General features: G+C 46.1%; 2 protein-coding genes across 2 annotated transcripts; one reads left to right on the forward strand and one right to left on the reverse strand.

Annotated features, from left to right (window-relative positions):
• Positions 1-23,499: 23,499 nt before the first annotated feature.
• On the reverse strand, positions 23,500-27,260 carry LOC125539464 (Calcium-binding EF-hand family protein). The gene is made up of 5 exons (XM_048702922.2): positions 26,791-27,260; positions 24,613-24,909; positions 24,296-24,514; positions 24,058-24,186; positions 23,500-23,928 (listed from the first exon to the last, which is right to left on the reverse strand). Exons 1-5 carry the CDS (start codon positions 27,037-27,039, stop codon positions 23,692-23,694), a joined length of 1,131 nt encoding a protein of 376 aa, XP_048558879.1. The 5' UTR covers positions 27,040-27,260; the 3' UTR covers positions 23,500-23,691.
• A 5,631-nt stretch (positions 27,261-32,891) lies between these two features.
• On the forward strand, positions 32,892-35,130 carry LOC125533892 (uncharacterized). Its single transcript, XM_048697221.2, has 4 exons — positions 32,892-33,287; positions 33,625-33,742; positions 33,854-34,006; positions 34,735-35,130. Exons 1-4 carry the CDS (start codon positions 33,280-33,282, stop codon positions 34,942-34,944), a joined length of 489 nt encoding a protein of 162 aa, XP_048553178.1. The 5' UTR covers positions 32,892-33,279; the 3' UTR covers positions 34,945-35,130.
• The last annotated feature ends 36,959 nt before the right edge of the window (positions 35,131-72,089 follow it).

Raw genomic sequence — 72,089 nt, forward strand, 5'->3', positions numbered from 1 at the left:
AGTTTCACCTATTAAAGTTGAAGAAAAGACTATCACTTATAATGATTCTGTTGTTCCCACTGCTTATATTGAGAAACCACCTTTCCCTGTTAGAATATAGGGTCATGCTAAAGCTTCAACTGTGGTTTGTAAAAGTAATACTAGAACACCTACACCCTCTGAGAAAAATAAATTTGAACCTAGTATTGCTATGGTTAAAGATCTGTTGGCCGATAATATTGATGTGCATGTTATTTACTTCTGTGATGAAGCTGCTAGAATTGCTAGACCCGATACTAAAAATAAACATAGACCTGTTATAGGCATGCCTATTATTTCTATAAAAATAGGAGATCATTGCTATCATGGCTTATGTGATATGGGTGCTAGTGCAAGTGCAATACCTCATTCCTTATATAAAGAAATTATGCATGATATTGCACCTGCTGAGATAGAGGAAATTGATGTTACAATTAAGCTGGCCAATAGAGACACTATTTCACCAGTTGGGATTGTTAGAGATGTTGAGGTCTTGTGTGGGAAAGTCAAATATCCTGCTGATTTTCTTGTTCTTGGTTCCCCACAAGATAACTTTTGTCCCATTATATTTGGTAGACCCTTCCTGAATACTGTTAATGCTAAGATAGACTGCAAAAAGGATGTTGTTACTATTGGCTTGGGGATATGTCTCATGAGCTTAATTTTGCTAAATTTTGTAGACAACCCCATGATAAAGAATTTCCTAGTAAATATGAAATTGTTGGTCTTGCTTCTATTGCCGTGCCTCCTAATGATCCTTTAGAATAATATTTGCTAGACCATGAAAATGGTATGTTTATGAATGAAAGAAGGGAAATAGATGAAGTATTCTTTAAACAGGGACCTATTTTGAAACACAACTTGCCTGTTGAAATTCTAGGGGATCCTCCTCCACCCAAGGGTGATCCCGTGTTTGAGCTTAAACCATTACCTGATACTCTTAAATATGTTTATCTTGATGAGAAAGAGATATATCCTATTATTATTAGTGCTAACCTTTCAGAGCATGAAGAAATGAAATTATTGAAAACTCTGAAGAAGCACCGTGCTGCTATTGGATATACCCTTGATGATCTTAAGGGCATTAGTCCCACTCTATGCCAACACAAAATAAAATTGGAGAAAGACGCGAAACCGGTTGTTGATCACCAACGATGGGTTAAATCCTAAGATGAAAGAAGTGGTAAAAAAAGAAATACTAAAGCTTCTGGAGGCAGGTATAATTTATCCCGTTGCTGATAGTCAGTGGGTAAGTCATGTCCATTGTGTCCCTAATAAGGGAGGTATTACTGTTGTTCCTAATGATAAAGATGAATTGATCCCATAAAGAATTGTTACAGGTTATAGAATGGTAATTGATTTCCGCAAATTAAATAAAGCTACTAAAAAGGAACATTACCATTTACCTTTTATTGATCAAATGCTAGAAAGATTATCCAAACATACACATTTTTGCTTTCTAGATGGTTATTCTGGTTTCTCTCAAATACCTATGTCAAAAGAGGATCAAGAAAAGACAACTTTCACTTGCCCTTTAGGTACCTTTTCTTATAGACGTATGCCTTTGCATATTGTTGATAGAAGAGGAGCTGAGAACCCCGTTGCAGACAACTTGTCTAGGTTAGAGAATGTTCTTGATGACCCACTACCTATTGATGATAGCTTTCCTGATGAACAACTGGCTGTCATAAATGCTTCTCATACTGCTCATTGGTATGCTGATTATGCTAATTACATTGTTGCTAAATTTATACCACCTAGTTTCACATACCAGCAAAAGAAAAGGTTTTTCTATGATTTAAGGCATTACTTCTGGGATGACCCACACCTTTATAAAGAAGGAGTAGATGGTGTTATTAGACGTTGTGTACCTAAGCATGAAGAGAAACAGATCCTATGCAAGTGTCATTCCGAGGCATATGGAGGACACCATGCTAGAGATAGAACTGCACATAAGGTATTGCAATCCGGTTTTTATTGGCCTACTCTCTTCAAGGATGCTCGTAAGTTTGTCTTGTCTTGTGATGAATGTCAAAGAATTGGTAATATTAGTAGACGTCAAGAAATGCCTATGAATTATTCACTTGTTATTGAACCATTTGATGTTTGGGGCTTTGATTATATGGGACCGTTTCCTTCCTCTAATGGGTATACACATATTTTAGTTGTTGTTGATTACGTTACTAAGTGGGTAGAAGCTATTCCAACTAGTAGTGTTGATCACAACACCTCTATTAAGATGCTTAAAGAAGTTATTTTTCTGAGGTTTGGAGTCCCTAGATATTTAATGACTGATGGTGGTTCACATTTTATTTATGGTGCTTTTCGTAAGATGCTTCCTAAGTATGATGTTAATCATAGAATTGCATCTCCATATCATCCACAGTCCAGTGGTCAAGTAGAATTAAGTAATAGAGAGCTTAAATTAATTTTGCAAAAGACTGTTAATAGATCTAGAAAGAATTGGTCCAAGAAACTTTATGATGCATTATGGGCTTATAGAACTGCATATTAAAATTCTATGGGTATGTCTCCATATAAAATGGTTTATGGAAAAGCTTGTCACTTACCTCTCGAACTAGAACATAAGGCTTATTGGGCCATTAAAGAGCTCAATTATGATTTCAAACTTGCGGGTGAGAAGAGGCTTTTTACCATTAGCTCACTTGATGAATGGAGAACCCAGGCTTATGAGAATGCCAAACTGTTTAAAGAAAAAGTTAAAAGATGGCATGACAAAAGGATACAAAAATGTGAGTTTAATGTAGGTGATTATGTATTGTTTTACAACTCTCGTTTAAGATTTTTTGCAGGAAAACTCCTCTCTAAATGGGAAGGTCCTTACGTCATCGAGGAGGTCTATCGTTCCGGTGCCATAAAAATCAACAACTTCGAAGGCACAAATCCGAGGGTGGTGAACGGTCAAAGAATTAAACATTATATCTCAGGTAGTCCTATAAATGTTGAAACTAATGTTATTGAAATTGTAACCCCGGAGGAATACATAAGGGACACTTTCCAGAGTGTTTCAGACTCCGAAAAGGAATAGGTATGAGGTACGGTAAGTAAACCGACTCCAAAACAGTTCTAATAGCAATTTTTCTCTGTTTTGGAATATTTAAGAAAATAGGAAAATAAGAAGTAGTCCGGGAAGGACACGAGGCGTCCATGAGGGTGGAGGGCGCGCCCTACCCCCCTGGGCGCGCCCCCTGCCTCGTGGGCACCTCGTGTGCTCTCCGGACTCTGTTTTCTTGCAGGATACTTCTTTCGGTCGGTAAAAATTCATTATATAATCTCCTGAAGGTTTTGATCACCATACCATGCAAATATCTCATGTTTTTGTTTCGAGCTATTTTCTGCCAGGGTTGTCAAGGCCAGGCAACATGTCGTCTCCCTCCTCCTCCAACAATGAGGGCAACGATGCTTGGCTAATGAAGATAGAGCTGAACAAAGAAGAGCCCGGAGAGATCAACAAGGATGATGGGATCAAGAAGGCCATGGGGGATCAAGTTCCGGCAGTAGTAGACGAAGACATCCTTCAACCTCATCACAATCTCTTTACCCCAACGGAGATTGAAGCTTTCAAGATGATTGAGTTAGCTCGCATTCAGAACAAGTATCTCACAAGTGAAAATATTTTGTTGAAGGAGCATATCATCGCACTCAAGGGCATTATCCGCAAATTGGAGGATCTCCTACACTCGATGTGCGACTATCCATCATCACCAACACCTTCTTCACCAAGAAAGAAGAACTGGGTATCGGGTATGGGCACTCCCCTTGGCAACTGCCAAGCTTAGGGGGGTGCCCCAGTATCGTATCATCATCACACTTTTATCTTTACCGGTTTTCTTAGTTTGATCCTTTTGGTAATATCTTGATCTAGTAGAATAAAGTTTTAGTATGATCTAGTTTTGAGTTTTTCTTTATGATCCTTCTATGTAATCGAGTCCGTGAGCTATATATATATAATAAAGATTAGTGTTGAGTCAAGGGCTTGATTATCTTGCTATGATCTTGAGGGAATATAAAGAAAAGAGAAAGAACAAAAAGAAATAAAGAGATCATATGGATCTTATGGAGAGTAATGACTTCACATATAAAGAGTACGATGAATAAAAGTTATTGAGAGTTGACAAACATAGTTTTGGTCATTGTTGCAATTAATAGGAAGTAATAAAGAAAGAGAGGTTTTCACATATAAATATACTATCTTGGACATCTTTTATGATTGTGAGCACTCATTAAAATATGACATGCCAAAGAGTTGATGTTGGACAAGGAAGACAACATAATGGGTTATGTTTTCTTACATCCGAAATAAATTATATTGTCATGGATCATCCAACATGTTGAGCTTGCCTTTCCCTCTCATGCTAGCCAAATTCTTTGCACCAAGTAGAGATACTACTTGTGCTTACAAGTATCCTTAAACCCAGTTTTTCCATAAGAGTCCACCATATCTACCTATGGATTGAGTAAGATCCTTCAAGTAAGTTGTCATTCTTGCAAGCAATAAAAATTGATCTCTAAATATGTACGATTTATTAGTGTGGAGAAAATAAGCTTTATACGATCTTGTGATGTGGAAGAAATAAAAGCGACAGACTACATAATAAAGGTCCATATCACAAGTGGCAATATAAAGTGGCGTTCTTTTGCATTAAGATTTCGTGCATCCAACCATAAAACCACATGACAATCTCTGCTTCCCTCTGCGAAGGGCCTATCTTTTATTCTTGTCTTATACTTCATACAAGAGTCATGGTGATCTTCACCTTTCCTTTTTACATTTTATCTTTTGGCAAGCACAATGTGTTGGAAAGATCCTTATATATATGGCTAATTGGATGTGAGTTTTCATGAACTACTATGGTTGACATTACCCTTGAGGTAAAAGGTTGGGAGGCAAAACTATAAGTCCCTATCTTTCTCTATGTCCGATTAAAACTTCATACTCATAAGTATTGCATGAGTGTTAGCAATTGTGAAAGACTAAATGATAGTTGAGTATGTGGACTTGCTGAAAAGCTCTTATATTGACTCTTTCCGATGATAAATTGCAATTGCTTCAGTTTCTGATATTATAGTTTGTTAGTTTTCAATGAAGTTTCTGATTCATACTTGAAACTGTGAATGAATTGTTACTTTAGCATAAGAGATCATATGACAATATATATATGTTGTTCTTCTAATAATGATCATGATGCTCTCATGTTCGTATTTTATTTTTATCAACACCTCTATCTCTAAACATGTGGTCATATTTTTCGATAATGGTTTCCGCTCGAGGAAAAGCGAGGTCTAAGCTTGGGGGAGTTGATACGTCCATTTTGCATCATGCTTTTATATTGATATTTATTGCATTATGGGTTGTTATTACACATTATGTCACAATATTTATGCCTATTCTCTCTTATTTTAGAAGGTTTACATGAAGAGGGGTAATGACGGCAGCTGGAATTTTGGGCTGGAAAAGGAGCAAATATTAGAGACCTATTCTGCACAACTCCAAAAGTCCTGAAACTTCACGGGAGCATGTTTCAGAATATATAAAAAACATTGGGCGAAGGAAGTACCAGAGGGGGGCCACCCACCATCCACGAGGGTGGGGGCGCGCCCTACCCCCCCTGGGCACGCCCCCTGCCTCGTGGGCCCCCTGGCAGGCCTCCGGTGGCCATCTTCTGCTATATGAGGTCTTCTGCCCTGGAAAAAATCATAAGCTATCTCATGGGACGAAACTCCACCGCCACGAGGCGGAACCTTGGCAAAACCAATCTAGGGCTCCGGCGGAGCTGTTCTGCCGGGGAAACTTCCCTCCGGGAGGGGGAAATCATCACCATCGTCATCACCATCGATCCTCTCATCGGGAGGGGGTCAATCTCCATCAACATATTCACCAGCACCATCTCATCTCAAACCCTAGTTCATCTGTTGTATCCAATCTTTGTCCCAAAACCTTAGATTGGTACCCATGAGTTGCTAGTAGTGTTGATTACTCTTTGTAGTTGATGCTAGTTGGTTTATTCGGTGGAAGATCATATGTTCAAATCCTTTATGCATATTAATACCCCTCTGATTATGAACATGAATATGATTTGTGAGTAGTTACGTTTGTTCCTGAGGACATGGGAGAAGTCTTGCTATAAGTAGTCATGTGAATTTGGTATTCGTTCGATATTTTGATGAGATGTATGTTGTCTTTCCTCTAGTGGTGTCATGTGAACGTCGACTACATGACACTTCACCATTATTTGGTCCTAGGGGAAGGCATTGGGAAGTAATAAGTAGATGATGGGTTGCTAGAGTGACAGAAATTAAACCCTAGTTTATGAGTTGCTTCGTAAGGGGATGATTTGGATCCATACGTTTCATGCTATGGTTAGGTTTACCTTAATACTTCTTTTGTAGTTGCGGATGCTTGCAAGAGGGGTTAATCATAAGTGGGATGATTGTCCAAGGAAGGGCAGTACCCAAGCACCGGTCCTCCCACATATCAAATTATCAAAGTACCAAGCGCGAATCATATGAACATGATGAAAACTAGCTTGACGATAATTCCCATGTGTCCTCGGGAGCGCTTTCCTTTATATAAGAGTTTTTCCAGGCTTGTCCTTTGCTACAAAAAGGATTGGGCCATCTTGCTGCACCATATTTACTTTCATTACTTGTTACCCATTACAAATTACCTTATCACAAAACTAGCTGTTACCGATAATTTCAGTGCTTGCAGAGAATACCTTACTGAAAATTGCTTATCATTTCTTTCTGCTCCTCGTTGGGTTCAACACGCTTACTTATCGAAAGGACTACGATAGATCCCCTATACTTGTGGGTCATCAAGTCTCCATCTATGCTTGTGACTGCCTGCTCAGATGCTGATTGGGCTGGGTGTGCAGATGATAGAAGATCCACTGGTGGGTTTGTTGTGTTCTTGGGAACAAATCTTATATCATGGAGTGTAAGAAAACAGGCCATAGTCTCAAGGTCAAGTACTGAAGCTGAATATAAGGCTCTAGCAAATGCCATAGCAGAAGTCATGTGGATACAGACTCTACTTTATGAGCTTGGAGTCAAAACTCCAAAGGCTGCAAGGTTATGGTGTGATAATATTGGTGCAACCTATCTTCAGCTAATCCTGTTTTTCATGCACGTACTAAACATATTGAGGTCGATTTCCACTTCATCAGAGAAAGAGTAGCTTGTAAGCTACTTTACATACAGTTTATACCTACTGGTGATCAACTGGCTGATGGTTTTACAGAACCCCTCACTATGAGAAGGCTGGAGGAATTCAAGTACAATCTCAACCTTGGAGTATAGGTTTAGATTGAGGGGGTGTTGGAATAGGTGTATAGAGATAGAACTCTGTGTTTAAACTTGTATTCTTCTTCTATCACTTCTTCTGTCCAGGACTTGTACCGACCTTCTGTAAACGATCTGACGATCGTATCAACTTGTAAGCCACGACATTATCGATATATATACATGTGCGGCCCGAGAAAAGGGTTTAACGCTTCCCACAATATCTTACACCTCCAGGGGAAGCTAACTTGTGCTTCTTGCGGAAGCTAATTTTCTCACGGAAGCGAATCCGTACCTTCATGAGAAGCAAATCGGTTCTTTTGGCGAAATCACATTCTTTTCTGAGAAGCACATGACATGCTTCTTGTGGCAGCACCAATTTTTTCCTTTCCCGTGCTTCTTGCAGAAGCAAATCTATGCCTACACAGGAGGCAATCATATGTTTCTCATGGGAGCATAGATTTTTCCCGTTCCAAGAAGCGTAGTCACGAAAGCAAATATGTGCTTCCATGAGAAACAATTATGTGCTTCTCATGGAAGCAAAAAAAATCACTAAAAAAATCATGATTTTTTCTCTTCAAAACCTAAGAAAAACCGGGTAAAAATCAATAAGCCAAAAATAGGAGGGAAGAACTCATCTAAAACATAGAAACACATACAAAAAAATCGAAAGAAGCGTTAAGCACACGACGTGTGATGATGGCTGGACGCATCACTTGGCGTGATCTAAGAGCATGAAAAATGACCCTTCAAGATCTCGCGCAAGGGATTACCTCTAGTTAGTTAATTTGCTCACATGGAGTGCTCCTAATCGGCGCTTTTGGCGCCAGATCATCAACCAACACTCACATGCAACTTAGTTAGGTCGTGGCCCAATAAACATTGCCCCGCTTCAGTTTTGGTTGGGCCGAGTGTGTCTGGGTCCTATGTGGCTGGTGTTTAGACTCCCGCAATGGTCCCTGGGTTAATTCTGGTTTACAAAAAACGAAAGTCAAGACTGATCCACAAACGGATGCGAGATTCCGTTTAGTAACTTGGGGGGTCCTTAGTCTGAATGGATGCGGAAGGTTTGAGAGTCCCCGCTAAGATGCCTTAGGAAACATGTGTGAGGAGGGCAAACTCAGTGACATACAACATCGTAAAGCTTCACAATACTACTCCCTCCGTCTCAAAAACCCGTTTAATGACACATCCATATATAAATGGGAAACTCTTGTATACGGCACGCCGGCTGAGATTCGGTCGGTCAAGTGCGACTCATGCGATTCCTTTTCATTGTATGGCTAGCAGTGCATACGGTCTCTCTCGTGCGGTGGGGTGCATGACTGACAGGGCCCAATCCAACCGCTCAGTATCTTGCCTTATCCTTTCACGGACGTTTGCATCCATTCATTTTTCTCGCTGACGATAGAAAGGATTCCCCTCCCGTGTTCTCTCACTTCCCCGACCGCACATGCTACCATCGATGCCGGCGAGGTCGTCGGCCCCAATCTTCATCCGCAACTACTGCCTGCGAGCTCCCATGTAGCTCCCAAGATGCGATTCTATCCCAATCACGTGATGAATTCATGATTGGGGCACAACCGCATTTTGAGCGCATAGCAAGGTGGATATAATTACAACATACAATGTACTGAATAGATGAGAATACAAGATAAAGGCTTACACTCGCCACAAGCAACATCATTCACACAACAATACATCAATACATGGCAAGCATCATACAGAAGAGCAGGATCCAGCTACGGATGAACACAAACGAAAAAGAAGAACGACATCCACCCTGCTAGCCCAGGCTCCCCGACCCGGAACCTATCCCTTGAACGTAGAAGAAGAAGCAGAAGAACTCCAAACAAGCAAGCATCGCACTCACGTCAGACCATCGCATTACCTGTACCTGCAACTGTTGTTGTAGTAATCTGTGAGCCACAAGGACTCAGCAATCCCATTACCATGGGTATCAATACTAGAAAAGCTTAATGGGTATGAAACGGATAAGTGGTGAGGTTGCAGCAAGCGGCTAAGCATGGTATGGTGGCTAACTTACGAGTACAAGAGTAAGACGAGAAACTACACAAACGGTCACAAACTAGTAATGATCAAGAAGTGATCCTGAACTACTTACATTCAAATAACCCAACTGTGTTCTCTTCTCAAACGCACCCGAAAAGAGACAGTCATGGTGACACACGCAGTTGGTGTATTTTTAATTGAGTTTAGTTCAAGTCCACTACAAACGGATATTAACAAATTCCCATCTGCCACATAACCGCGGGCACGGATCTCGAAACTTTAAACCCTGCAGGGGTGTCCCAACTTAGCCCATGACAAGCTCATGATCCACGGAGACAATCCTCCATCTCGGGATCCTCCGATCAGACTCGAAATCCCGGTGCACAAGACATTTCGACAATGGTAAAACAAGTCCAACAAGACCTCCCGATGCACCGACCTAGCCTGATAGGAGTAGCATGATCTCATTCTTAGGGTACACCAGATGAGCGAAGCGTACAGGTATATACCAAATACCCCAAGTTTCCTAGGGGCGGCCCCACACGGTGCTCTAGTTTGGACCAACACTCATGTGGAGCACTGGCCCGGGGGTTGATTAAGTCCGCGGGGTCCGAAAAGTCCCTATGCAAGTTTTAAGTTGTAATTAGGCAAATGGTAAAACCAAGGTTGAGCCTTGCTAGAGGAGTTTTATTCAAAGCGAACTATCAAGAGGGGCCCATAAACCCTCACCGTGTTAGGGACGCAAAATCAAGGAACATAACACCGGTATGACGGAAACTAGGGCGGCAAGAGTGGGACAAAACACCAAGCAAAAGGCTAAGCCTTCCACCCTTTACCAAGTATATAGATGCGTTAATTAAATAAGAGATGTTGTGATATCCCAACATGGAACAATCTGCGAGGCACCTGCAACTAGCAACGCTATAAGAGGGGCTGAGCAAAAGCAGTAACATAGCCAAACAATGGTTTGCTAGGAAGGTGGGTTAGAGGCTGGACATGGCAATAAGGGAGGCATGATATATAAACAAGTGGTAGGTAGCGCGACATAGCGATAGAGCGAACAACTAGCAAGCAAAGATAGAAGTGACATCGGGGGTAATGATCATCTTGCCTGCAAAGTTCTCAGGGTTGTCGAAAGCTTGCTCCTCGTAAGCATACTCAATAGGATCCTCGCTCATGAACTCGTCTCCTGGCTCTACCCAAAGCAAGAACACAAGCAATGGAACAACAATCAATCAAGGTGCAATGCACAAGCAACATGATGCAAGACATGGCATGGGATGCAAGATATGATGTGCAATGCATATGGGTACTCTAGAAGGAAAAAGATGATCATGACATCAACTTGGCAAACCAAGCATGCCACTAGAAAGATGGATCGATTTCGGTCGAAATCGATATAAGGATCACCGGAAATGGATGCACAGTTTGCAAATGACGAGCAAAACAAGGACGATGCAAAACAGCGCTTAACAACATCATAGCACTTAAGATGCATCATGAAACTATGCTACAACACTCCAACATAGCAACAAAGCACATGGTAGTGAAGTACAGATGAAGCTCTACAAATTATGAACACTGATCTCCTGCTAGAACTCGCTAGAACAAGCCTAAAACAGCATGGCAAGAAAGCAAATGACAATCAGGTTACAGACTTAGCAGTTTCATTGATCTTGGCAAAAACAACATTAGGTGGCAATGTTTAGAGCTAGCAAACAACATGCTACAGGATCATATCATGGCAAAGAAGGGCATGGCATGCTAGTACTAAAGGCAAATAACAAAACTCCCTTACTGAACTTTAGCCAAAGATGCACATAAAAGATTGGTAGCATCAATGCAAACATGGCAAGTGATATGGACAGTTTCAGACTTAGAAGAAAAACATAGCATGGTCGAAACAGATTCATGATAGCAACTTTGCAAGCTCATGCCACTCACCACAAAGCATTCATGGCATCACAAGGTAACCAACAGTAAGAATACACATTTATGAAGCTAAACATGGCAAGAGAAAGTTCATAGGGTGCATGGATCACTAGCAAAACACATGGAAAAAATGAACTTCATGTTAACAATCTGCCAGCAACAATATTTAGCAAAAGTAGAGCATGGTAATGAAAAGCTACACTACCCCATAATTACAACAAGAGGCATGAATGGATAGAGCATCACCATATCTTCAAAACACTCTTACTAAACTTCATCAAAATATGCACGGATCTACTTGTGGCAACAAGTCAACATAGCAACATAATGTAACAGGAAAAGACTTAGCAGAAATACCAAGTGTTTGAAAATAGCAATATCATGTGGCCTACTTTGCATGCTGTGCTAGTTACCACAGAGCTCACACAAATACAAGGCTTGCACCACTATAAAGATGGAATGAAGATGCTCCAGAAACATGTAGACATTATGCTCAAAGGATGCACACACATAATGCTATGAAAATGACAAATCAACAAGTTATGATGGATTCCAGGTGACAACATCATATAGCACTTTTGCAACGAAGATTAAGGCATCAATATGGACAGTAACATGCATGCAAATGACACTACCATGAATAGCATCATGAGACGAACATTTCGATATATCATGCATGCAAATCGGAGCTACGGGTATGGAGATATGACATGTCAAAGAGGGTCTCACATGAATTAGGATATTTCGGGACTTAGAGAGAATTCGACCTCGAGGGGGAAAAGTCAACGGTGGCGGAGTTGGATCGGGCCGAGCTCCGGCGAGATGGACGGCGGGGGAGGCGGATCCGGCGAGGGAGGCGGCGGGATCTGGGCCGGTGACGAGCTTGCGACCGGATCTGGGGCCGGCGGCGTCGGGCGAAGCTCGGCGTGGTGCAACGCAGGACGCGGCGGCGGGGCAGCTCCGGCAGGCGAAAGGGCTGAGGCGGCAGAGGTCGGCGCGGCGGCGAGGGATGACGCCGGCGACCGAGGCGGCGGGGCGCGGTCGCGCGGCGGCAGGCGAGGCACGGGCCGGGAGGGCCGCCTCGGGCTCACGGGCCGGACAGTGGTGGGCGGCGGCGTGGTGATGTGGTGGCGTCTGATTCGCCGAGGGGACGGCGGCAGACGTGTTCGGCGTTGGGCGAACGTGTCCGGCGCGCAGAGGAAGGGGAAGACTAAGGTTTTGCCCGAATTTTCGGGGGGGGAGGCATTTTTATAGGTAGGGGGCCTAGGAGTGTCCAAATGAGGTGCGGTTTTCACCCACACGATCGTGATCCAACGACCGAGAGAGTGGAGGGGGTTTAGATGGACTAGTGGGCTGTTGTGGAGGGGTGTTGGGCTGCAATGAGAGAGGGGTTTTGCGGTTACCCGGTTAACCGTTGGGGCATCAAATGACCTCCGAATGGAACGAAATTTGACCGGCGGCCTACTGGTGATGTACCAAGGCCACTCGACAAATCTCGGCCCATTCCGAGAATGTTTTCTCCTGCTCATGAAACGAGATGTGAGAGGTGCAACGGGTGCATGTGTGAGTGTCGGATTCTGAAACGGACAATGGGGAAAATGACCGGATGCATGAGACGAACACGAATGCAAATGAGATGCACATGATGACATGAGATGCAATGCATGACACGAACAAAATGCAAAAACAAGGACAAAACCCAACCACGGAGGATATAACATATCACATAGCCGGAAATGGCAAGAGTTGGAGTTACAATTATGGAATGTTACATCCGGGGCATTACAACTCTCCACCACTACAAGAGGATCTCGACACGAGATCTAGGACTGAAAGAACCCCGGATATTTGGAACGGAGGCGATCCTCGCGCTCCCAGGTGGCTTCTCGATCGGAATGGTGAGACCACTTAACTTTCAGGAATTTGATTGACTTGTTGCGAGTTTTGCGCTCGGTTTCCTCAAGAATGGCAACAGGATGCTCATGATAAGACAAGTCTTCATGGATCTCAATCTCTTCAAAGTTGATAGTGCGCTTGGGCATCTTGAAGCACTTGCGAAGCTGTGACACGTGAAACACATTGTGCACATTTGCAAAGTTGGGCGGGAGCTCAAGTTGATGGGTGAGGTCACCTCTTTTGCCAATGATCTTGAAAGGACCCACGAATCTCGGGGCAAGCTTCCCTTTGATACCGAAGATTTGAGTGCCTTTCATTCGAGAGACGCGGAGGTAGACATGGTCTTCGATCTCGAAAGCCAAGTCACGGTGCTTGCTATCATAGTAACTCTTCTGCCGCGATTGCGCGGCTTTGAGATTTTCACGGATGACTTTACACATTTCTTCAGCTTCTATGATCAAGTCGTTGCCAAGGAGTTGGCGTTCACCAATCTCGTACCAATTGAGAGGAGTATGGCACTTTCTGCCATAAAGAATTTCAAATGGGGCCTTGCCTGAACTTGCTTGGAAGCTGTTGTTGTAGGAGAACTCGTCATATGGGAGACAATCTTCCCACTTCATATCGGAAGAGATGACACAAGCTCTGAGCATGTCTACGAGGATTTGATTGACTCGCTCGACTTGGCCACTTGTTTGAGGATGGAAAGCCGTGCTGAAGCGAATGTTGGTGCCCATGGCCTTCTGCAAGGAGTCCCAGAACTTAGATGTGAAATTCTTCCGCGGTCTGAAGAGATCAATTGCAGAATTCTGTGCAACGAGACAATTCTGGAGGTGTATAGCTCTGCCAACTGAGCTGTCATGATAGATTCTTTGATTGGAAGGAAATGAGCCACTTTTGTAAGCTTGTCGATGACAACGAAGATAGCATCATTCCCACGCTTGGACTTTGGGAATCCAGTGGCAAAGTCCATTTCGATATGATCAAACTTCCATTCTAGATTAGCAAGAGGTTGGAGGAGACTAGCTGGTCATTGGTGTTCTGCTTTCACCCTTCGCCAGACATCACATTCATTCACGAATTGAGGAATCTCTCGATTCATTCGAGTCCACCAATACGACTGCTTGAGGTCATGGTACATCTTCGAACTGCCTAGATGAATGGAAAGAAGAGAATTGTGCGCTTCATTCATTATGACCTTCCTTAGATCACCTTTAGGAACCACAATCCAGTCCTCGAAGGATAAGGTGTCCTTGTCATCAATGCGATAGAACTTGTATTTGGATAAGCCCTTGGCAATACCATGTTTCACCTTCTTCACCATGGTATCAAGGAGTTGTGCCTCCCGAATTTGGTCTTCCAAAGTTGGAGTGACTTGAAGGTTGGAAAGAAAACCTTGAGGAACAACTTGGAGGTTGAGCTTGCGAAAAGCTTCACAAAAATCCGGTTGGAATGGCTTGAGAATTAAGCTGTTGCAATAAGCCTTTCTGCTCAAAGCATCTGCAATCACATTCATGTTGCTTGGAGTGGATTCAATACTTGGATTGTACTCTTGAATCCCCAACGAATTTGCCGGAGGTTGAGGTTGGGTTGAGTGAAGATATATTTGAGGCTCTTGTGATCGGTGAAAATGTCCACTTGCCTTCCCAACAAGAGATGTCTCCATGTTATTAATGCATGGACAACTGCCGCCAACTCAAGATCGTGAGTGGGGTAGTTCCTTTCGTTTGGCTTCAACTGACGAGAAGTATAGGCCACAACTTTCTTCTCTTGCATTAACATGACACCGAGACCTTGCAACGAGGCATCGCAGAAAACTTCGAATGGCTTGGACTCATCAGGAGGAGTTAGGACAGGAGCTGTGACGAGTTTCTCTTTGAGAGTGTTGAAAGAAATGTCACACTCAGGAGTCCAGGAATACTTGACATGCTTCTGGAGGAGGTTGGAAAGAGGCTTTGCAATCTTTGAGAAATTCTCAACAAATCTTCGGCAATAGCTTGCAAGCCCAAGGAAACTGCGGAGCTGCTTGACATTCTGAGGAGGTTCCCAGTTGACAATTGCAGAAACCTTCTCCGGATTAACAGCAATGCCTTTGGCAGAGATGATGTGGCTAAGGTAAAGAACTTCATCAAGCCAAAACTCACTGATACGTCTCCAACGTATCTATAATTTTTGGTTGTTCCATGCTATTATATTATCTGTTTTGGATGTTTATGGGCTTTATTATGCACTTTTATATTATTTTTGGGACTAACCTATTAACCCAGAGCCCAGTGCCAGTTTCTGTTTTTTCCTTGTTTTAGAGTATCACAGAAAAGGAAAATCAAATGAAGTCCAATTGACCTGAAACATCACGGAACTTATTTTTGGACCAGTAGAAGCCCACGGAGTATCGAAGATGGACCAGGAGAGTCCCAGGCTGCCCATGAGGGCGGGGGCGCGCCCACCCCCCCTGGGCATGCCCCCTTGCCTCGTGGACAGCCCGAAGATCCACCTATGTACTTCTTCCTCCTATATATACCCATATACCCTAAAAACTTCGGAGAGCACAATAGATCGGGAGTTCCGCCGCCGCAAGCCTCTGTAGCCACCAAAAACCAATCGGGACCCTGTTCTGGCACCCTGCCGGAGGGGGGGAACCCTCACCGGTGGTCATCTTCATCATCCTGGCGCTCTCAATGACGAGGAGGGAGTAATTCACCCTCGGGGCTGAGGGTATGTACCAGTAGCTATGTGTTTGATATCTCTCTCTCGTGTTCTTGAGGTGATACGATCTTGATGTATCGCAAGCTTTGCTATTATAGTTGGATCTTATGATGTTTCTCCCCCTCTACTCTCTTGTAATGGGTTGAGTTTTCCCTTTGAAGTTATCTTATCGGATTGAGTCTTTAAGGATTTGAGAACACTTGATGTATGTTTTGGTGATCAACTTGCGGGTTCTGCCCATGAACCTATGCATAGGGGTTGGCACACGTTTTCGTCTTGACTCTCCGGTAGAAACTTTGGGGCACTCTTTGAAGTACTTTGTGTTGGTTTGAATAGATGAATCTAAGATTGTGTGATGCATATCGTATAATCATACCCACAGATACTTGAGGTGACATTGGAGTATCTAGGTGACATTAGGGTTTTGGTTGATTTGTGTCTTAAGGTGTTATTCTAGTACGAACTCTATGATAGATTGAGCGGAAAGAATAGCTTTGTGTTATTTTACTACGGACTCTTGAATAGATAGATCAGAAAGGATAACTTTGAGGTGGTTTCTTACACTACCATAATCTCTTCGTTTGCTCTCCGCTATTAGTGACTTTGGAGTGACTCTTTGTTGCATGTTGAGGGATAGTTATATGATCCAATTATGTTATTATTGTTGAGAGAACTTGCACTAGTGAAAGTATGAACCCTAGGCCTTGTTTCAATGCATTGCAATACCGTTTACGCTCACTTTTATCATTAGTTACCTTGCTGTTTTTATATTTTCAGATTACAAAAACCTATATCTACCATCCATATACCACTTGTATCACCATCTCTTCGCCGAACTAGTTCACCTATACAATTTACCATTGTATTGGGTGTGTTGGGGACACAAGAGACTCTTTGTTATTTGGTTGCAGGGTTGTTTGAGAGAGACCATCTTCATCCTACGCCTCCCACAGATTGATAAACCTTAGGTCATCCACTTGAGGGAAATTTGCTACTGTCCTACAAACCTCTGCACTTGGAGGCCCAACAACGTCTACAAGAATAAGGTTGTGTAGTAGACATCACTCACATTTGGAGAACTTCGCGTAGAATTGATACTCTTTGAGCTTGTCGAGCACGAATCGCAAATGTTTGGCATGATCCTTCTTATTCTTGGAGAACACCAAGATATCATCGAGATACACCAGGATGAATTCATTTGTGTAGGGGTTGAAGATGAAATTCATCATTCGAGAGAATGTTGGAGGGGCATTGACAAGGCCGAAAGACATGAAAGTATATTCATAAGAACCAAAGCTTGTTCTGAATGTTGTCTTAGGGATATCTTCTTCACGAATGCGAATCTGATGATAACGCATACAGAGGTCAAGCTTGGAGAACACCTTTGCACCTTTAAGTTGCTCGATTAGCTCATTGATGTTGGGAAGAAGTGGGTACTTGTTCTTGATTGTCTTCTTGTTTAATGGACGGTAATCGACGCAAAGTCGATCCGTGCCATCCTTCTTATGGACAAAAAGAATACCACAACCCCACGGAGATGAACTATGTCTGATCAGACCCAGACGCTCTTGTTCATCGAGTTGTTTCTTCAATTCCTTCAGCTCCTTTGGTCCAAGCTTGTATGGACGCTTGCAAATGGGTTCAGTACTAGGCTCAAGATCGATAACAAACTCAACTGGCCAGTGAGGAGGCATACCCGGAAGCTCTTCTGGAAAGACATCTTGGTACTCACAAACAACTGGAATCTGAGAAATAGCGTCTAACTCGCCCTTCTCATTGAGAGAGAACAACTGAATGGTTTCATCACGAGCGGCATAGATGATTCACATCCTCAGAAGGGTGCGTCAATTTAATCTCCCTGGCGGCACAATCAAGAGAAGCCTTGTGCTGAGAAAGCCAATCCATGCCCAGAATAAGATCAATATGAGAGTCAACCAAGAACCATTGGAGAAGCCAGAAATTTATAATTGCCCATCCTGATGGTAACATCAGGAATTATCGAGTTGGATCTCATTGACATACCTGGAGAAACAACACCCAAAGGTTTATCCAGGTAAGACCAAGTGAAATCATGCTTTACAAAGAACGGTCTTGACATGAAACAATGCGATGCACCAGTATGAAATAAAACTTTAGCAGGAATAGAGTTAACAGAGAGGTTACCCATGATCACATCTGAAGAATCCTCCACTTGAGTTGCGTTCAACATGTTCACCTTTGCATGCTTTGGATTGTGCTTGACGACTGCATTGCTTGAAGACCTCATAGGAGGAGGAGGCGGAAGGCGCCTCTGAGTGCACTTGTTTGCTTAGTGACCTTTCAGACCACACTTGTTGCAAGTAACCTCTGAGAGCGGACGATGATAAGGAGGAGGAGGACCACCTGTCCTTCGAGCTTGAGTCTGAGACTTGTTCTGATAGCCTGGATTGGGTGGGAAGATCCACGACCACCTAAGTTCTTCTGCTGGTAGGGCTGACGAAACGAAAGAGGTGGAGGAAGCCAGAACTTCTGTTGCTTAGCTGCCACTTGAGAGGAAGAAGACAAGTGAACTGCATCCCTAATTCTCTTCTTTGAAGCTTCACACTTGAGCTGAGCAGCTTCTTGCTTGAGAGCCATGTTATAGAACTGATCGAACTGAGTAGGCTCAACAAGAACGAGAGTTAACTGAAGATCCTCTCTGAGGCCACCCCTGAAGTGATAGATCATGCTCTTTTCATCAGGAATGTCTTGCCTTGCGAAGCGAGCAAGTTTCCAAAACTGGATGTTGTATTGATACACAGACATACTTCCTTGCTTGAGATTGCGGAATTCCTCACGCTTGCTCTCGACAACACTTGTTGGAATATGATGAGCTTTAAAGTCCCGACAGAAGTCAGTCCAGGTAATCACTCGACCCGCTCTAGAATCTTTGTACTGCTAATACCAATCGGCTACTTGGTCCTTGAGCTAAAAAGAAGCGAACTTGACGTAGTCCTCAGGCCTGACATTGCTACATTCAAAATGCTTGTTGATGTCCACGAGCCAATCATCGGCATCCGTGGCCTCGGCACAATTGCTGAAAGACTTTGGCTGATTTGCAAGAAACTGGTTGAGGGTAGCAACCTGAGGCTGATTGTTGAATTGCCCTTGACCTTGATTTCCTTGGTTGCCTTGGCCTTTTTTGCGCTCTTGCAAGAGTTGCAAAAGCATCTGGGTATTGTCGTTGGTGGCTGCCATGAAAGCTTGCCATGACTCCGGAGGCGGAGGAGGTGGCGGAGGTGGAGGGTTTGCCTGATTCCCATCATTGCGGTCCGGATTCAGACGCGTTGGAGGAGCCATCCTGAAGAGGGTGCCATCTGTTAGTACCATGATAGACAGATATACAAGCTGAATCAACAGAAAGACATTGCAACATATATTATTCACAATAAACATTCGAATAGAGATTGAACGAATGAATTCCAAAGTTAACATTACACGACCATTAAGGTGAGAAGCCACTGTGAAAGATATTTATGAATGCAACAACAAGGTACGACTGGAACAAATAAGTGGTAAGGATTACCCAATCACATACCAAATATCTGCGGGAAGAATAACTAAGAGCTACTTGAATTCCCACCTATAAACTCCTGAAACTTTGTGGTTATGCAATCTGGTGTTGGGGATATAGGGAGGCACAATATATATCACACAACTAACAAGCCCTATGCTCCAACTGTATCCATCTGTCAACACATAACCAAGAAAACTCCGGAAATCATGTACCTCAACCTTCGAAAAGCATCCATTATACGAGTTGTGACAATGCTTCTGAACTCCCTCCCCAGTACTGGGTGGCGTCGAGGTTATCTCACCACTAACTGCATAAAAGAGATTTTCAATGTCAGCGAACTCAAGTATTCTAGAACTGCAAAGATAAAATTGTGACGACAACACCTCGGAGCTCAACTCACCAGGACACTGCCACAACCCCTAAATGTCAGGTGGCACCAAGAACAATGTTCTCGTCACAAGAATATCGGAACGATCCCAAGATACCCGCGTGATCCTAATTGTTTTAGTGAAATTGAGGAGAGGAAAGTCAAAACATCTATGTCAGGAGACCTCACCAGAGCGTCGAAGGGGGATGAGGGGTAAAAACAATCCTACTCTCCGATATATATAATCCTAAGACTCAAAACAGTTTTGTTCTAGACTCAACAACGTCAATGATTCGATCGAGCAGGGGGCTCCTAAGTCGTGGATGGCTCTAATACCAACTTGTAACTCCCAAGATGCGATTCTATCCCAATCACGTGATGAATTCATGATTGGGGCACAACCACATTTTGAGCACATATCAAGGTGGATATCATTACAACATACCATGTACTGAATAGATGAGAACACAAGATAAAGGCTTACACTCGCCACAAGCTACACCATTCACACAACAATACATCAATACATGGCAACCATCATACAGAAGAGCAGGATCCGGCTACGGATGAACACAAACGAAAAATAAGAACGGCATCCACCCTGCTAGCTAAGGCTCCCCGACCCGGAACCTATCCCTCGAATGAAGAAGAAGAAGAAGCAGAAGAACTCCAAACAAGCAAGCATCGCACTCGTGTCGGACCATCACATTACTTGTACCTGCAACTGTTGTTGTAGTAATATGTGAGCCACGAGGACTCAGCAATCCCTTTACCATGGGTATCAATACTAGCAAAGCTTAATGGGTATGAAAAGGATAAGTGGTAAGGTTGCAGCAAGCGGCTAAGCATGGTATGGAGGCTAACTTACGAGTACAAGAGTAAGATGAGAAACTACGCAAACGGTCGCAAACTAGTAATGATCAAGAAGTGATCCTAAACTATGTCGCACTACCTACCACTTGTTTATCATGCCTCCCTTATTGCCATGTCCAGGCTCTAACCCACCTTCCTAGCAAACCGTTGTTTGGCTATGTTACTGCTTTTGCTCAGCCCCTCTTATAGCGTTGCTAGTTGCAGGTGCCTCGCAGATTGTTCCATGTTGGAACATGGATATGTTGGGATATCACAACATCTCTTATTTAATTAATGCATCTATATACTTGGTAAAGGGTGGAAGGCTTAGCCTTTTGCTTGGTGTTTTGTCCCACTCTTGCCGCCCTAGTTTCCGTCATACCGGTGTTATGTTCCTTGATTTTGCGTCCCTAACACGGTGAGGGTTTATGGGCCCCTCTTGATAGTTCGCTTTGAATAAAACTCCTCTAGCAAGGCTCAACCTTGGTTTTACCATTTGCCTAATTACAACTTAAACTTGCATAGGGACTTTTCGGACCCCGCGGACTTAATCAACCCCCGGGCCAGTGCTCCACATGAGTGTTGGTCCAAACTAGAGCACCGTGCGGGGCCGCCCCTAGGCAACTTGGGGTATTTGGTATATACCTGTACGCTTCGCTCATCCGGTGTACCCTAAGAATGAGATCGTGCTACTCCTATTAGGCTAGGTCGGTGCATCGGGAGGTCTTGTTGGACTTGTTTTACCATTGTCGAAATGTCTTGTGCACCGGGATTTCGAGTCTGATCGGAGGATCCCGAGATGGAGGATTGTCTCCGCGGATCATGAGCTTGTCGTGGGCTAAGTTGGGTCACCCCTGGAGGGTTTAAACTTTCGAGATCCGTGCCCGCGGTTATGTGGCAGATGGGAATTTGTTAATATCCGTTTGTAGTGGACTTGAACTAAACTCAATTAAAAATACACCAACCGCGTGTGTAACTGTGACTGTCTCTTTTCGGGTGCGTTCGAGAAGAGAACACAGTTGGGTTATGTTTGAACATAAGTAGTTCAGGATCATTTCTTGATCATTACTAGGTTGCGACCGTTTGCGTAGTTTCTCATCTTACTCTTGTACTCGTAAGTTAGCCATCATACAATGCTTAGCCGCTTGCTGCAACCTCATCACTTATCCTTTTCATACCCATTAAGCTTTGCTAGTATTGATACCCATGGTAATGGGATTGCTGAGTCCTCATGGCTCACAGATTACTACAACAACAGGTACATGTATAGGTAATGCGATGGTCTGACGCGAGCGCGGTGCTTGCTTGTTTGGAGTTCTTCTACTTCTTCTTCTTTGTTCAAGGGATAGGTTCCGGGTCGGGGAGCCTGGGCTAGTAGGGTGGATGCCATTCTTCTTTTTCGTTTGTGTTCATCCGTAGCCGGATCCTGCTCTTCTGTATGATGCTTGCCATGTATTGATGTATTGTTGTGTGAATGATGTAGCTTGTGGCGAGTGTAAGCCTTTATCTTGTATTCTCATCTATTCAGTACATGGTATGTTATAATGATATCCACCTTGCTATGCGTTCGAAATGCGGTTGTACCCCAATCATGAATTCATCACATGATTGGGATAGAATCGCATCTTGGAAGCTACATCCCACCATCAAGCGCATCCAGCAGGTCGTGCTGCAACCCACGGTCAAGTCCTTTGCATCTCTGGCGACCCCCGGCTTCAGTTAAATCTCCCATGTCGCCGGTGGAAGATTTTTAGCGTCTTGGACTGCCCACACGGTTGTAGCTTTTTGGATCCCGTTAGCACCTGTCTTCTTAAACGGTTGCATCTTTTTTATATCACTTTAGTTCCAGCTTTTGTCTAAATCGATATTTTTTTGCATCTTTTTTCTGAAACCACCGGTTCCAGCTTCTCAAATCACCGGTTGTATCCTTTTATTCTGTCAGTTGCAACTTTATTGGAATTTTTAGTACCAGTTCAAAATCAATGGTTGCAGCTTTTTGCCAAGCCGATTGCATCTTTTCTAATCATCGATTCCAGCATTTTTAGTCACCGGTTCCAGCTTCTGTTCAGCTCGTCACATCTTTTTTGATCGTTGATAGTAGCTTTCCCAATCGCCGATTGCAGCTTTTTGACAAGCCGATTGCATCTTTTCCAAACACCAGTTCCAGCATTTTTCAATAGCTGGTTCCAGCTTCTATATCAGCTCGTTGCATCTTTTTAATCGCTGGTAGTAGCTTTCCGAATCGCTGGTTGCAACTTTTGTTTCAGCTGGTTGCGTCGTTCTAAATCATCGTTTCCATCTTTTGAAAATATCGCCGGTTGCAACTCGCCGATCATCGTTTGTCTTGCTACACCGGTGACCCGGCGGTGCTAGAAGAGCATTCCACGCGGGCACCTTTTTTTGCTGCAACTGCTCAGCCAAAGCTACAATTAGCACACGCGACATTGGAGCTGGTGCCTACTGCCGGGGCTCCGGCGTTGCCTGTCGCTGTTGGTGAAGTGAGCCGTGAGCAACATCACGAGAGGAGGGGGGGCGAGCTCGCCGGGGGCGCACGCACAGCGGCAGGAGGAGGAAGTTTGACTGCATGCGAGGTGGATAGCGTTTTTTTCTGAAAGTTTTGACCATAAGAAGAATGAGTCGGGGTTGAGATGCCAGATTAGACAGTCCCGGCTCGCCGCATCGGGCGGCTGGCGTTCGACTGGTCCAACAGTTGGGCCGGCGTGCCAGCGCAGATCACCGCCCTAAATATTTTTTTCCTTATTAGCGTTCCGTTAAAAAAGAACTTTTTGAGATTTGGACTTGTGTAGCACGTGCACGATTGCTAGTTCTTCACAAACCTACAGTTGTGAGAGACATATCTCAGCCCTACACTTCTCCCTTCTGGCAAGCAAAGCCTTATTTCATCACAAATCACCGAGCAGGTTACAGACACCAACAGTATGCATATAAGCACCTCGTCTCAGGTTGACGTTACAGGCAAAAACGTCACGTTATTGCAGTGTAATCAGGTGGATTCCGGCGTCGATCGCAGTTAAAGCGTCAGCGGAAACTGTTACTCCCAAGCATGTGCCTACTCGCTCGGCGACGACACCGTGGGCGGCGACGGCGACGGCGACAACAAGGTCGACGAGGTGGACATGGGCTCGTGGAGGACGGTGTTGGTGGAGACCGCGATGGCGTTACCGTCTAGCTGCAGCATCACCGCCCCGAGGATCTCGGTGAGCAGCTTCTTGAACTCCGCCTCGTCCACCGCCTTCCCGTCGTCGGCGTTCGCCATCTTGAACGCCTCGTTCACCACAGCATCCACCTGTGCATTTTTATGAAAGATCGTGGATCGTTTAGAATTTTAGCCAACACTCAGAACATTCTATTTCACATTTATCAGCTTCGGTATAAATGATTTAGTATTACATGGAAATGATCTCTTCTAAATTACCTGGTCAACAGCTCCATATGGTGGTAGATTTACTGAGGCGGCCAACTTGTCAAGCGCGACGCGAAGGTACTTCTTCGATGTCCCATCTTTGTGTTCCTTTGGTACATCTACCCAGACGGAATCCAGCAGCTGGGAGAGAAAAATTGCATCGACGTGTATCGATCAATATCGTTTAACTGGATACAGTTTCCATAGATAAAATCAAACTTGTGGAACATGTATCTTAGTATGAGTATACCTTGTCGAACTCGAACTTCTTAGACAGTATCTTCCTAATGCCAGCCCCATCAAAGGTGTTTTCAGTGTGCGCCACAATTACCGGGCACTCCTGGAGTCGCCGGGCGATCACTCCCAAGTACTTCTTGAATTCCTGGAAGAAGACCTCTTGCGACGCCGGGCGATCGAGCTGATCTGCCGGCAGTTCCTGCAATGCAGGTTCTATGACCTTCTCCATAACCTATCAAACACTCAATTGTCAGCAAACGCTCCACGAGCTTTGCCAAAGACATGAATTATTATGGTTCCAATTTCTGTTGTGAAGCTGCACAAGTGTACCAGAGAATCCGAAGCCGGTGGCATGCCGTGATCGACCGTCAGCTGTCGAAGAGCGGCGGGCAAACATTGTCGCAACAACGCACTTCCGGACTCGATTTGAGAGAATATGGCGACCGCCTCTGCTTCGTACGCCGTGCTCTCGACAAACTCGTTCAGGTCTTCCCCGTCCATCCTGAGGATCATGATCGGGTCCCTCTTGAGCCCGGCCGCCATGCCGAGGAGTATGTCGGACAGCACGTGCTGGAACTCCGGCTTGCTCACCGAATCTTGCTTCCCATGGGTGAACTCATTTAGAACCTGCATCGCATATTACACATCATTATAATTATATCAGTAAACTTAGCGCGATGGGCTGCCAGTCATTGATCCAACTAGCTGAGTCATGCGCGCCATGTGGTGATGATGTCGTGCAATGTGGCAAAGGTACACACACGTCACTGTATGGGTGTTGTGCCGTAACGATGTCCCCTGTTACTTTGAGCAGATAATGTTCCATGTCTATACCCCTATATAGTATGTGAATAATTTTAAAAGATGGTCGTTGTATGAAGCCAATTCGACGATGCACAGATGGCAAATATAAGCACTACTGACCATTGAATATCATCTACATTCCACCAGATTCTGCCACATGTACAATCTATAAAACTCCATGATTGAACTTAAGCATAATGCACAAACCTCAAAACACAAGCAATTCTCCTTTGTTCTAGAATCTTCCGTATCATAATTGGCCAAACTTTTCTTTTCTAGAGGATTTGCCATAATTTGTTTTTACCTTATGCTTTACAACACACAATTCCATGGATCTTATAATAGATTGATTTTTTTTATAAAAGCTAATTGATTTTGAATGAGATGAACTATAAAAATTAAACGAACATCTATATCATGCATATATAACTCAAAGCTTACATGCTATAGCGTAGTATTTATTGATAATTTGGTTGCCAAATCTCATGTGTGCAATACACGTGTACCTTACTAGTAGTAGCTTAGTTTTCTTAATTACTGGGTGCTAACTTTGAGCATACTTAAAAATTGGGGGGCCAACAAAAATCAAAATACAAAGATGTTGTTACTGTAACTGTTAAAATATTACTCCCTCCGTCCCGAATTACTTGTTGCAGAAATGAATAATTACTTGTTGCAGAAATGAATAATTCTGGATAGAGTGAGCAGTAAATTGTTGGCATTTAAATATATAATAACGTGGAAAAAATATGTTCCAATACTTATGAGTTTTGCTTCGGTACATCCCCTTCAAAGTTTGCACGGATCTTGAAGTTATAGATCAAGCGTATTGAATTGATTGATTTGAATACAAAACACTATATTATCCTTTTTGAATCAAGGGGTACCTTCTAATCGTGTGTACCAAAGCAAAGTTTGATAATTATTTAATTTCCTAAAATCATATTGAACAAGATCCAACTTGGTTTTTACCCCTCCAAAATCTAAATGGTTCTCAATCCCCTTTTTTAATTAGAGAATCTGATAAGTAGATGGAAAGATGCTTCAGAATACATGAGGTGATAGAGTTGGGGTTCAGTTAGAATGCCACATGATCCAATACTCCCTCCGTCGTGAATTACATGTCACGCAAATGATAAAATTGACTTTATCTAAAACTAAAATACATGTAGATACATCAATTTCCATGTCAAGTAATTCCAGACAGAGGGAGTAGATGATAACGTTTGGTTGGATGGAGCATATCAAACGGCTAATATTTAAAGTTATTGGCACGCTATATGGCGATATAGACATAGTAGATGTGTCGAATATATGCATACGTGTAGAGCTGACCAGATTCTCTTTACAGCCATTTGGAATCCCAGTTGAGTATATGAAACCACGTGCCCTTCTGCATCATTCTAGAGGCATGAAGCGTGTCCAAAAAGCAGAGTACTACTTGTACATTATACTACTTATGCTTTTATGTGCTAGTATAATAGCACGTCACTACACATCCAGAACTTCCTAGACATACTGAATGAAACTGGACGACTGATAACAGTGTTGGCTACACATCGAGTGGACACTTTCACCAAGGAAAGTTATGTCTAGCTACAGGTCTTATATATATTGCAAAACAAAACCATTAGGAAACTCAAAGTCTTGAACGGTGAGGATGATACACGTTAACATACGGAGGGGAGTTCTACTTTTACATACCTCGGAGTAGATGTGGTCCGCCTGCGCCGACGACCCCCTGGCCGGCAGCCCGATGGCGGCGCCGATGTCCGCGACGGCGGGCTGGAGCTCCCTCAGCGACAGCCTCCCGTCGCCGTCGGCGTCAAGGTGCCGGAACTTGTTCTCCACGAACTTGGCGAACGCCCCCTCGTTCTCCACCAGCTCGCGGATGTCCGACCCGTCCAGCACCTGCGCGTTCTTCCTCCTCGCTTGCTGCTGGCCGCTCTGCATCGTGTCAACCTCCTCCTTTTATATCACGATGAGAAGATGAAGAAGCTCCAAGTTGCAGCAATGGCGGCAGGTCCCTCGTGAGCACGACGCTGATGGGTGTGTCTCAGGATTAAGGTGGTCACAGGCTAAAGTAAAACTACTAGTACTTGTTTCTAGCCTTTTGCGTGTGAGACTGTGAGTGACGATGGCGGCGGATCGGCTTGCCCTGTAGTTGGTTGGTCTTGTATTTTATAGGCCCGTGATGCCTGACTAGCTCGGGTTGTTGGACGGATAAGAGGGTTGTGCAACGTCGCCCGATGGGAATGAAAGGCGGGGGGCACGTGTGAGGACGCGCGGCGACACACGGCGGCGTGTACCCTTTTTTTATGCTTTTGCCGTCCCTTCTGGCTGGTCGGTGCTTGTCCTCTACGACTTGCGTACCTTTAAAAAAGAGAAATGATTGCGAGTGAAGTGTATCATATGTTCTTCAACTATTTCATAAACGTCACGTATGTTCTTGCACCACGAAATTTATTATTCAGGTTTTCAAAATGCAATATGCATGTTATTCGGTCTCCCAACTATGTTAAAGATGTCACGTAGGTCCTTAAACTATTTTAAAGGTGTCACATATATACATACTTGATACACTTCAATGATTTTCGAAGACCTAGATGACATTTTGCACAGTTTGAAGACCTGCATGACATCTTTAAAATAATTCAAGGACTTAGGATGCACTTCGAAATAGTTACTTTTTTCTTTTTTCTTAGAGAAATAGGGAGTTTATGAGAGTGGCGTTTCGGCACATTGGAGCGCGCGCTCTTGGTTTTTCAAATATGTTTTAAACATATTTTAAAATATCAAAAAATTCAAACAAAAACTTGGCGCGTATGATATTGTACATGCTCACAAGTTGTTTTGTGAGAAACCGACAACTTATGTATCGTGTGTGAAAAAGACAAAATCCAGTGTTAAAAAATGTTTTCACAAGACATTCTTTTGTCTTTTTTACACAAGGCATAAAAAATGTCGGCTTCTTTGAAACTTGACGTGCACACATATAATGTCGAGTTATACGTGCTAAATTTTTATTTGAAATATTTTTTCCGCGTGCAGGAGCGCGCGCTCCTGGGAGCACCAACGAATTTCTGGGAATTTATTCTTTAGGTAATAGGGTTAGAGAGTTCCTCGATATAAGGTGGACCTATTTGAAGCCAAGCAGCAGTACGTGATTTAGTATAACTGTAATTAGCCAGACAATCTGCTATCCTATTTTGATATCCAGTGAGCTTTTAAGGAATAAACTTCGGTCCTCCTTCAAAGAATCCGACTGAACAAGTACTGGTTGCTTTGTATGCTGATAGACCAAGGCCATACCTTGCATCATACTTCCTCTGTTTCTAAATACCTGTTTTTCTAAGCATTTCAATAAGTGACTACATACGAAGCAAAACGAGTGAATCTACACTCTAAAATATGTCTACATACATCCGTATGTAGTAGTCATTTAAAATGCCTAAAAAAATAAATATTTAGGAACGGAGGGAGTACTATGTATTTTTGCTTTCAGTGCATTGTTACAATTGAATGTAACTCGATATGCCGCAGAGATCGCAGTCACATTTTCTCTTCGTAATATCATACCTGCTGCCGCCATCACTTGATGAAAAACGAGTCATTGGTGAAGAGCATTAGATCTATTAGCAAAAGAGCCCGTACGTTGCAACGGGAGAGAAAATAACACATGCTTTTAACCCAATAACCATGACTTAAGACCCTAATTGGTCCACGTCCTTTACGGTGGCCTCGGCACTCACACAACGAAAACACATTTGAATGTGGTCAGTCCTAAGAAGTCCTCTCTCTCAAAAAGATGAGAAATATGTTGTTTTCCCCCGCGAGATTTCTCAGAGGTGTGCATGTGTGGTTATTGATGTTTCCTTTTCTCTCAATATGGTTTTAATAGGTGTTTATTTGTAATTTGGATCGCCGCCAGTACGAACGAAAAACGGACTGTGCACTATATATTAAGTTTGCATCAAAAATAATATTTTAGAAATATTTAACAGCTAACAATAATATCATATTTAGATTGTACATATTTTTCTAATCAAATTTCATATATAACATGTTAAAACCGGAGTTACGATTTAAAATATATGAATAATTTTGTTGCTGCTGATTGATTAACCAAAAAGTCAGAGATTTTCTGAGAAAATGCAAAAAAAGAGTTCGACTATGATTTAAACATGTACTGCGGATTAATTTACAGAAAAGAATGGGGATTTTTTTAAAATGGCACGACGGTGAACCGACAAAAGCACTCCGTGCTTTAGAGGATGTACTGTCGACAACTCAATTTAGATAAACTGATTTCATATACTTGGATCACAACCCTGAATGTTTCCCCTCGAAACTGTAAGCATAAAACCTGATCCAAGTGCACCACAAAATTTGCTCATTTTCTCAACATCAAGCTAAAATTTCAGAATCAAATTGCCAAAAAATATTTCAGAACTGAAAACACCCGGAGTACAATCGGATATAGATATATGTCCACGGTCCAACACTAATGATCCAACTCAATTTAAGGTGTATTTGAATTAGTGAGCGCTGCTTGTGGATGCAACTCAAACTAAGGCACAATATATATTTGGAACTTACACCAAGCTGAGCTTGACCTTGTACAATGAACTGTCCTGAAACCCACGCGCGCGCACACTGCGCCAGGAAGTTCTCCATTGTCCCCGCTCGCATACTGCGTTAGGAAGTTCTCCATCGTCCATGGCCCCTGGGCGGTTGTAGAACAACTCCGCCATCACATCACGCAACTGGCTGCAATCAGAAGAACGGCGAGGGTCTCCTCATCGTTGATCTCTCTGTATCCACCAGCCGCACCAACAGGTGAGCGGGCACATGATACCCTGCTCCCAGATTAGCTTAAGCCAGAGAAACCAAAGCTGGGTTAGTAAGTTCGGAGTAAAAATAGAAGAACAAGTAAGTGATGCAGTGGACAGCTAATTTTCTGACATAGTAACATCACAGCAAAAACTGTGGGTATTACCTAGCACAAATTGCAATACCAGAAGGAAACATCTCAGATAGACCAATAAAATTTGGATAACAATGTGCACTCAGTTGCACATTAAGTTGCTCATGACATAAATGTCTGGAAAACAAACTTCTCGCCTCAGAGAGAAAAGCAAATATGTAGAAATACTTCGGGTTTCATCATTTCATAAAAAGAAGATTATTGAATCATAGGTACTGGGGTATGGTTATCATAGAAATGTATTAGCTTTGACATCAGGAAGGACTCTGCTACTAACAGTTCATTAATCCCTAAAACAGTGTTGTATATAGTTTCAGTTTCAAAATGTGACTCGTTCCCTGCAAAGAACTCATGCACGCATCCATCCAGTTCAATGAAAGAGCTACCAGGCTGCTTGGTCTTTCTGCTACTGTATATTCCTGTCCTCACTTTATTTGCATCAACACACCTTGATGTGGTAGCATAGATAGTTGTTTGGCTCCAATACTTGGATCCTTTCTGCTACATATACTCTGCAAGTCCCACCTCTCCGCAAGCTCTGCAGGCAAACAACAACGACCGCCACATTATCACATCAGGAGCGATGGGCATAGGCCGACAGGCTCGGCGTCGTCACCCAAATAGCAGGAAGACGCAACCTTGTATCACAGGATGGCCTTCATGGAGAACTGACCCAAAGATGATGTTGTAGATCTTGTGAATGGGCGCCCACCACAAGTCCAGTACTCCACCATCTGCAGTCGCCGCGAGCCCGCCAGCACTGGCCACATGCCCTACTGTAAAACGCTGCACACTACTGCCTGCAACGCTGCTAGACCCATAGCCTGCAGGCCACCATCATAGTCGCCACTAATCCGGGTCTTGACTTTGACCCTGCCCTTTTAATCAAGTTCATAGTTCCCAGATCTTTGTGTCTGAATGTGATGGCAATCTGCATCATGGTGAACATAATGACTTTGACCCTGCCCTGCTTGTTGCTTTTAGTGAACTCGGTGTGCTTGGCATTGGCGATGTAAATACCGTCGAGCCACGTCTCATACTGGAAACATAATGAGCCCCACATTCATTTTTATCTCGAAATAGATATATAGATGCGAAACAAAATTCGACACTTGGTTGCTCTACTTTTAAAAGAATCAATACCATTGCAAAGCTTGTGACAAAGACTGCAATATTCAAGTTGGGGACATGAATAAATTATTAACCAATTAGTCCCAGATCTCAATGTAAACTGCTGCCTTTATTTCCAAAATACCAACTGCATCTATTGTGTGCGATTTCTTCCAATCAACACATCAAACTATCATCTTAGGTATAATCTAGATGTTACCTTTGACACGTAGCTGGTCAATTTGACTTCAACTTGAGAACTCCGATGAGTATTTTTCTCAGTGGATGCCTGCTTCTTTGTTTGGCTATGCACGCACACATCAGCCTGAACCAGCACCGCTAGGAGCCAGCTTCAGCTCAACCCGCACCGCACTAATGCAATCCCAGCAAAGGCCTCCCTCCTCCCCCAACATCGGCTCCCATAGCTGGCCCTATAACTCACCGTTGCGCTAGCCGAGTTGTGGTCGAGCTCTCCATGGGCTCCGCGGTTGTGGGACTCCGGAGGCGGCTGGCGTGTTGTGGGACTCCGTGATGCCGTCCATGGCCACAACAGCGGCTACCTCCAGTATCGCGAGATCCACGACGACCCAAGAAGGAGAGGGGCGGCATGTGCCAGCACAACGTCGAGTTTAATGGCAGGGTGCTCCGCCCATGGACACAGACCTGTTGCTCCCCACCATCGCGCCGCAGTCCCTCCACCCGCTACCAAAGCACACACCGGTCTCCAACTGCGACGCGCCACCCCCGTCCTGCTGCCCGTCCCTGGCATCCTCCTATAAGGACTGCCTCATCTTCAGGCCCCACCACCCACCGCCGCGGCCCTCGCCTCCTCCCCAGCCGCCGCCGCACCACTACTGCCGCGATTTCGATCCAAATCAGAGACACGGGAGCAAAGGGAGGCGTGCGCGGACGGTGGTGGTGGCGGTGGCAAAGGGCGGCGGCGCGGGCGGCGGCCGAGCGGAGGGCTGAGTTTGGTGGGCTGAGGCCCAGACGGATCAGGGAGAAGTCCAACTGACTTAAAACAACATCGACCTACGGAAATTTTGACGATGAAACTATAGACGGTTCCCCGAATTAGTACCACCTCGCATATATGTTTTAAATTTAAATTAAAAGCGTAAATTTACAGAAAAAAAACGTATTGTGACGGTGAACCCACGGAGTCAATCCGTGCTTTATTATTAAAAAAAATAGGAATAGGGATTAGGGATAGATAGATTATAAAAATTCACCGAGGGAACGGAACGCGTGCCTCGCTCCATGTGGCCCAGGCACGCCCCGTATAACATGGGCCGCCACGGCGGCAGGCACGTTCGTCGTGTAGAATTTTTCCTATTAGACTGTTTTGGGTCTATAATTCAGTCTATTGGGCAGTGTATAATAATAAAAATAAATAAAATAACTAAACTGGCCGTTATCTTTGGCTTCTGGGTACTTCGGACATTATTTGTATTCCGAACATTATCTTGGTCGATTTTTTTGAGGCAAATTATCTTGGTCGAATAAAGTTCCGTTACCCCTCCAAAAAAATGGCCTTGTCATGCCGGCACGCGTGCCCAGCTTCGGGGCCCAGGCACGGCCCTAGACGGGCCACGTGCCGGCACAGCCCAATTGTATGTGTGCCGGGCCCCAGGCCAGCTCACTACGGGCCGGGCACGCTGGCTATGAGGCTGGCTATGAGGCTGGTACGCCTTGACCAGCCCATTTGGCCACGTTTGGCCCTTCTTCCTCGTGTCGTCTCCTTCCAAGCGAATTTTGCTAACCTAGCCCAGCCCTCTTTCGGTCGCACACCTCCGCCGCCAACCTCCAGCTCCGGCTCGCGAGACACCGCCACCACCCTCCCGCTAACCAGCTACAGCCTCCCCAACGCCCCTGAGCGCGCCGCCACCCTGCGTCCCCTGACCATCGCGCCGTTGTTCTCCGACCTCCCTGCCAGTCGCCGCCGTCGCCGCCCTGACCAAGACCACGACGCCGCCGCCCCTTAGCACGCGGAGCGAGACATTCGTCGGTCGAATTTGCGCCGCCCCATTCCAGTCCAGCTCCAATACTGCATCGGTCTATCTATTGTGCTCCCGTCCCCCCTGGCAGTGGCGACGATGAAGATGTCAGTACGCATTTGCTGTTTAATTTTCCAGTGCCATGGCAATCTCGTAGCTGTAAACTGCTCTCTCTATTGTGCAATCCCTTGCAAAACTAAGTTTAGTACATAATGGGTCCCTGAGCGATGATCCTATCGGAGAGGAATTAGCTGGTTTGATTGGGAATTTATGCAGATAAATTGTTGAGGCTGATCCTAATTTTGTTTCGCGTTAGTGTTTAGTCCCAGTTCTCAAACTTCGTAGCTAGATACTGAATAATTTAAAAGCTGAATCTTCATTACCTATCAGCTGTCTTTTCTAATCTGAAGTTCTGAACATCCAAAGCTCTTTATTGTTCTGCAGTGAGAAAGCAAATGCAGGGCATCTCACCAACTTCGAAGTTCTCGACTTCTTACGGAAAAGAGGTGCAAAAACTGATCCCATGGGATGTTTGGGGGCCGTTGCTGCATCAGAGTGTAAGGTATATGTTGTTTCTCTGATGCTTGACCCAATGTGTATGCTCAATAACCTGTTGATGCGTGTCCCCTTTTTATGCTTAAACTGGTCTCATGTTTATTGTTGTGACAAACAGGTATACGAGTACCTCCTGAAAACTCCTGCTTGCAATCAGACAAGGGAATCAGTTACTGAATTTGCAAGCAGATGTGAGGGTTTCAAGCTTACCGATGCTGACAAGCAAAACGTTATCAATTGGAGGCCAACCTCAGCAGCTGATGTTTATGCGGTATTGCCATGTTTATTTTGCTGATCTTAAGATGCCCGTTAGTATGCTATCTATGTTTGCTGATACAAACCAAGAATGTGGATATAATATGCTGATACTTTGGACCATTTGTGACATCTTGAAATAGAAGTGTCTTTTGTTATGGTATTTAGTTTGCTTATACCTCATCACGATGAAAGATTGAACTCAACACTCAACATTGCCCAGCTTTGACAGATTTCTGAAAATAGTGATGCAAATATATTTGGGTAGCAATGATGCATTTTTCAGAAATATGTGCTTACATATGTGTCTGATTTATCGCTAAGAAATCTAAGTTATCCCAACGTTGGATGTTTATTATAATGTATGGATTCTGGCATCTGTAGGTCATCTGTTTATCTTTAATTCAGTATAGAATATAGATGAGCTCTGTTCTTTGGGCATGGGTGTGTTACTGTACTTTCGCATGTATAGATGTGCATGCAAAATCTTATTGGCAAATGTTTTGGGGACCAAACTACTGTAACTACCGACCTTATGCCACTCGTTGATCCCTGTTATAAAACATTACGCTATCACAGAATGAAATTGATTTTCTTGTCCAGAGATTTTGAGAGAATCGTTGGGTGTTGTAGTCATCTGTTCGCAGACAAGTACCACAGTCTGTTTTGTTGTCTCACCTCCCATCTTCTTGATGTTTTAGGTTAATACCTCATTCATCTAATTTGGTCCATTCTCCGCTGCAGATGGTAGAGGAGTGTGGGAAGAGATTTTGCAAGGACGAGCGAGGATTGCCGCAGGATGAAGAGGACCGTGCCAAGGAACTTGTGGCTCTTGTAAACGAGATTTTTCCAGCACCGCCTGCAAAGCCAGAGGATGAAGTGGATGCGAAGCCAGAGGATGAAGTGGATGTGAAGCCAGAGGATGTAGTGGATGTGGATATGAAGGACAGCTGAAAGGGTTTGGTTCTGCTATATATATAAACGGTTTGATTCTTGACGAGGGATACAGACTTTTCGGATCGACCTGTAGCTTATCTATGCATCTGCATACATGTTCTGGGTAACTGCTCGCGGTGGGAGAAGGCCAATATTGTTTGAGGTATCAATGTCAGAAACAACAAATTGACCTATGAGCTTCAATCGCAGTTTTGAGGTTCTCTTCGTCCTTGCTGGTAACGAAAATGAACTCAAGAACTCGACATTTGCTTTACCTGTAAACTCGAATTTCCACATTTATTGCAACACATATATCTGGCTGGGTGCTCCAAGAAGCTGCCCAAACGGCAAAGCTTGGAAGCAGGAGTAGGAGGCACCTGTAACTCATTGTTTTAAACCGGGGGTCCTCCAACTCCAACTCTAACCTGAGTCCTAAACCAACTCATCCATTGTGGACGAAGCAGCATATGAAGACCGGTATCACCTGAAACTTTACAAACACAAAGCAGCAGCATCCCTACTTACCTACTCGCTCTTATATTATGAGAGGAGGGTACCTTCCTGCATTAAGCCGTGAGCTTGGCCCGATGGATGCGCGCACAAACAAAAGGCGGCTCAATCGTCGACCAACGGGCCGCACCATATATTCTCTCTCCCCCCTTCCTTCTTCAAGACTTGTACTGGAGCGAATCGGAGGCTGGGCGCCACCACTGTATCCTCTCATTCTATCAGCAGAAACAGTAGCGGGATCGTGGAACAGAACATAGCAGCGGCACGGACCCGTACGCTTCCTTGTTTCGACGTGCAGGACCAGGAGGGAAACTTGATTTTGATCCGCGTGCGTCAGTGCGTGCCTGTGTTCTTGCGTCTTGGCGATCGGCCATGCTGGGCGGCCGGAAGTTGCTGCTTTTTTCCATTCTTTCCCAAGGAAGAGTTGTGGAGGCAAGCATCAGGATTGACCGCGAGAGCCTTGAGCATGTTCCTGCATTGTCATGTTTACATGTTGGGCCTCAGTCGGCCTTGTGCTCAACAATGGCAAGGTTGATCGGTCTTTTTTCTTTCTTTCTATTTTGTTTTTTTGGCTGTGTGCATCCTGGATGTCCATATTCCATTTTTGGCGCTAATTGAGGCTGAGCTTGTCGAAGAAGAGACGACGGCGACGCATGCAGTTCGTGTGAGCGCGACGCGTCTGATTCGTCACTGCGTAGGCATGGGCCAGGGCCTTGCGAAGCCGATAGGGTTGGTGAGTTGTCTAGGTTTGTGTCGCTAGAGCTGGATACGAGTAGCACCACCCTACCGAATGTTGTCTGTGCACCTTGTACACACCGGTCACTGGGCGTGCCAGTGTCCTTGCGATGGCCCAGCTTTTTTTTTGAACATCAGTACAGACACAAGCGCTCATATACACGCGCATACGTACACCCTACCCTTATGAGCACCTCCGAGAGACTGAGCCGGCATATCATCTTGAGATTTACAAAGTCACCGTAGGCGCCTCGTCGTCGACGGGAACGTCTCCTCCCACTGAAAGCGCATCGTCGGAAATCCTGAAATAAATCCAGGAATAATGTGAGCATCAGGATTTGAACCCTGGTGGGTTGGGGATACCACTGTCTACCTAACCAACTCAACCACAGATTGATTCACGCGATGCCCCAGCTTGTTTGTACGGACTAGCTATATATAGGCCCGCCGGTAGACCAGGGAAACCTTTCCAAACCATTTCTCTCCGTTAGGTGAGTTGTCTACGTTTTGTATGCTAGAGCGGGATACGGGCAGCACCACCCTACTGGATGCCGTCCATGCATCGTCCGTACACATATCTTCTTCGAACCAACCTTGTACACGCTTCCAAAATGCTTTTAAAGTCCTTCTCAACAACAACAAAAAAGTATAAAGCAAAAAAGGATAAGAGCATCTACAACCGAACTTGGCAAATCCTGCACCTATACACTTGCGGGCGCACAGGGCCGGCCCTGAGGGGGGGCAGTAGGGGCGGCCGCCCCGGGCCCCTGAAATCCAGGGGCCCCCAGCTAGCCCAGCCCAGGCCCCAAGGAGAGAAGGACCAGGACTAAAAAATGTAGCGATAACGCACCATGTTTTCTTTCCAAGCGAGTAAATTGAGTAGTTCACGATGATTGCGCGGCTGATTTCTTTGTTGCCCAGATCGTGAGTCACGATGACTCCAGCCACACATCCAAGTCGTCCTCACCATCTACCCCAAGTGCCGCCTCCGGTGGACTATTAAACTCCATGATCGATTTGTCGACGTTGTCGTGCTCGGACAGCTTGAAGGCTAGACAGTGCCAAGATCGATCCATTTTTGAAGGCCAAATGGTGATAATTTGTTGAGTTTTCTGTTTCCTGGTAATTTTGCTTCATGGCAGCGACGGGAGTCAAGGGTGAAGGCTGAAGGGCTTCACGATTTACCATCTGAAGGGTCATCTTCAGGTGAGTATGCATGGGTAGAATTAGGTTTCCGTTTGAGTTTCTCCCTCCCTCTCATGTGTGTGATCTGATCTATGATTATATTTAATTATCTCATAAATTCGTGCAGGGAGTAGCATCAGAAGTTTGGTTATCACTCCAACAGCTGGGTCTGGCATGGTAAAACTATAATATCTAGTTCGTACTTATTAAAATTGATGTGCATATTCTTGCTTATGTTCTTATATCATCTTAGTAAATTGTTTTTTAACAGTTCTTTTAGAACATCGTGATTAGTTCTTTGAGAACCATATCTATTTTAGTTAAGTAGACTTTGTGATACAAAGGCCATTAAGCGAAGCGCGAAGCTGTTTGCCATAGACAGCGATTAACCTCATCTCATAGTGAAGAGATCGTTAGCATGTGTGCCTCTTTATATGAAGATATTCACCCGTAAAGAAAAGGAGATGTCTTCAAATGCTTTGCTTCTCGCCGTAATCTCCTTTGTGGTCTGCCATTATGGCGCACTGAACCATCTTGGGGGTATTGATGACCCGGAGCCAAGAGAGGGTATTAGCAATTCCCGCTTTATGAACGAGCAAATACGTCGCCATCAAAATCACTTCCTGGCATGGTAGCGCTTCCGCCGTCCGAGGGTTCCGAATGTCAACAAAGATGACACTTTGATGCTCCCATGAAATCAAAGCTCATGGATCCTTGTGATGGATGCCTTCATAGCCTTGCAACCTTGTTGGCCCAACATGGCGTTTACGTTCACCTTAATAGTACAACTAACAGGAGGACGGATTGAGGATGAGACCATTATAAATGACTTTGCATCAACGATCGCTCGTAGAAAATTTTAAGGGGCCCCCAATTATAATTTCACCCCGGCCCTAAAATGTCAGGACCAGCCCTGCGGGCGCGTCCGTGAACAACATCCGCCGGCCCCTCATATGTTGCGCCGCATATTTACATATCTCAAATTTTGATCCTTAAATCCATACAATCCATGCACGTAGATCGTACGATACAAATTATCGGAATTCAAAAGTTTGAAACAAAGCAAAGCAAATCATAGTTCAACAAATCGGACATGTCAAAATGAAATTAATGTCTGAACATGCTGGATGGCATCGGATCACTGGCCGGGCGCCTGGTCCGAACGGAATGCGTCGTGCTACAGACGGAATGCGCCCTGCTCGTCCTGCTCCGCCTGCATCCGGGTTGCCTGCTCCGCCTGCATCCAGGCTGTCTCCTCCGCCTGCATCCGTGTCGCAACCGCCTTCACCGCCTCGTACTCTCTACATTCGTTGATCTCTTTCTTCTTATCCGCAAGCCACTTATTCGCATGCTCATTCAAGAGGGTTCCGTTTGCCAATATGGTCCTCGCATTCTTCGCGTCCCGTGCGAGTTGCAACCTCTTCTTTTCAAGCTCTATGTCGCCAAATGTCTTGGCCTTCTCGAGTTCTCATTTGATCACCGCTTGTTACGTCACGGGACGCATATGCCTTCTTCCATTTGTTTTTCATGACCTGGCGATTATCCTTTGACATGATGGCTTTTTCATTCGTCACCCTGGAAACTATAGGCTGGTAGACCCAGGAAACCTTTACAAACCATTTCTCTCCGTTAGGTGAGTTGTCTACGTTTTGTATGCTAGAGCGGGATACGGGCAGCGCAGCACCATCCTACTGGATGCCGTCCATGCATCCTCCGTACACATGTCTCCTTCGAACCAGCTTTCTACACGCTTCCAAAATGCGTATAAAGCAAAGGAGGGTACATGAGCTCTGTTTGGCATTCCCGCCACACAGAAAGCATAGGGCATTCAGCCCCATTTTGACCATATAACGATGTTGGTGCATCCAGTCACCGGCTAAGCAACACCTTGAATTTTTCTAGCTCCAATACGTTTCACGTTTCATCGCCGCGGTTGGAATAGATTGGGGAGCGCGTGGCCAACAACAACAATAGAATGAGCGACAATAGAAAATAGGCTTGCTGTGCAAAAATAGGAAAAATTGTTCTGGACCGTTGGATCCAATATGGATGGCCCATATTCTCGCGGAGACATCCCAGGCCACTTAATGGACATTTTATGGAAACCCCCCTATAATGTGTACATATGAAACATGACTTTTAAGTAATGACCTTAACTTTCTCATATTCATTGGTTTGTTCTCAGTAAATAAGACTAGTTTTCAGATCCTCTCAACGTTGCCCCATCTTTGCACATATCTATTTCATGTATACTTAAGTACATAATGGCTTCTACTAGATCACTGATTACCAAAGAAAAATGAAATTGTCGACCCATAAAAATTTTGTCAATATATATTACAATATTTGTATACACTTGAAATTTGAGATATCTCATTCAAGTATATGTCAAACTGGACCATCCCAAGCAAAATCGTTAACCAAATGAACAAAAGTGACTCAAGTAGAAACATGCATCATCTTTTTTTTTTTAAATATCCATCATCCGAACAGCTCTTATATGCAGGAACACAATAATTCTTTCCAATAGCAAAAGCATGGCAGGAAGCGAAGCAACAAAGATCCGGGAATAATCTACGCTTATTACAGGCAGAATTAATAAGTAGAAACATGCATACAACAGGTTAACAACTACCATATGCAGAATTACATAACTCTGATTTCAATTCTCAGCAAGGATTGGTCCATGATCTACAACTCTGATACAAACTCAGTGCAAAGCAGAGTGGAAAGATCACTCAGTTACAGGGGTTTTGGCATCAAGCAAGACTTGCTCTCTCCTGGTAATCTGGTCACTTGGACATGAGCATCTTCGGTGCTGGCTTCTTGCTCATCGAGGTTTATGTGCTGGTAAGATGACACCAAACAAAGTCTGAATCAGAGCACAAGACCGTGTAAGTCCCACACATCCATACTTAAATTATTTGCTCCTGAGCTGATCTAATGAGTAAAAATATCATTTCACTAGCAGGAAGAGAACTGTAATTTGTACACTTTACTTAATATCATTACTAAACTTGCAATAACAATTTGATCAGGTATAATTTCTGCCATAGTGGGGAGATGAAATTCCTACAACGTTCTCTCGAATATGTGAGTGGAAAGATAATTCAAATGCCAGCTAATTCATTTGGGTATTGTTACTATCTAGAACGAACATTATATCTATTTATGGGTTTGATGAGGTCCCATTTCACTCTTACTCCAATGTACTCCCTCCATTCCTAAATAAAAGACCTTGTAGAGATTTCAATATGGACTACATACGGAGCAAAATGAGTGAATCTACACTCTAAAATATGTCTATATACATCCGTATGTAGTGCATATTTAAATCTCTAAAAGGGCTTATATTTAGAAACGGAGGGAGTACACAACAACATAAAAGTTTCCTACATCTACATAACAAAGCATACATAGTAAGGAGAAATAAATGGTTTCGAATTTTTTAAATGGACTTTATGACTATTCTATAATGTGGATTAAATAGTGTAAACAAATAATTTTTTAAATGGAGTTTGTCACGGCCTCTACTACTACCGCGACAGGCAACAAGGAGGCCCGGCCCAAGAGAGCTAAGAAGCCCAACAGGCTGTTCGACCCGGCCACCTGGGAGCTGGGTGGGTGATCGATAAGTAGGTGTGAGCCCGAGGGGTTGGGGCACGGCATTGTAATCAGTCAATCGATCTCACCTACTCTTCCCTTTCCTCCCAACTCCTGTAACCTCTCCCCTCCGATCCCCTTTCTCTCTCAAGAACCCTAGCTACCGAATCTCCCTGTATCGCCATGAATTGAGTAGATCGAGCAAGAGGGACGTAACATATGGTATCAGAGCTACCGGATTACTTGAAGAAGCCGACGTTCACCACGCGCCAGCAGCGACAAGCCGACGAGATGGAGCAGAGAGTGGAGGAGATGGCGGCGGCGCTCAAGGCCATCCAGGAGCAGAACACGGCCATCCAAAAGGCGGTGGCGGCGACGACCACCATCATCGCCGAGATCCAGCCGGTGGTGGCCGATCTGGCCGCCTGGAAGCCTACGTTGGAGAAATCGCTCTCCGACGTGCAGCAGGAGTTGGGCGGGGTGCACAAGGAGCTGGACGTCATCGCGCGGAACCCCGTACGTGCTCGGTCTCAAACCGGGGGATCTGCCTCCCATCTTCCATCGACCGAGAGGCGCGCCGCAAAATCAAGCCGGCAGCAGCCTCCAAGGGCCTGAAGGCCACCGCGTCGACCAAGCTCACCGGGGGGTCGGCTCTGGAGTGATCACCACTCTAGTCCCACCTTCGCTCACGGGTATGGCACCATCCCCAAATTTCCTTTCCTCTACGGGGCAATTTTCGGTCGATCATCGCTCGCGAGCACCAGGGCGGTCTCCTTTGAGGGGCATGTCCAGATCTGGCAGTCCTTTGCCTCCATGATCTCGTAGCCCTTACCGCCACCACAATTCTGTCATTCCGAGGCCTAAGATGGATTTCCCTCAATTCTGAGGGGAACGCCCTCGCAGTTGGAAACGAAACTGCGAGTCGTACTTCCGCGTCTTCCGATTAGATCCGGTGCTTTGGGTGGACACAGCTGCGATGCATTTCACTGGGGCCACAATGGTGTGGCTCGAAAACAGTGATTTCGATCTGCGACACATGGAGTGGGAACACTTTTGCACCATAGTCTGTGAGCAGTTTGAGCGGAATGAGTTCACGGTGCTGTTGGGTCAGTTGTTTCATCTGAGGCAAACTGACTCCGTGACTGATTACACCACTAAGTTCACGAAAATAATGCATTCTTTGTTAGCCCACAGTACTACTTGGGATCCTGCTCTGTTTCCTTCGCGGTTTGTCGATGGGTTGCGTGATGATATCCGCGTTGTTGGTTTGGTTCATAATCCAAAAGACCTCGATACTGCTGTTTCGTTGGCTTATTTACAGGAAGAGGCGCTGGAGATTTCCAAGAGACGGGAGCCCAGGCGCTTGAAGAGCATCACAGGCAATGGCATGAGCAGCCGGGCCCATCTCAAAGGGGCCATGCCGTTGCCGGCACCTCCTGGACGGCCACCACCTGCGGTCGGTGCACCGGCAGATGAACGTCGTGGAGCAGCTGCCGATGGCCTGAAGGGAAACAGCTCGATGGAAGATCGACTGACAACGTTGCGAGCCTATCGTCGAGCCAAAGGCCTCTGCTATATGTGTGGAGAGAAATGGAGTTGAGAGCACAAGTGTGTAGCAGCAGTGCAACTTCATGTGGTGCAAGAGATGTTTGATGTGTTGGGTCTGTCCAGTGGCTTAATGGACGAGGAACATTCAGATACTGCAAGTGAATGTCACACCATCTCTAGGGCAGCAGTGCAAGGCTCAGTTGCACCCCAGACTCTGCGGTTGCAAGGGAAGATTCAGAATTAGCAGGTGTTGATGCTTGTTGACTCAGGTAGTTCGCACAGTTTTGTCAGTTCAGATCTGGCCGGCCGATTGCAGGGAGTGCATAAAATCTCAAATGTTCTGAAGGTGAAGATAGCGGATGGGGGACAGCTTCTCAGTGACCAAGCCATAACAAAATGTGGTTGGTCAGTGCAAGGGCACAAGTTTATTTCAGACCTCAAGGTTTTGCCTTTGGGATGTTATGACATGATCATTGGAATGGACTGGCTGGAGCAACACAGCCCTATGGACGTGCACTGGGGTGACAAGAAGATGGCCTTCATGCACCACGGGAAAAAGGTCACGTTGCGAGGCATACAACCACACACCAAGGAGTGCCATCCGGTGACTATGGATCAACTGAACTTCATGATGAGCTGTAACGATGTACACCAATTGGTTCATCTCCAGGCGGTGGATAACAAGCAGAAACAGCAGCCTGAGATGGAGGTCCCACCACCAATAGCCAAACTCATCGATGAATTCCAGTCTTTGTTCGAGGCTCCGAAGGGCCTACCACCTGCAAGGCCCTTTGATCACAAAATAGCTCAAACCGGGCGCTCAACCAGTGAACATCAAACCCTATCGGTACAGCCCATTTCAGAAAGACAAGATAGAGAAGCAAGTACAGGAGATGCTAGATCAAGGCATCATTCAGCCCAGCTACAGTCCGTTTGCTTCACCAGTTCTGCTTGTTCAAAAGAAAGATCTGTCTTGGCGATTCTGCATGGATTATCGGCAGCTCAATGCTACTAACGTCAAGGATTGATTTCCCATGCCAGTTATTGAGGAGCTTCTTGATGAACTGGCAGGATCCAAATGGTTCACCTACCTGGACTTGAAGGCTGGGTATCACCAGATTCGGATGGCGCCAGAGGATGTCTACAAAACTGCAATCAAAACTCATATGGGGCACTATGAGTTCAAGGTGATGGCATATGGCCTGTGTTGTGCTCCGGGAACTTTTCAAGGGGGCATGCATTTTGTGTTGGGACCTTTGTTGCGGCATGGAGTCCTTGTGTTCATTGACGATATCCTGATCCATAATGAGACTTTGGAAGAGCACATCAAACTCCTTCGACAAGTTTTTGAACTGTTGGAAAAGCATCAACTCAAGGTGAAGCCGTCTAAGTGCAAATTTTCCCAGCAACAACTCACCTACCTGGGACACGTCATCAGTGAGAAGGGTGTCGCTACCGATGAGAAGAATATCGCAGCGGTCAGAGATTGGCCAACACCCACTGGAGTTAAGCAAGTTCGGGGGTTCCTTGGTCTGGCAGGTTACTATAGGCGTTTTGTACGTGATTTTGGGCTGATCAGTCGCCCGCTGACGAATCTGCTGAAGAAACACTCCGTTTTCGTGTGGTCGGCCGAGGTCGACGAGGCGTTCAACCATCTCAAATAGTCGTTGATCTCAGCACCGGTGTTGGCTCTTCCTCGTTTTGACAGGCCATTCGAAATTGAAACTGATGCATCCAAGTTTGGCATGGGGGCTGTGTTAATCCAAGATGGGCACCCGCTAGCTTTTCTCAGCAAGGCATTGGGACCAAGGAACCGTGGTTTGTCCACCTACGAGAAAGAATACATGGCAATCTTGATGGCCGTTGATCGCTGGTGTTCCTATTTGCAAGGGAGCGAGTTCATCATCCGCACGGATCAAAGTGCTCTGTCCCATTTGAACGATCAACGGTTGGTGACTCCCTGGCAGAGACGTGCTTACACCAAACTCATGGGGATGCAATACAAAGTGATGTACAGGAAGGGTGCTGAGAACAAGGTGGCCGACGCCTTATCGTGACGAGATGCAGAAGTTTCGGCTATGTCAGTGGCCCTGCCAGTTTGGCTCGATGAAGTAATGCAGGCTATCGGTCTGATGCAAACGCGAAAGAGATTTTGCTTCGCTGTAACGAGATGGGAGACACAGCCTCAGATTATTCTGTTCTTGATGGAGTGATTCTTTACAAGGGCAGAGTGTGGATAGGAGTGAACCCAGCCATGCAATAGAAACTTCTGCATGCCATTCATGCTAGTGCCACAGGGGGCCACTTTGGCATCCATGCCACCTATGACAGACTGTGACGTCTGTTCGCCTGGGCTGGAATGAAGCAAGACGTGGAGAACTTTGTGTCAGACTGCAGCGTTTGCAAGCAAGCGAAAAGTGAACGGATTCGCCCTCCTGGATTGCTCGAACCACTACCCATTCCTTCCCATGCTTGACATACAGTGACTCTGGATTTCGTGGAAGAACTGCCAATGTCCTGGGGTTATTCGTGCATTATGGTAGTGGTGGACAAGCTGACCAGGTATGCCCACTTCATTCCGCTTGCTCATTCTTTCTCAGCCCTGCAAGTCGCAACCGCATTCATGACTCAAGTCTACAAGCTTCATGGGCTGCCTCATGCTTTGGTCTCGAACCGTGATAAGGTTTTCACCAGTCTGTTGTGGAAGGAAATGTTTAAACAAGCTGGGACCGAGCTCCGGATGTCTTCTGCATATCATCCCCAGACTGATGGGACCACCGAAAGAGTGAATCAGTGCATGGAGACCTACCTTCGCTGTTTTGTTCATTCCTGCCCGCACAGATGGTTCAAGTGGCTGCACCTCGCCGAGTTCTGGTACAATACGTCCTCACACTCTGTGTTGCAGGCTTTGCCATTCGAGGTTCTATATGGGCACCCTCCTCGCCATTTCGGGATCGTGGACGTGTCCGCCACCGCTCCAGTGGATTTGGTCACCTGGCATGAGGAAAGGGCAGTGGTTTCAGCCCTATTAAAGCAGCAGTTGGAATGGTCCAGGTAGCGGATGAAAGATCAGGCGGATAAGCGTTGATCGGAGCGGGGTTTTGCTGTGGGGGACTGGGTATACGTGAAGCTGCAGCCGTATGTGCAGGTCTTAGTCGCGGCTCGGGCTAACCACAAGTTATCATTCAAGTACTTTGGTCCTTTTCAGGTGACGGCGCGCATTGGAGCAGTGGCGTATCGCGTCCAACTTCCAGAAGGCTGTCACGTTCACCCGGTGTTCCACGTTTCCCTGCTGCGGGCAGCTCTGCCACCAGGCACCGACGTAGTGACCGTCCTGCTGGAACCGCCGTTGGCTCACGCGGCGCCGGATTTCCCTGAGCGTGTGCTCGCTCGCCGGGTCGTCACCAGAGGACAGGCGCAACTTCCCCAAGTGCAGGTCAAGTGGTCTTCGCAACCGGAGGTGCTGGCGACCTGGGAGGATTTCTTCGAGCTCCGGAGCCGTTTTCCTGGAGCTGCGGCTTGGGGACAAGCCATGTTTGAAGACCGGGGGGATGTCACGGCCTCTACTACTACCGCGACAGGCAACAAGGAGGCCCGGCCCAAGAGAGCTAAGAAGCCCAACAGGCTGTTCGACCCGGCCACCTGGGAGCTGGGTGGGTGATCGATAAGTAGGTGTGAGCCCGAGGGGTTGGGGCACGGCATTGTAATCAGTCAATCGATCTCACCTACTATCCCCTTTCCTCCCAACTCCTGTAACCTCTCCCCTCCGATCCCCTTTCTCTCTCAAGAACCCTAGCTACCGAATCTCCCTGTATCGCCATGAATTGAGTAGATCGAGCAAGAGGGATGTAACAGAGTTCTATGACTAGCATTTGAGCATCAATTTTTTTAAATGGAATTTTATGACTAGCATTGGCCTTTTTGGACCGTGTGTTCTCACCTGATAGTGTTGGTACACAGTTTGCGATTTTTGGAACTATGGGCTCTCCTAAAGGTGACATCGCACTACTTCCCTCCATTTCAGATTGAGATGCACCAACAAAACGGCGGGGGTGAGCTTAGTAGTTGATGAGCTGCGATCTATCCAGCATACCCAAACCAGACATTGTGTTCTGCACCAAAATCCAAATAGCTGATTGTTTAATCACCTTGATATAACAAAATGAGACATCAGCCCAATTACAAGACTGCCAAGTTAAGGTTGCAAATTAAAGAGATGCACACAAGCAGACTTATTTTTACATACAAAAGGTAACACAGGTGCAGTATTTTTTACAACCAGCGTGTTATTACAACTGAATGAGGAAGAGCAAAGAGCTAACACAATAGTTTCACTACAGCAAATCTAGAATGATTTTTGGTTTCAGTGCCATTACTGGATAAATAGATTGTAAACTCTCAAAAACTAGTGAAGTGGTACATATTGTTAGTGTGTAATAAATTTCAGCCTTGTACTGACAAGCACTTAACTTTCAAGTACTTTAATAGGTAGATGAGATTAGTTCGTTCTCATGTACAGTTCCAGCAAGTTAACGAAGTTCACAATATCAAATTGGTCGAAATCTAGTCCAAGCAAAATATAGCAATCTGACTGGGAATAAGAAAAAACACCTATATATCCAATTGGAAGATAGTTACCCATTGAATGATCTTTTATTCCCAAAAATGATACTCCAGTCTATTAGTTTTGATGCTCTTTTCATCTACATTCCATCACATGTGCGAGGGGTCTCCAAAAAATACTCTTGCGATTTCTTACTATGATAACTATAATGGGTCAGTAATAATGTTTTCTACAATTTCATACTCCCTCCGTTCTAAAAAAGATGACTCAACTTTGTACTAACTTTAGTACAAAGTTAGTATAAAATTGGGTCATCTATTTTGGAACAGAGGGAGTATAATGGAACATGCTTAATAAGGGGGCCACCAGAGTTCAAGATTCTTATCTTCTACTACTATGGAGTCTATAGTACAGAAATACTTGAATTTTGATTAGCTATCCACCAAGACTAGTGAGCAATTATACGCCATTGGTTTGTTCCAGAAGATGAATATCCATCGTCCGCCAGTACGCAACCCAAGTGACCCAACAACTGACATTTATGTAATTCGCTCTGTACGGACATGTGCCAAAGCGACTGCGCGACCTTTCTGGAATCCTCGCGGCTCCAAATGCACCCACTCACAATATCAATGGGTTTGTTCTTGTGCAAAAGTCTGCTATTTAAAATCTGTTGTGGCTACTCTGAACTCCACTGCTATCAATGATTGGAGGATCGGACTATAATTAACCCTCACAAATCAACGGGTAAACAACTAGTACTTTCACAAATCAATGACATCTGCACCACCAAAAAAAGAATCGCATCTACACTGAACTTCCAACGGATTGGACAATAAAGTTTTGTACATCTTCAACAGAAATTTAACACTAAAAAGAACTATAGTATGCAACACACTACTAGGAAAAGGGCTATAGATGAAATGGACACTAATGACGCACCTGTCATGTGGTGCGCCACTACTACATAGCAGTGGCGCACCATGTGCTGGTGCGCCATTAGTGTGAAAGACACTAATGGCGCACCTGGCACATGGTGCGCCACTAGTAACATAGTTTTTTTTTTAATTTTTCCAAACATACTAATGGCGCATCACTGCACGGTGCGCCATTACTAGTGCTAACTAGTAATGGCGCACCGGCCACACAGTGCGACACTATTGTTGTTTTTTTTATTCTTTTTTTTGCAAAACTACTAATGGCGCATCGTAGCATAGTGCGTCATTACTAGTTTAAACTAGTAATGGCGCACTATGCCATGGTGCGCCATTAGAATTTTTTTTTGCAAAACTTCTAATGGCGCATCATCAGCAGGTGCGCCATTAGTATGTTGGGTTACTAATGACGCATGACTGTGTGGTGCGCCATTAGTAACATGGGACCAGTTAGATATTTTGGACAGCCACACCTACACACTCACTTTCCCCACTTCATTCCCTCCACCTCCTTCTCCAAGCTTGTCGGCTGCCTCCTCCTCCTCACCTCATTTGCACCATAGATTCATCAAAATTAAGTGGTGAAACTACCTTTTTTTGATAGGTAAGTAAGGGGAAAGCTATCTTCATGTTGTAGATCTACTTCTTTTTCTTCCTAGCTCGCTCCAACAACGTGCACATGCATTTTTTGTGGCCTAGCTAGATCTATGTATGGTCGTGGTGTTGCATATGTTTATGGTGTTGCATATATGTTTGTGTTTGCAGGTACCGGTATTTGAAATGCGATAGTTGCCAATATTTTGCCGGAATGTTGATTCATTTCCGTTTCGGCGAGAATTTTGGCACTATGCATTCTTTTTGGTCCTATTTTTAGGGAAAGTCATGCCAAATTTTTTCTTGGTTCTAAAATATCGTTTTGCTCTACCCCGCAGGCGAGCATGGTCCGCACGATGACCGAAGGCATCATGAATAGGTTTTTGAGCTCCGCGAAGGCCGAGATGCTTCAAAAGAACGAGATGGAGATAAGATGTCCGTGTCGAAGATGCAAGCTGAAGAGCCTTATTGCGGACCCGGATTCCGGGCAGGTGCGGGACCACCTGCTCTTGCGTGGTTTCATGGATGGCTATCGGTGGCAAGGTGATGAAGATGACTATGAAGTCGTCCATGGGGGTCGGGCAAGAAATGAGGAAGGGCAGAAAGACAACCACCGCGGCTCGGGCGGGCGAGAAGACGAAGAATCTCCAGGACATGATCACAACGGTGATGCTGTAGACAGTCATCATGTAGAAGATGCCGGACATGATGATGAGGAAGATGCCGGAGCAGACGAAGGGCATGATCATGAAGATGAAGATGCCGGTGGAGCAGACAACGATGGACCATCGATGGGCTGGGTGCAGGACCCTCATATTCAAGAGCTGCTTCTCAAGCAGACGGATAACGCAAGAGCTGCCGCCCGAGAGAAAGCCAACCTGGATCAACTGGAGATAGACGCGGTTACTCCATTGTATGAAGGATGCAGGCCCGAGGATACCCGCCTGAAAGTAACGCTCATGGCTCTGGTGATGAAGGTAAAACACAAAATGACCGACGCATGCTTCGACGAGAACATGTCATTCTGGCATGAACGTCTTCCCAAGGGAAACAAGTGTCCGACCAGTTTCGAGGAGGCGAAGAAAATCGTGTGTCCTCTGGATTTACCGCACGTGAAATACCATGTGTGCATGAACAATTGCATCATTTATCGGGACGAGCACGCGGAGTCTACCATATGTCCAGTGTGCGGCGTCACTCGATACAAGAAGAGGAAGACAGCTCCTTGAAAAGTGGTGTGGTACTTTCCGATCACTCCTCGTCTGCAGCGGTATTTCGCGGATCCTAAGGTAGCAAAGCTCCTGCGTTGGCACGCGGATAGGGAGGAGAAGAAGCGAGAAGATGAGGCAAATGATTCGGAGATAAACAAAAAAGACAAGATGCTGAGTCACCCAAAGGATGCGTGCCAGTGGCAAGCGTTGAATTTCGAACACCCAGAATTTAGGAAGGATCCAAGGAACATCGTGTTGGGCGCGAGCACCGATGGAGTCAATCCGTTTGGCAGCCAGAGAAGCACACATAGCACCTGGCCTGTGTTTGTGTGGATGTACAACCTTCCCCCTGGTTGTGCATGAAGAGGAAGTACATTCACATAAGTATGCTAATTGAAGGGCTGAAACAACCAGGGAACGACATCAATCTGTATCTGGGGCTGCTGAAAGAGGAGCTAGACACGCTGTGGAAAACGCCAGCCAATACATGGGACGCCGCAGAGAAAGAATATTTCCCTATGAGAGCCGCACTGCTCACGACGGTGCACGACTATCTCGGTTACGGATATCTCGCGGGGCAGGTGGTCCACGGATTTTCTGGATGCGTCAGGTGCATGGATGACACAATGTATCGCCAGCTAGATAGAGATCCCGGGTCTTCGAAAACCGTGTTCATGGGACATCGAAGGTGGCTTCGCGACGATGACCCATGGAGGAAACGCAAGGATCTGTTCGATGGTGAAACCGAACCCCAAAGACGCTCGCGTATGAGGAGCGGCGAGGAAATAGACCAGCTGTTGAAAAATTGGAAAGATTGCCCACTGCCGCCAGAGCCAGGAAAGAAGTGAAAGGCGCCAGAGCCGCTGCTGAAGGTATGGAAAACGAGGTCTATTTTCTGGGACTTGCCATACTAGAAGATCCACCGTGTGCCTCACAGCCTTGATGTCATGCATATCACGAAGAACGTGTGCGAGAGTCTGCTTGGTACCCTGCTCAACATGCCAGAGAGGACCAAAGATGGGCCGAAAGCAAGGGCAAACTTGAAATCAATGGGCATCAGGGAGGAGCTTCATGCTAATGATGATGATGATGAGGCGAAGCAGGACACGGAAAGTCGTCGCAAAGGTAAAAAGGCCAAGAAGACCGGAAATGACTACCATCCCGCATGCTTCACTCTAAGTCAGGAGGAGATCGAGCAGTTTTTCACCTACCTCATAGGAGTAAAGCTTCCTTACGGTTACGCGGGGAAGATAAGCAGATACCTAGACCCAGCGAAGCAGAAGTTCAGTGGGATGAAGTCTCATGACTGTCACGTGCTGATGACGCAGATACTTCCAGTTGCAATCCGTGGGATCATGGATGCACACGTCCGTGAAACGCTATTTGGCCTATGCAACTTTTTCGACGTCATCTCTCGGAAGTCGGTTGGCGTGAGGCAACTCAGAAGGCTACAGGAAGAGATCGTGGTGATACTATGCGAGCTTGAGATGTACTTCCCGCCCGCATTCTTCGATGTTCTGGTTGTTGGGGAACGTTGCAGAAAACAAAAATTTTCCTACGGTTTCACCAAGATCCATCTATGAGTTCATCTAGCAACGAGTGATCGGATTGCATCTACATACCTTTGTAGATCACGCGCGAAAGCGTTCAAAGAACGGGGATGAGGAAGTCGTACTCGACGTGATCCAAATCACCGGAGATCCTAGCGCCTAACGGACGGCACCTCCGCGTTCAACACACGTACGGTCAGCGTGACGTCTCCTCTTTCTTGATTCAGCAAGGGGGAAGGAGAGGTTGATGAAGATCCAGCAGCACGACGGCGTGGTGGTGGATGCAGCAGTCACCGTAGCAGGGTTTCGCCGAGCTTTATGAGAGGGAGAGGTGTAGGAGGGGAGAGGGAGGCGCCAAGGCTTAAGGGTGCGGCTGCCCCTCCCTCCCCCCTCCTTTTATATAGGCCCCCTTGGGGGGGCGCCGGCCCTTGGAGATCAGATCTCCCAAGGAGGGCGGTGGCCAGGGGGGTTGGAGTACCCCCCCAAGGCAAGTGGGGCGCCCCCCACCCTAGGGTTTCCAACCCTAGGCGCAGGGGGTGGGCCAAGGGGGGCGCACCAGCCCACTATGGGCTGGTTACCCTCCCCACTTCAGCCCATGGGGCCCTCCGGGATGGGTGGCCCCACCCGTTGGACCCCCCCGGGACCCATCCGGTGGTCCCGGTACAATACCGGTGACCCCGAAACTCTCCCGATGGCCGAAACTGCACTTCCTATATATAATTCTTCACCTCCGGACCATTCCGGAACTCCTGGTGACATTCGGGATCTCATCTGGAACTCCGAACAACTTTTGGGTTACTGCATATTCATATCTCTACAACCCTAGCGTCACCGAACCTTAAGTGTGTAGACCCTACGGGTTCGGGAGACATGTAGACATGACCGAGACGGTTCTCCGGTCAATAACCAACAGCGGGATCTGGATACCCATGTTGGCTCCCACATGCTCCTCGATGATCTCATCGGATGAACCACGATGTCGAGGATTCAGGCAATCCCGTATACAATTCCCTTTGTCAATCGGTACGTTACTTGCCCGAGATTCGATCGTAGGTATCCCAATACCTCGTTCAATCTCGTTACCGGCAAGTCACTTTACTCGTACCGTAATGCATGATCCCGTGACCAGACACTTGGTCACTTTGAGCTCATTATGATGATGCATTACCGAGTGGGCCCAGAGATACCTCTCCGTCATACAGAGTGACAAATCCCAGTCTTGATCCGTGTCAACCCAACAGACACTTTCGGAGATACCCGTAGTATACCTTTATAGTCACCCAGTTATGTTGTGACGTTTGGTACACCCAAAGCACTCCTACGGTATCCGGGAGTTACACGATCTCATGGTCTAAGGAAAAGATACTTGACATTGGAAAAACTCTAGCAAACGAACTATACGATCTTGTGCTATGTTTAGGATTGGGTCTTGTCCATCACATCATTCTCCTAATGATGTGATCTCGTTATCAATGACATCCAATGTCCATAGCCAGGAAACCATGACTATCTGTTGATTAACGAGCTAGTCAACTAGAGGCTTACTAGGGACATGTTGGTGTCTATGTATTCACACATGTATTACGATTTCCGGATAACACAATTATAGCATGAATAAAAGACAATTATCATGAACAAGAAAATATAATAATAATCCTTTTATTATTGCCTCTAGGGCATATTTCCAACAGTCTCCCACTTGCACTAGAGTCAATAATCTAGTTACATTGTGATGAATCGAACACCCATAGAGTTCTGGTGTTGATCATGTTTTGCCCTAGGGAGAGGTTTAGTCAATGGATCTGCGACATTCAGATCCGTATGTACTTTACAAATATCTATGTCTCCATCTTGAACATTTTCACGAATGGAGTTGAAGCGACGCTTGATGTGCCTGGTCTTCTTGTGAAACCTGGGCTCCTTGGCAAGTGCAATAGCTCCAGTGTTGTCACAGAAGAGTTTGATCGGCCCCGACGCATTGGGTATGACTCCTAGGTCGGTGATGAACTCCTTCACCCAAATTGCTTCATGCGCTGCCTCCGAGGCTACCATGTACTCCGCTTCACATGTAGATCCCGCCACGACGCTCTGCTTGCAACTGCACCAGCTTACTGCCCCACCATTCAAAATATACACGTATCCGGTTTGTGACTTAGAGTCATCCAGATCTGTGTCGAAGCTAGCGTCGACGTAACCCTTTACGACGAGCTCTTCGTCACCTCCATAAACGAGAAACATTTCCTTAGTCCTTTTCAGGTACTTCAGGATATTCTTGACCGCTGTCCAGTGTTCCTTGCCGGGATTACTTTGGTACCTACCTACCAAACTTACGGCAAGGTTTACATCAGGTCTGGTACACAGCATGGCATACATAATAGAACCTATGGCTGAGGCATAGGGGATGACACTCATCTCTTCTATATCTTCTACCGTGGTCGGACATTGAGCTGAGCTCAATTTCACACCTTGCAACACAGGCAAGAACCCCTTCTTAGACTGATCCATATTGAACTTCTTCAATATCTTATCAAGGTATGTGCTTTGTGAAAGACCTATGAGGCATCTTGATCTATCTCTATAGATCTTGATGCCTAATATATAAGCAGCTTCTCCAAGGTCCTTCATTGAAAAAATCTTATTCAAGTAGGCCTTAATGCTGTCCAAAAGCTCTATATCATTTCCCATCAAAAGTATGTCATCTACATATAATATGAGAAATGCTACAGAGCTCCCACTCACTTTCTTGTAAATGCAGGCTTCTCCATAAGTCTGCATAAACCCAAACGCTTTGATCATCTCATCAAAGCGAATGTTCCAACTCCGAGATGCTTGCACCAGCCCATAAATCGAGCGTTAGAGCTTGCACACCTTGTCAGCATTCTTAGGATCGACAAAACCTTCCGGCTGCATCATATACAATTCTTCCTTAAGGAAACCATTAAGGAATGCCGTTTTGACGTCCATTTGCCATATCTCATAATCATAGTATGCGGCAATTGCTAACATAATTCGGACGGACTTCAGCTTCGCTACGGGAGAGAAAGTCTCATCGTAGTCAACCCCTTGAACTTGCCGATAACCCTTAGCGACAAGTCGAGCTTTATAGATGGTAACATTACCATCCGCGTCCGTCTTCTTCTTAAAGATCCATTTGTTTTCTATCGCTCGCCGATCATCGGGCAAGTCTGTCAAAGTCCATACTTTGTTTTCATACATGGATCCTATCTCGGATTGCATGGCTTCAAGCCATTTGTTGGAATCTGGGCCCGCCATCGCTTCTTCATAGTTCGAAGGTTCACCATTGTCTAACAACATGATTTCCAAGACAGGGTTGCCGTACCACTCTGGTGCGGAACGTGTCCTTGTGGACCTACGAAGTTCAGTAGAAACTTGATCTGAAGTTTCATGATCATCATCATTAACTTCCTCTCTAGTCGGTACAGGAACCTCAGGAACATTTTCTTGAGTTGCGCCATTTTCCAGTTCAAGAGGTAATACTTCATCAAGTTCTACTTTCCTCCCACTTACTTCTTTCGAGAGAAACTCCTTCTCTAGAAAGGATCCATTCTTGGCAACAAAGATCTTGCCTTCGGATCTGAGGTAGAAGGTATACCCAATAGTTTCTTTAGGGTATCCTATAAAGACACATTTTTCTGACTTGGGTTTGAGCTTTTCAGGTTGAAGTTTCTTGACATAAGCATCACATCCCCAAACTTTTAGAAACGACAGCTTAGGATTCTTACCAAACCATAATTCATATGGTGTCATCTCAACGGATTTCGACGGAGCCCTATTTAAAGTGAATGCGGCAGTCTCTAAAGCATAGCCCCAAAATGATAGCGGTAAATCGGTAAGAGACATCATAGATCGCACCATATCTAATAGAGTGCGATTACGGCGTTCGGACACACCATTACGCTGAGGTGTTCCAGGTGGCGTGAGTTGTGAAACTATTCCACATTTTCTTAAGTGTGTGCCAAATTCGTGACTCAAGTATTCTCCCCCACGATCTGATCGCAAGAACTTGATTTTACTGTCACGTTGATTCTCAACCTCACTCTGAAATTCCTTGAACCTTTTAAAGGTCTCATACTTGTGTTTCATTAAGTAAACATACCCATATCTACTCAAGTCATCAGTGAGGGTGAGAACATAACGATAACCACCGCGAGCCTCAACACTCATTGGACCGCACACATCAGTATGTATGATTTCCAATAAGTTGGTTGCTCGCTCCATTGTTCCTGAGAACGGAGTCTTGGTCATTTTTCCCATGAGGTATGGTTCGCACGTGTTAAATGATTCGTAATCAAGAGACTCTAAAAGTCCATCTGCATGGAGCTTCTTCATGCGTTTGACACCTATGTGACCAAGGCGGCAGTGCCACAAGTATGTGGGACTATCATTATCAACCTTACATCTTTTGGTATTAACACTATGAATATGTGTAGCATTACGCTCGAGATTCATTAAGAATAAACCATTCACCACAGGAGCATGACCATAAAACATATCTCTCATATAAATAGAACAACCATTATTCTCGGATTTAAATGAGTAGCCATCTCGAATTAAACGAGATCCTGATACAATGTTCATGCTCAAAGCTGGTACTAAATAACAATTATTGAGATTTAAAACTAATCCCGTAGGTAAGTGTAGAGGTAGCGTGCCGACGGCGATCACATCGACCTTGGAACCATTCCCGACGCGCATCGTCACCTTGTCCTTCGCCAGTCTCCGCTTATTCCGCAGCTCTTGCTTTGAGTTACAAATGTGAGCAACTGCACCGGTATCAAATACCCAGGAGCTACTACGAGTACTAGTAAGGTACACATCAATTACATGTATATCACATATACCTTTCGTTTTGCCGGCCTTCTTGTCCGCTAAGTATTTGGGGCAGTTCCGCTTCCAGTGACCACTCTCCTTGCAATAAAAGCACTCAGTCTCGGGCGTGGGTCCATTCTTTGGCTTCTTCCTGGCAGCTTGCTTGCCGGGCGCGGCAACTCCCTTGCCGTCCTTCTTGAAGTTCTTCTTACCCTTGCCTTTCTTGAACTTAGTGGTTTTATTCACCATCAACACTTGATGTTCCTTTTTGACTTCTACCTCTGCTGATTTCAGCATTGCAAATACTTCAGGAATGGTCTTTTCCATCCCCTGCATATTGAAGTTCATCATAAAGCTCTTGTAGCTCGGTGGAAGCGACTGAAGGATTCTGTCAATGACCGCGTCATCCAGGAGATTAACTCCCAGCTGAGTCAAGCGGTTATGCAACCCAGACATTTTGAGTATGTGCTCGCTGACAAAACTATTTTCCTCCATCTTACAGCTGAAGAACTTGTCGGAGACTTCATATCTCTCGACTCGGGCATGAGCTTGAAAAACCATTTTCAGCTCTTCGAACATCTCATATGCTCCGTGTCTCTCAAAACGCTTTTGGAGCCCCGGTTCTAAGCTGTAAAGTATGCCGCACTGAACGAGGGAGTAATCATCAGCACGTGTCTACCAAGCGTTCATAACGTCTTGGTTCTGTGAGACGGGTGCATCACCTAGCGGTGCTTCTAGGACATAATCTTTCTTGGCAGCTATGAGGATGATCCTCAGGTTCCGGACCCAGTCCGTATAGTTGCTGCCATCGTCTTTCAGCTTGGTTTTCTCTAGGAACGCGTTGAAGTTGAGGACAACGTGGGCCATTTGATCTACAAGACATATTGTAAAGATTTTAGACTAAGTTCATAATAATTAAGTTCATCTATTTAATGAACTCCCACTCAGATAGACATCCCTCCAGTCATCTAAGTATAACATGATCCGAGTTAACTAGGCCGTGTCCGATCATCACGTGAGACAGACTAGTCAACATCGGTGAACATCTTCATGTCGATCGTATCTTCTATACGACTCATGCTCGACCTTTCGGTCTTCTATGTTCCGAGGCCATGTCTGTACATGCTAGGCTCGTCAAGTCAACCTAAGTGTATGCATGTGTAAATCTGTCTTACACCCGTTGTATGTGAACGTTGGAATCTATCACACCCGATCATCACGTGGTGCTTCGAAACAACGAACTGTCGCAACGGCGCACAGTTAGGGGGAACACTTTCTTGAAATTATTATGAGGGATCATCTTATTTACTACCGTCGTTCTAAGTAAACAAGATGCAAAAACATGATAAACATCACATGCAATCAAATAATAATAGTGACATGATATGGCCAATATCACATAGCTCCTTTGATCTCCATCTTGGGGCTCCATGATCATCTTGTCACCGGCATGACACCATGATCTCCATCATCATGATCTCCATCATCATGTCTCCATGAAGTTGCCCGCCAACTATTACTTCTACTACTATGGCTAACACGTTTAGCAATAAAGTAAAGTAATTTACATGGCATTTCTCAATGACACGCAGGTCATACAAAAAATAAAGACAACTCCTATGGCTCCTGCCGGTTGTCATACTCATCGACATGCAAGTCGTGATTCCTATTACAATAGCATGAACATCTCATACATCACATATATATCATTCATCATTCATCACAACTTTGGCCATATCACATCACAAAACACTTGCTGCAAAAACAAGTTAGACGTCCTCTAATTGTTGTTGCAAGTTTTACATGGCTGCAATAGGGTTCTAGCAAGAACGTTTTCTTACCTACTTGAAAGCCACAACGTGATTTGTCAACTTCTATTTACCCTTCATAAGGACCCTTTTCATCGAATCCGCTCCAACTAAAGTGGGAGAGACAGACACCCGCCAGCCACCTTATGCAACTAGTGCATGTCAGTCGGTGGAACCGGTCTCACGTAAGCGTACGTGTAAGGTTGGTCCGGGACGCTTCATCCCACAATACCGCTGAAGCAAAATAAGACTAGTAGTGGCAAGAAAGTTGACAACATCTACGCCCACAACAAATTGTGTTCTACTCGTGCAAAAAGAACTACGCATAGACCTAGCTCATGATGCCACTGTTGGGGAACGTTGCAGAAAACAAAAATTTTCCTACGGTTTCACCAGGATCCATCTATGAGTTCATCTAGCAACGAGTGATCGGATTGCATCTACATACCTTTGTAGATCACACGCGGAAGCGTTCAAAGAACGGGGATGAGGAAGTTGTACTCGACGTGATCCAAATCACCGGAGATCCTAGCGCCGAACGGACGGCACCTCCGCGTTCAACACACGTACTGTCAGCGTGACGTCTCCTCCTTCTTGATCCAGCAAGGGGGAAGGAGAGGTTGATGAAGATCCAGCAGCACGACGGCGTGGTGGTGGATGCAGCAGTCACCGCAGCAGGGCTTCGCCGAGCTTCTACGAGAGGGAGAGGTGTAGCAGGGGAGAGGGAGGCGCCAAGGCTTAAGGGTGCGGCTGCCCCTCCCTCCCCCCTTTTATATAGGCCCCCTTGGGGGGGGGGCGCCGGCCCTTGGAGATCAGATCTCCCAAGGGGGGCGGCGGCCAGGGGGGTTGGAGTACCCCCCCAAGGCAAGTGGGGCGCCCCCCACCCTAGGGTTTCCAACCCTAGGCGCAGGGGGTGGGCCAAGGGGGGCGCACCAGCCCACTATGGGCTGGTTCCCCTCCCCACTTCAGCCCATGGGGCCCTCCGGGATGGGTGGCCCCACCCGTTGGGCCCCCCCGGGACCCATCCGGTGGTCCCGGTACAATACCGGTGACCCCGAAACTCTCCCGATGGCCGAAACTGCACTTCCTATATATAATTCTTCACCTCCGGACCATTCCGGAACTCCTCGTGACGTCCGGGATCTCATCCGGGACTCCGAACTACTTTCGGGTTACTGCATATTCATATCTCTACAACCCTAGCGTCACCGAACCTTAAGTGTGTAGACCCTACGGGTTCGAGAGACATGTAGACATGACCGAGACGGTTCTCCGGTCAATAACCAACAGCGGGATCTGGATACCCATGTTGGCTCCCACATGCTCCTCGATGATCTCATCGGATGAACCACGATGTCGAGGATTCAGGCAATCCCGTATACAATTCCCTTTGTTAATCGGTACGTTACTTGCCCGAGATTCGATCGTAGGTATCCCAATACCTCGTTCAATCTCGTTACCGGCAAGTCACTTTACTCGTACCGTAATGCATGATCCCGTGACCAGACACTTGGTCACTTTGAGCTCATTATGATGATGCATTACTGAGTGGGCCCAGAGATACCTCTCCGTCATACGGAGTGACAAATCCCAGTCTTGATCCGTGTCAACCCAACAGACACTTTCGGAGATACCCGTAGTATACCTTTATAGTCACCCAGTTACGTTGTGATGTTTGGTACACCCAAAGCACTCCTACGGTATCCGGGAGTTACACGATCTCATGGTCTAAGGAAAAGATGCTTGACATTGGAAAAACTCTAGCAAACGAACTATACGATCTTGTGCTATGTTTAGGATTGGGTCTTGTCCATCACATCATTCTCCTAATGATGTGATCTCGTTATCAATGACATCCAGTGTCCATAGCCAGGAAACCATGACTATCTGTTGATTAACGAGCTAGTCAACTAGAGGCTTACTAGGGACATGTTGGTGTCTATGTATTCACACATGTATTACGATTTCCGGATAACACAATTATAGCATGAATAAAAGACAATTATCATGAACAAGGAAATATAATAATAATCCTTTTATTATTGCCTCTAGGGCATATTTCCAACAATGGTGCATCTGCTGGTCCATATCGTGGAGGATATCATCCAACTCGGGCCGACGTTCCTGCACAGCATGATGCCGTTCGAAAGGATGAATGGTGTCATCAAAGGATACGTTCGCAACATGTCACGTCCAGAGGGAAGCATAGCCAGGGGCTTTTTGACCAAAGAGTGCATCTCCTATTGCACGAATTATCTAGGAATCGAGGACCCCGTTGGTCTGCCCGTCAACAGGCACCTCGGCAGGCTCGGTGGATGGGGTCACCGTGAGGGTCGCCGCGAAATGCATGTCAACTTCGAGGGTCGACTCGCCGACTTTGAAAGAGCAAACCTAGTCGCGCTACAACACATAGAAATGGTCGATCATTGGGTGGTAGAGCACAAAACCTTTATTGAGAAGACGTACAATGACCGAGGCCAACAGAGGACGGACGGAGATATAATCAAAGAGCACAACTCATGTTTCACGCGTTGGTTCAAGCAGAAGCTTATGTCGTACCCTTTACATGAGGATTCTTCCGCGGAAGAACAACTCATATTCGCCTTGTCACAGGGCGCCGAGCACAACCTGATGACCTATGAGGCGTACGATATCAACGGCTACACATTCTACACCGAGGACAAGGACATGAAGAGCGATGGTTATCAGAAGTCCGGGGTAACAATGGAATCCTACACCGGTAACGACAAGGATAGATACCACGGAAGGATCGAGGAGATCTGGGAGCTGAGCTACGCTGGAGAGAAGGTCCCGATGTTCCGTGTCAGATGGGCCAAGAGCGTCCTAAAAGAAGACCGGTATTTCACCACCATGGTTATACCCGAAGCCAAATCCAAGACCGCGGGCGCAAACGTCACCGCGAAAAATGAGCCATGTGTACTGGCTTCCCAAGTGGACCAATGCTTCTTCATTACCGACCCGTCAAAGCCCAGTCGTGTTGTCGTGAGGAGAGGCAAAAGGAAGATCATCAGAATGGATGGAGTAGCCAATGAGCAAGACTTCGACAAGTATGGCGACCCGAAGATCGAAAATGATGACGACGATGAAGTAGCAGCATACACCACAAGAAGAAGCAGGACCATCCTACCTAAAGGACGTCCGTTCCACAGAAGAACTCCATTTGCGAAAAAGAAGGGCAAGAAGATTGTGAACAGATAGCTAGCTAAGATCGATTGTATTTAAATAGTAGCCTTCATTTCTCGATTGTATTTCATGGGCACTTTTTGAACCATTGAATGTTCTTAAATTTCATGGACACTCGATCTCGATCCCCCTCCATCTCGATCGCTATCCCACCTCGCTAGATCCGGTCCCCCTCGCCGCCGAGCACCCCCCACACCATCTCCCCCGCTCCACCGGCCGCCGCCACCGACCCCCCGCACCCTCCCCCACTCCACCGCCGCCGACGACCCACCACACCCTCCCCCGCTCCACCGGCCGCCGCCGCCGACCCCCGACCCGCACCCTCCCCCACTCCACCGTCGCCGATGACCCACCGCACCCTCTCCCCCGCACCCTCCCCGGCCCGCTCCACCATCACAAATGAATGCAACTAAAATTGCAAAAAAAACAAATTTGATTATATTTTCAAATAACAAATTTGATGATATTTTCAAATAATAAATTTGATGATATTTTTTCATATTCATAAATATTTTCAAATAACAAATTTGATGATATTTTTAAAAAATTATTACTGTTTTTATAAAAAAATATCACTGTTATGATTTAAACAAGTTTGAACATATTTAAACACAAATAAATATCAAACAACATTTTAAATGCATAAAAACAAAAATTGGGGAGCCTGGGAATCGAACCCAGGACCTCCTAGTGTGTGTGCTGCATGCTGACCAGTCGGGCTAGTGGGCGTGTTCTGATGGAGATAGGGTTAGGTGGAATATAACCTGACCAGTCGGGCTAGTAATTAAAACAAAATTCTAATGGTGCATCAGTGGGAGGTGCGCCATTAGAATCGTCGTACTTATGGCGCACTAGGGGGAGGTGCGCCATTGCTAACCCTCCCCCACTCCACCTATTCCCCTCACACTGTGGCCTTCCTCCCTCCCTCGCCAGATCCCCCACTCGACCCCAACCGTACGCCGCCGCCCCCTTGCTCCGCCCCCTCCATCCGCCGCGCCTGCACGCCGTCGGCGACGCCGCCGCCGCTGTGGTCTTGCGCTGCCCCGACGCCACCGCCCCGACCCCCGCGGGACTCCACCCCCGCCGCCCTCGCGCCCCCCGAACGGGATCGGCCGAGCACGCGCCGCCCGCTCCTCTCCTCTCCTCCTCGCTCTAACGAGCGAGGGCCTCCTCCGGCCCCTGCAGCAGCCGGTGAGCGCGGCCCCGACGCACCCACCCCGCCTGCCCCTGCCGTCCTCCGCCACCGGCCCCTGCTCTCCTTCGACCACGGCGAGCGAGGACCCGGACGAGCTCGGACCCCGACCCCGGCCCCGACCCCTTCGGCGACCAGGTACCTCTCCTCCTTCCTCCTTCCTCCCTCTCTCCACCATTCCCCATTCCCTCCCTCCCTCCCCTCGACCGTGGCAGTGTTTGTTTTAGTGACAAATATGATCAATAGGCAATACTAGTGGATATTAGGCCTTTTTACAGGCAATAATAGTGGGTGATGTACCTGGATGTCTGTGGGCGATGCTCAGGTGGTATGTATGATGTCTCCGCTTTTTTTTGAGATTGCTGCTGCTATCTCACCAGATTATATGTAGTGTGTCATTCTTGCTATGGTCATGTAAGAGAAATGCTCTGCCTTGCTAATTTTACCATGAGATTTGGGGTAATCAGCTAGTTCTGGTCAAAGCAAGTGGTTTTCCTGAGCTATGCCTTGGTTAGAAAATGATGCATGATGGTTTGTTCAGAAGAGGAATAATCCCAGGATAGCACGTATCATGGGGTCAAACCTGGGACCCCTATTGTAATTTGATTTTGATTATTAATTTTTCTGTGAGCAGATGAATTACAGTGTTTGTGTTGTAATGAAACTTGAGCTGAAATAGAACTTGACAGCCTGTACAGTGAATATATACAGTCATTGTAATTTTTGGGAGTAATTTTTGGTGTCAAATCACTCAAGCAGTAACTGAATTTTCAAACTGAACTTGACACAATACTATTCAGTTAATTTGCTTGGACAGTAGTATGTATGCTCATCACTTTATGTATGGTGTTATGCCCTGTTATCTCTGTTCAGTTGACTAATGAAGCACTAGGCTCATCCATGGTACAAGTTCACCTGTGAACACTTGAAATTAGTCAGGACATCCCGTACTGATAGATGTAAATTGTGTCCAGTAGGCTTTGAAGCACCATTTTTTCCTGTTTCTAACTCTGAATCTGATATAAACCATACTGTTGGCATAAGTGGTCTTTTGTATATGTGCTAATGCTTTGTTAATATAAAGCTATAGATGATGTTGTACTTGTGATCTTCTGAAATGACCCATTGGCGACTTCATTACGCGGGGATAATGATATTGCAGGTACCCCGAGAGGCCCTTGAGTTTGCCGGAATGTCGATTAACTTCCGTTCCGGCAAATTCAGGTACTCCATATGTCCTATTTTCAGCAAAGGTCATGCTGAAATTTTCCATGAATTTTAGCATGATTTTGCTAAAAATAGGACATATGGGGTACTTGAGACTAATGCATGGGTCGGGGTATCTTAGTACTTAGTTAAGTAGGATCAACTGCCCCGCCATTCTTGCTGCATAGGTGGCAATAGAGCCAAGTGATTAGTGCCAAGTGATTAGGCCCAACCTAGGGTGCCTCGGCATCGATAAACCCTAAATGATGAAAACTTAACTTAGCATTTAGGGTGCCTTGGCGTCGACAAACCCTAAATGATGAAACCTTGGCTTCTATAGGGTGCCTCGGTGTCGATGAGAACCTAAATGATGTACGCTTAGGCTTTTAGGGTGCCTCGGCGTCGACAAACCCTAAACGATAAAAGCTTAGCTTTTAGGATGCCTCGGTCTCGACAAACCCTAAATGATGAGACCATGATCTTGTTCCTTGACAATAACCAACTTTTTGACCAAACTTTTTTCCTATTTAAAGCGAAACATGACCCACAACGATGAGGCCGGCGGTTCGGGCGGCAAGCAATTCTGGGAGCTGTCCCAGGAGGTGGAGGAACAACCTCACCGCTATGAGGACGCCGCGGAAGACACCGATCCTGACTACACAACCCCTAGTGGCGTCGGGGATGAAACCACTGATGGTGCCACCGAGGATGCCACCACTGATGATGGCGGCGCACGCACAGATGGCAGCCAACCGAAGAAGCAATGGAAGGACCGGTGCCCGAACGCGCTCCGCACCGTCAAGGAGGAATTTACTCAAGTGGACTCCGACGGGCATCCAACGGAGCCCAAACATATAGTCAAGGGGTACTCGGTTCAGCTCGGGTGCATTCTCCGAAGCACCGTCTTGATCAACACCGAGAACCTTAGGCATAAGGACCGAGGGAATTTGCGCACCTCCTCTTCACGAAGCTGCACGAACGATACAAGTTCCCCGCTGAATTTGAAAACACACGCCTCTCAGGGAATAAAGTGAACAGTGCCGCCCTCACGAGGATGCGCACGACCCTGTCTACTTGGAAAAGCACGGTGAAGAGAATGATTGAGAAAGGTGATAGTTATGAGAAGATCAAGGTGAAAAATCCTTCGATCAGCGAAGAGGACTACAAGGAGTTCAAGATCAACTGCGAGAGCCCCGCAACCTCCGAATCAAGTCAGTGGGGGAAAGAAATGCGGGAGTTGAACTTAGGGGAACACAAACTCGGTCTCGGCGGTTACAGAGTGGCGGAGCCTATATGGGACAAGGAGGACGCGGAGCGTGCAAAGCAAGGCCTACTGCCCCGCTTCGAGAAATACAGCAGTGACAAGCAGACCAGGAACTATGTCAGGGCCCGGTACAAGGAGGACCCGATAACAAAGGAGCTTACCATGGATCCGAAGACCAGGGCGCTTGAGCTTGTTCTAGCGAAGGAGACTGAAAGTAGTAGTGCGGGGTCGTCTCAGAGCACCCCTGCTTGGGACAGCACTCTAAATAGGGCGTTGAACATAATGAAAACAAGGACAAGCTCACTAAGCCGTCGTTAGCTGGTCATGTGGCCGACAAAGGCTTGTCAACAAAATGGTCGTCATACTATACCGCTGGTGGGCGAAAGGAGAAAAAGACCAGCTCGGAAAGCCAGTCGCGCGAGGTTGAAGCACTCAAGGCGCAAGTGGCGCGGATTCCGGAGATTGTCCAAGAGCAAGTGCAACAACAACTAGGATCGACGCTCACCGGCATTATGCCTACCTTGATTCATGGGATAACGACGTGGATTGCGGGTGGCCAACAGGGGCCGCCCCCGATTCCCAGCTTCACGGCCAGCAACTCGCATAATGCGCAGGCGGCACCATTGGTGTCTCCGGCGGCGGCGGTATTGGTGTCTCCGACGCCGACATTGGAGCTTAATGCACCCGGGTGTACGCCGGCCAGCACCTCGCCAGCAAGCGGCCCCTCCATCAGTTGCACGCCCGCCGTTGGCGGTGCCTCGACATTAGCCAAGCTCGACGCCATCATCACGGTAACTAATTAAGCCTCTCGGCCGAGGACTTCATCTCCTTGCCTTTGACTGGGCATCCCTGACGCCCTACATGTTTTCGCAGGGCGGCGCCGACGTTTCGTGCGCTCTCCTGCACTTCGTGAACGACGAGTTGGTCGATGTCGCCAAGGTCAAAATCGTTCAACCGGGCAACCCCGTGTTCCATGGTAAACCGATGCCACCCACCGTGTATAGGGTTCAACTGGTTCGGGTGCTGCCAGTCTGCGACGAGTTGTTACCTCCGATTCAACCCGCCGGGGCCGACGAAGATGATCTGATGACCCTCAGTGTCTGCCTAAGTTGGCCCCTGCTTTGGCCGAAGAGCCAGATTCGTTTGGGGGCGGGGGACACCACCCCAAAGACAACACCGCCAGTCGTGTCGGCGCCAAGACATGGCAAGACCGCCGCAACGCTACCGGACATGCCGGACATCCCTATGGCACAGGATCCGAACATGCATATGGCACAGGATCTGGACGACGACGACAACGACGACGGCCGTACATTTAGCAACGTCGATAAGTACTTTGCCGAACATGGGTACAATGAAGAATTCTACGGGCCTCTTTCTCAAGAACCCAACCAAGATGACCGCGGTCTAGGTGGTACGGCGGAGAAACCCAGTTGCAACAGGCGTCGTCTGGCGTTCAGTTCTCAGGAGACGCCTCCAGCTGCCGACTTCACCGAGCCTCAGATAGCCGAGGTGCCAAATATTATCAGCCCCAACACACTCAAGAAGGCGGTCTGTGAGCAGAACTCGGTCCCATTACAACAGAAGAAGAAGGGACGGAAAAGAAAGAGTAACAAGGGTGCGAGCCAGCCGGCACCGAGTACGATCTGTGCTCAGGACGGGCCACCTTCATCTAAGGATATCTCGAGGAGGGTGCATGTGGCGGGTAGGGCGATGCTACCAACAAATATGCTCAATGCTGCAACCGGTGCTATGCGGAGTCTGCATGACAGTGTTCTTTCTTTGGAGAAGCGGCGTCTTAGAGAGAATGATGTGGCATACCCGGTTTTCGTGGCCAAGGTGCTAGAGGGCAAGGGCTTTGTGGATGGCGCCATCAAAGGTACGATCGTCCTGCGGTTTGATGACATCTTTGCTATGTTTAACCTTCATCCGCTGCACTACACCTTCGTTCGGCTGTTTTCGCTGAGTATGGAGATGCGGATCATTAGAGACAAGACCCCGGACATCGTGATAGTCGACCCCTTCTACATGCGTGCCAAGCTCTTGGGCAGCGCTGGGGACCGCCAAGTCACGAGTTCACACCTCGAAGGCGTCATTCTGGCAAACCCAGATAAGGATAACTTCCTCGTGTCTTACTTTCTCGAGTAAGTCATCCCTTAACCGCCCCGAAACAAATGATTTCTTAGATTTCGATCGTTCTTTCTTTTTTCTAACATTCTGTGTTCTGTGCAGTGACACACATTGCACACTCATCCTCTTAAGCCTGAAATATTCCATGGCCATGTATTTCGACCTGAACCATGACTCCAAGATAGACTACACAAATATCAAGAAAGTTCTTGATGATGTTCTCCCCGGCTACGCCAAATCTGGAGGCACCTTCACTAGGCCAGTTCATAGGTACGGCAGGCACGTGTTCGCCCACAATACTAAGTTCTGCTGCGTCAAGAAGCCACCTGGCGGTCAGAAGGATGCCTACTACGCCCTCCATCACATGCGGGCGATCGTACGGGACCATCATCACCTTCTGCTACCAGATAATCTCAAAGATTGGGCTGCGAGCTTGTCGGCAATCCAGGACGCGGACATCAGACAAGAATTCTTTCGCATCCAGTCGGAGTTTGCGGACATCATCCATCAAGATGTCCTTCATACCTCAGGGCAGTTCTACCTCAGATATCAACCGTCCAACAGTGAGATAGACACAACGCTACAAATGCAGGTTGACAACGCCCGCGATTTCATGACCATCACGACAGACGGTGGCTTCATCCACGCTCCGTTCCCATGAGTCGAGTCGGAAGTAGTGATGCTATGTGTAGTTCTGAAACATTGATTGGCTCATGTTGTAATTAAAATTTAATGAACTTGTTGTTGGAAATATGCCCTAGAGGCGGTAATAAATTGGTTATTATTATATTTCCTTGTTCATGATAATCGTTTATTATCCATGCTAGAATTGTATTGATAGGAAACTCAGATACATGTGTGGATACATAGACAACACCATGTCCCTAGTAAGCCTCTAGTTGACTAGCTCGTTGATCAATAGATGGTTACGGTTTCCTGACCATGGACACTGGATGTCATTGATAATGGGATCACATCATTAGAAGAATGATGTGATGGACAAGACCCAATCCTAAGCCTAGCACAAGATCGTGTAGTTCGTATGCTAAAGCTTTTCTAATGTCAAGTATCATTTCCTTAGACCATGAGATTGTGCAACTCCCGGATACCGTAGGAGTGCTTTGGGTGTGCCAAACGTCACAACATAACTGGGTGCTATAAAGGTGCACTACGGGTATCTCCGAAAGTGTCTGTTGGGTTGGCACGAATCAAGACTGGGATTTGTCACTCCGTGTAACGGAGAGGTATCTCTGGGCCCACTCGGTAGGACACCATCATAATGTGCACAATGTGACCAAGGAGTTGATCACGGGATGATGTGCTACGGAACAAGTAAAGAGACTTGCCGGTAACGAGATTGAACAAGGTATCGGGATACCGACGATCGAATCTCGGGCAAGTATCATACCGATAGACAAAGGGAATTGTATACGGGATTGATTGAATCCTTGACATCGTGGTTCATCCGATGAGATCATCGTGGAGCATGTGGGAGCCAACATGGGTATCCAGATCCCGCTGTTGGTTATTGACCGGAGAGTTGTCTCGGCCATGTCTGCATGACTCCCGAGCCCGTAGGGTCTACACACTTAAGGTTCGATGACGCTAGGATTATAGGGAATAGATGTACGTGGTTACCGAATGTTGTTCGGAGTCCCGGATGAGACCCCGGACATCAGGAGGAGTTCCGGAATGGTCCGGAGGTAAAGATTTATATATTGGAAGTCATCATACGGTCACTGGAATAATTCGGGGGTTACCGATATTGTACCGGGACCACCGAAGGGGTTCCGGGGGTCCACCGGGAGGGTCCACCTGCCTCGGAGGGCCCTATGGGCTGTGTGTGGAGAGGGACCAGCCCCTTAGTGGGCTGGGCGCCTCCACCCTAGGGCCCATGCGCCTAGGGTTTTGGGGAACCCTAAAGGGGGGCGCCCCCTTGCCTTAGGGGGCAAGGCAACCCCCCTGGCCGCCGCCCCCTCCTCAGATTGGATCTGAGGGGGCCGGCCCCACTCTCCCTTGCCCCTATATATATGTGGGGGGTGGGAGGGCAGCCGCACCCAAGTTCCGGCGCAGCCCTCCCCCTCTCCTAAGTCCTCCTCTTCTCCCGCGGTGCTTGGCGAAGCCCTGCAGGATTGCCACACTCCTCCTTCACCACCACGCCGCCGTGCTGCTACTGGATGGAGTCTTCCCCAACCTCTCTTCTCCCCTTGCTGGATCAAGGTGTGGGAGACGTCACCGGGCTGCATGTGTGTTGAACGCGGAGGCGCCGTTGTTCGATGCTTAGATCGGAATCAAGCGCGATCTGAATCGCTGCGAGTACGACTCCTTCATCCGCGTTCTTGCAACGCTTCCGCTTGCGATCTACAAGGGTATGTAGATGCACTCCCCTCTCCCTCATTTCTAGATGACTCCATAGATTGATCTTGGTGATGCGCAGAAAATTTTAAATTTCTGCTATGATCCCCAACAGTGGCATCATGAGCCAGGTTTATGCGTAGTTTCTATGCACGAGTAGAACACAAGTTGTTGTGGGTGTCGATTTTTTCAATTTACTTGCCGTTACTAGTATTATCTTGATTCGGTGGCATCGTGGGATGAAGCGGCCCGGACCAACCTTACACGTACTCTTACGTGAGACAGGTTCCACCGACTGACATGCACTAGTTGCATAAGGTGGCTAGCGGGTGTCTGTCTCTCCCACTTTAGTCGGACCGGATTCGATGAAAAGGGTCCTTATGAAGGGTAAATAGAAATTGGCATATCACGTTGTGGTTTTGGCGTAGGTAAGAAACATTCTTGCTAGAAACCTATAGCAGCCACGTAAAAAATTTGCAACAACAATTAGAGGACGTCTAACTTGTTTTGCAGCATATGCCTTGTGATGTGATATGGCCAAAAGGATGCGATGAATGATATATGTGATGTATGAGATTGATCATGTTCTTGTAATAGGAATCATGACTTGCATTTCGATGAGTATGACAACCGGCAGGAGCCATAGGAGTTGTCTTAATTTATTTATGACCTGTGTATCAACTTAAACGTCATGTAATTACTTTACTTTATTGCTAAACCGTTAGCCATAGTAGTAGAAGTAATAGCTGACGATACGAATTCATGAAGACACGATGATGGATATCATGATGATGGAGATCATGGTGTCATGCCGGTGACGATGATGATCATGGCGCCCCGAAGATGGAGATCAAAAGGAGCAAAATGATATTGGCCATATCATGTCACTATTTGATTGCATGTGATGTTTATCATGTTTTACATCTTATTTGCTTAGAACGACGGTAGCTTAAATAAGATGATCCCTCGCAATAATTTCAAGAAAGTGTTCCCCCTAACTGTGCACCGTTGCGAAGGTTCGTTGTTTTGAAGCACCACGTGATGATCGGGTGTGATAGATTCTAACGTTCGAATACAATGGGTGTAAGCCAGATTTGCACACGCAATACACTTAGGTTGACTTGACGATCCTAGCATGTACAGACATGGCCTCGAAACACGGAAGACCGAAAGGTCAAACATGAGTCCTATAGAAGATACGATCAACATGAATATGTTCACCGATGATGACTAGTCCGTCTCACGTGATGATCGGACACGGCCTAGTTGACTCGGATCATGCATCACTTAGATGACTAGAGGGATGTCTATCTGAGTGGGAGTTCATTAAATAATTTGATTAGATGAACTTAATTATCATGAACATAGTCTAAATTGTCTTTGCAAATATGTTGTAGATAAATAGCTCACGTTGTAGCTCCCTGTTTCAATACGTTCCTAGAGAAAGACTAAGTTGAAAGATACTGTAAGCAATGATGCGGACTGGGTCCGTAGTCCGAGGAGTGTCCTCACTGCTACACAGAAGGCTTACGTCTTTGATGCACCGCTCGATGTGAAAACCCCTACAACGTCGTATGTGGATATTGTGAACACCTGACAGACACATCCTGATGACTACTTGGTAGTTTAGTGCACCATACTTTACGCTTAGAATCGGGATTCCAATGACGTTTTGAATGCCATAAGACATATGAGATGTTCCAAGAGCTGAAATTGGGATTTCAGGCTCATGCCCGTGTTGAGAGGTATGAGACCTCTGACAAGTTCTTTTGCCAACAAGATGGAGGAGAATAGCTCAGCTAGTGAGCATGTGCTCAAAATGTCTGGGTGCTACAATCACTTAAATCAAGTGGGAGTTAAACTTCCAGATAAGATAGTGATTGATAGAGTTCTCTAGCCACTGTCACTAAGCTACTAGATCTTCGTGAGGAACTATGACATGCAAGGGATGGAGTTGATCCCGGAGCTGTTCGCGGTGCTTAAGACCGCAAAAGGTAGAAATCAAGGAGCATCAAGTGTTGACGGTTTAACAAGACCACTAGTTTCAAGAAGGGCAAGGGCTAGAAGGGAAACTTCATGGATGGCAAACCAGTTGCGCTCCAGTGAAGGAACCCAAGGTTGAACCCAAACCCGAGACTAAGTGCTTCTATTGTAAGGGGAACAGTCACTGGTAGCGGAATTACCCCAAATGCATGGTAGATAAGAAGGCTGGCAACTTCAACAAAGTATATACGTGTTATTAATGCGTACCTCACTAGTACTCCTGGTAGCACCTGGGTATTGGATACCGGTTCAGTTGCTATTATTGGTGACTTGAAGCAAAAGCTATAGACTGGCTAAGGGCGAGGTGACGATGTGTGTTGGAAGTGTTTCCAAAGTTGATGAGATCACCATCGCACGCTCCATCTGCCTTCGGGATTAGTATTGAACCTAGATAAATGTTATCAGGTGTCTACGTTGAGCATGAATATGATTAGATCATGTTCATTGCAATACGGTTATTCATTTAAGTTAGAGAATAATGGTTATTCTGTTTACATGAATAATACCTTTCATGGTCATGCACCCTATGTGAATGGTTCAGTGAATCTCGGTCGTGGTAATACACATGTTCACGCCAAAAGATGTAGATAGTACCACTTTCTTGTGGCACTACCGCTTAGGTCATATTAGCGTAAGATGCATGAAGAAACTCCGTGTCGATGGATGTTTGGAGTCACTTGATTTTGAATCGCTTGA

This window comes from Triticum urartu, chromosome 2A, assembly GCF_056163025.1.
Source record: "Triticum urartu cultivar PI428250 chromosome 2A, HENAU_Tu73, whole genome shotgun sequence".
Lineage (NCBI taxonomy): Eukaryota > Viridiplantae > Streptophyta > Magnoliopsida > Poales > Poaceae > Triticum > Triticum urartu.

What these genes read in the sequence shown, in the direction of transcription:
- LOC125533892 (XM_048697221.2), top strand. An exon ending in TTGCTGCATCAGAGTGTAAG is followed by an intron (nt 33,743 to 33,853) that starts GTATATGTTGTT and finishes TGTGACAAACAG; the next exon opens with GTATACGAGTACCTCCTGAA. An exon ending in CAGCAGCTGATGTTTATGCG is followed by an intron (nt 34,007 to 34,734) that starts GTATTGCCATGT and finishes TCTCCGCTGCAG; the next exon opens with ATGGTAGAGGAGTGTGGGAA.
- LOC125539464 (XM_048702922.2), bottom strand. Translation starts at nt 27,039, where the DNA reads ATGCAGAGCGGCCAGCAGCAAGCGAGGAGGAAGAACGCGCAGGTGCTG. An exon ending in CGGACCACATCTACTCCGAG is followed by an intron (nt 24,910 to 26,790) that starts GTATGTAAAAGT and finishes TATGCGATGCAG; the next exon opens with GTTCTAAATGAGTTCACCCA. An exon ending in CACCGGCTTCGGATTCTCTG is followed by an intron (nt 24,515 to 24,612) that starts GTACACTTGTGC and finishes AGTGTTTGATAG; the next exon opens with GTTATGGAGAAGGTCATAGA.